Source organism: Myripristis murdjan, chromosome 16, assembly GCF_902150065.1.
Source record: "Myripristis murdjan chromosome 16, fMyrMur1.1, whole genome shotgun sequence".
NCBI classification, from domain to species: Eukaryota; Metazoa; Chordata; class Actinopteri; order Holocentriformes; family Holocentridae; genus Myripristis; species Myripristis murdjan.
The window spans coordinates 24,064,790-24,130,396 of NC_043995.1; the positions used below are offsets into that span (position 1 = coordinate 24,064,790).

Genomic DNA, 65,607 nt, shown 5'->3' on the forward strand with positions numbered 1-65,607 from the left:
ACACTACTGCATTCAATCCCCAACTGCTGAAGACTAACCTTCACTCTCCCCTGCATATTTCAAGCATTAATTCTGACTAAAATATAATCATAATGTAACCTTAAAATAAAGTTCAAATTTATTCATGTGTTAATATATACATATATCACATGGCTAGTAAGTTGGTGCTGCTTCAATTCAGCCAACCTCTCACTTCTCAGAAACAATAGAAGTGAAAAGAGCCTGTTTCCCTAGAGTCACAAAAAGGAAAAAGTGACCACAAATTTACTTTTTAATAACATAATCTAAGTGTTGTAAAGCCAAACGACTGCACTGTGGGTCCAAAAGTCCATTATTTACCTCATTATCTGCTACATTTTTAGCAATCCAATAAAAGAGTAAATACAAAGAGGAAATTTGAAGTTCACATATAATGCCAAGATGTGACATTCACACTCTTTCAGTTCAATCTGTCCAAAATGACCTATTTATGAAAAGGTCCTCACTCTGAAGTCTAGAACTAACTTGTCTTTAAAAGGATAGCAAAACAAGAAATCACATGTGCGCGCGCGCGTGCGCGTGCGCGTGCGCGCGCGCACACACACACACACACACACACACACACACACACACACACACACACACACAGTTGTCTCCTAGGTTACATCAACAGTATGAAAACAGACAGAGCACGTGTGGAATTTTAAGACTGTTCACCACTTAATCACTTCTTCCAGTCTAGATCACAGCCTCACAAAACCCCCTTTCCCTGTTAGAAAAACAAACATGTACATCTTTGTTCACATGTACATAAACAGCACAGTCTAAAAAAAAAAAAAATCAATATTCATATTTATTTGAATAAAATTTTACAAGATACACACCAGTACAAATTAGCCACCACATTTTTTTTCTCATTGCAGAAAACATCAACTGTAAATATCCCTTTTATAACTTAAGTCTTGCTAAGTTTACAGTAAAAATCACCAAAATGAACAAGTGAAGTTGTATTCAACTGCTTTGTTTGCAGAAAAAAAAAGCAAATCAATATTATACTGTGCATGGAGTGCTGTTTGGATAAATGTTATCAATGGTTCCCAAACATTTTTTTGCCAAATCCCTGAGAAAATGCATAAACTAACCTTATAGTTATATCTTAGATTTGTGCAATCTGCACCATAAAAACTGGTGTAAAATAGTCACACAATGACAAAAACAAATGCTCAAGCCTTATCTTAGTCAATTTGTCTTTCAAGGTGGAGTCAGCGATTCTGGAGAAAGACTGTTGATATTTGAAATCGAGGAATTCAGCGAATATTTCCTCATGGGGGTCAGGGGTAAAGGGGGCAGAGCGAACAAGGAGGGGGGTAAATGTGGTTGTTGATTTCAGATATCAACAATCTTTCTCCAGAATTCATGACTACACCTTAAAAGCTGCAATAAGCAATCTCTGACCACTTCAGAGTGTTGGGAAACAGGAAATAATAGAGCGTCTATAAATCGTGTGGTGGAATCAGGACCCACAGTGATGAACTCTCAGATTGCGAGATTTCATTTTACTGTAAAAAAAAATTAAAATTAAAATTAAAATAAAAAAAAATCCATGTAATATTGTTTAATGTAGCTTTAACAATATCCAGGATGAGTGTTTGTTCTCCACAAATGACCGGTTTGTTCTCCAAACCGCTGAAAAACATTCACAGGTCAGTGGCCCTGACAAGGCACCAAAAATCAATTACGTTCATCAGTCACCACTCTTTCACATCATCCAGATGACATAGGACCAGCCTATCAATAAATCTGTCCTTAGATGTACAACATCAGCAGCTCAGTAGATTCTTGGCAGCTATAGAACAGTGTCCTCGCTCTCTTCGATGTGTGTGCTGAGCTGGTTCTTCCTGCAAGCTGTGATGGCCGCCCAGATACGACACAGCATGCCACCTCTGAAAAAGCAATATGGGACACTTACCATAAAGCATACTTTACAGTCAAGAGAGGCTGCATGCACATCCACCAGTGCTGGTGCAGGATAAAGGCACTTAAAATGGTAAACAGACCAACTGAGGTCGAAACGATGTGTCTTTGCACATGCTTGTGAACATAATAGCATTGTGTGGATTGACATTCCTCACAAAATAATGCTCTCATCATCATTAGCAGTAGAAACATGTCAGCAGGCCTACAGTATTAGAATTATATTCTTCTCTGTTTGTGGAATGACAGATCACACTTTGTTTTATACTGTATAACTGTTGTTACTGTTGTATACTGTTGTTTTATAACTGTTCATCAGATCAGCTCTTGTCAGTAATGGTGTACCACAAGGATCTGTGCTCGGTCCTATTCTTTTCTCTTTTTTCATGTCGCCACTTGGTTCATTAATTAATCATTATCAACTAGGATGCCTTTCGTACGATACTCCGGCGTCAGGCTTAATGGAAATGTAAGGCTGTCATCAGTTGGTGAAGTAGAAATTTAAAAAAATGGATGTAGTCTCTTGCATGCAGAGAAAAAATTTAACAACAAATTCAGTGATCCTACTCTGAACATAGGTGGTTCCACAATTTCACAAAGCCCTAGCATTAGAAAGTTCTGTGTTCTATTTGATCCTAATCTCTCTTTTGAAAAACATGAAAGATATTACAAAGACTGCAATATTACCAAGACTCATCCCTTTCTGTCTATGGCTGATACTGAAACCCTTGTTCATGCAGTTGTCTCATCTGTGGCATGACCATTATAACACCCTTTTGGCTTACCTAAATCCACTATTAGCAAATTGCAACTTGTTTAAAATACTGCTGCTATTAGCCAAGACTAAGGCGTTTGATCATATTACCCTTGTTCTTATTTCATTACATTGGCTCCCTGTGCATGCGAGATCTGACTTCAGTGTTCTACTTTTAAATATCAAAATAACACAGACTTGCGCCATTGTACTTATCACCTCTAGTCACTCCTCGCATGCCTGCTCTGGCGCTACAATCACAAAAAGGCCAGTCTCATGACTATTCCCAAAATAAATAAAACATGAGTAGGTGACGGGCTTCCTCTTACCCAGCCTCTCGTCTTTCTGAATTGTCTTCCTATCCAAATTCGAGAGGCTATCTCAATTGATTCAAAGGTAAACTCATAACATATCTATTTGCATCAGCCTTTGCATCAGTACTGAACTATGCTTATATTATATTCAGTTTTATGCATACATCAATGTGTATGTATACTGTATGTTACACATTTTTATATATGTGTGATTTCATCTGCATGTGTTTTTCAGCTGATAAGTTTCCCATTCAAAAAAATACAAAAACACAGTTTGGCAGGATGGAGTCTCTGTAATCCAAGTCCTTTAGCTACTACACCACAAGCCTGATGTGGGCTGATGCATCTTGTTATGTATTTGTCCAAGGGGTGCCTGCATTACTTATGAAGGACCACATGTTTCACTTATTTTTAATGGCTTCTTTTAAAAATTTCTATGATCACAACTGGTACACAGTGTTTTGGTTAACAACATGCTGCACTTGCAAAAACAAATGATGTGTCCTCCGCTAGCAGCTCAGTGGATCAGCACTCCGTATGTTTCTGCATGAAGAGGATGTGTGAGGGTGATGTGTGGAGGCAGCTCACCTTATACCACAGTACATTAAGTCATCCCTGCAGGCCATGTAGAGGAGACAGTCCAAGGTGAACTCGTGAGAAAGCAGCTAGGAAACAGAATCACACAAGCATGAAATACAATCCCACACAGGTGATAAGGAAGTGACAAACTAACAAACAATAGTAACCGATACTGATCAGCCTACATAGCAGTAAGAAAAAAATAAAGCAGTAAGCGGTAATTCACACAGCCTGCAGTCTTTGACTCAAGATGAGCTTCAGAAGAATTTGAAAGCATAACACACACATTAAGTGCCACATTGTTGGCAAATGGGACTCGGCCACCTGGGGATTTGAACCCTGGACCTTTGTATCCTGAGAGAAGGTGACTTAATGCCTGCATCACTGGTTTTTCTGTGCTTGGATCCCTAAAAATAGCCTCAGCTGAGTAGAGTTGAAGTTGAGTTTTTACCTTATCGATAGTGTCTTGATCTACGGGGACAGCCTTGAGCCAGCGTATCAAGGCTTTGACCTCTGGATTAGAGCTTCTATGTGAAGACAGACCATGATCTGAGGAGAAATGACAATTATTGGTGGTTTGCCTGATCTACTTGGTGCTACATGCAGGCATATCTCAAGGTTATCCACATAATTAAAAAAAAAAAAAAAAAAAAAAAAAAGTTAACATGTTTCATCAGCCAGTTTCTAATCATTATCCAAACTGACAATTCAGGTTTGAACACATTAGCTTGTAATCCATGGTCCACACCTTTGACAGAAACCAGTCGGGCAGAAATCCAGAGCCTGAGGCTGGGGTGCGGTAAGGATTGAATGGTATTAAGCAACACTAATGAGAATGGCAGCGTATTGATGAACCTGGAGTTTCTCAAGAGGGCTTGGCTGTTACATGTCGGTTAATCTAAGGTGACTGGTATACATCTTTTTGCATATTCTCCCAATGACATCTTAACTAGTGTCGTATGCTCATTTTAATTTGGCCTATTTGATTCACTACATATTATGGGGAGGAGGAAAAGATGTAATATATATTCTAATGTGCTTAAAGCTTTGGTAATAAGACAAGCTCTAGATCAAATAATATGTGCAAATGTGACACACAGAAATAACAGCAGAGAGAGCAGCAGAAAGACTTTTAAAAATATCAATTTGCGATTAGTTTTATGTGACAGACAATTGGTGTCACACTATCTGAAATGTCTCGATTCAGTTACCTTGTGGGAAACAACACAGCAAAGCGTACCAACAATCACTATCCATTTCACATTGGATAAAGCAACAACTTTGGTAAAACTACAAGCGGATAGATGATTGAACATGCTGTCGGGTGACTGTACCTTCAGTGACAGCAGCTTTCCTCAGTGTGTCAATCTGTTCCTGTTTCCTCTGGACAGAGTTTCTCAGCAGCTCTTGGTACTCTCTCTCCTTCTCACTTAGCTGGCTCAGCAGTCTGAAACACAGTACAAACAGCCATCATCACTCAGCAGAGGTCAGTGCAACCTGAAATTCATACCAGTGATCGTGTGGTTGTACTTTTGCTGGTATTCATCAAATTTCTTTACATCGACAGAGTTGGGTTTCATTGCCAAATCTCATATTCTATGAAGCCATGAAAGCTACTGTAGCAAAGAGAAAAGACTTGCAGGCGTTAATGGCAAAATGTGGTGGTTTGTTGATAATAAAATAATTAGATAAGCCCAATATAAAAGCCTCATGACGAAGATGACAATGCGGTACCTTCTGGTTTCTTGTCGTAGGTCCCTCAGTTCATCGCTGAGGGGCCAGCTGTTGACGAGGGTGAGGTTTGTAGGGTAGCTGGGGCCGGCTGTAGGTGTCATCTCATTTATGCTTTCAATATGTGGGGTAGGTGGTGTACCTGGTGGCGTCACCACCTGGTTAAACGGGGTAACTACAGGAGACTCTGCTTCAGAAGGCTCCTCTTTATTTGGAGCGCTGTCCTCGATTTCAAATGAGGACTGCAGCTGGAGTTTCAGCTCTGAGGGACACAGAGGGGGGTAGGGAAAACAAGGATGGAAGAGGCATTGACAAGGAATACGATAAAGAGGACAGAAAAGTATATCAGTGTGTATTTAAAAAAAAAAAAAAAACTGACCTAGAGGAGGGAAAGACAAAATAAAATTTGTGATTACTTCTGAGCATGACGTCTTGGATTGTATGTTGGTCTCAGTTTTACAAGTGATTCAATCCAAACTATTCGACTACTAGTTTGAACTACTATTTGCAATAATTCATTCATTACACTGCATCCATCTACTAAATAACTGTCATTCTTAAAAGCAAAAGACCCTAAATTGTGATAATCAAACAGAATACTGTAGACTGCACCCTTATATCATTTTTAGCAATTTGAATATCTATTTTTTCAAATTACACGATTGCATATTTAATGGAAATTTATATATCTTTAATGGATAGAAATTTCTATCTATGAGCACTGAACTGAACTGAATTGAATTGAATCTGTGAAGGCAAAGAGGACAAAAAAGATTCCCACCCTTACAAACTACAGATCAAATAAAAACTACATCAAGATATCACCCAGCTCTACCTGGTAGGAGCACAGTGATGGCCTCTTGTACCGCATGTCTCAGCAAATTGTCCAGAGCAAACATCCAGTGAGGTTTCACCTGCTGTTGCCTCAACACCTTCTTCACCTACAGACAGAACAGAAGGTGCAAAATGAAGGTAAGGAGAGTGTGTAGGAATAACATTGTTAGGGCAATTTAAACAACAACAAAAAAAATGTATTATATCTGGTGACTTGCTCTTTGCCTTGGTATTGTCTAAAATCTTGCAAACACAGCCAAGACTACAGCCATGACCAAGCAAATCGATACAGTGACTTAAAAGTAACCTACAGCATCTTGGAAGCTGAACAGCACCGCCTGCAGGTTGTTGAGAGGGACTGCAGCAGCAATCAGAGTGGCTCGAAGGTCCAGGAGGCTGCTGGTCAGCTGCTTCCTGTCTGGAGAGCGGATGTTCTCTCGCAAGCAGCTAATCAACTCTGTGATGTGCTCTGCAGTGAGTGACACTCCTTCACTATGCTTTTAACAAAATCAGGAAAAAAAAGATTAGAAAAATGCTCCCACCATAACAAGGACACAGTGCTATCCTTGTACGCTCTAGGTATGCACTTAAACACTTAAAGTAAGAGGAGTGCGGTGCATTTGGATAGCACAGTTTTAGATGCTATATATAATTTCTTGCAGAGCATTTCAGTTAAATTAGCTATGATGATATGCAAAAATTCTGCAAAAAAACAAGGTGCAGTCTATATGAAATGTAGCAGGAAAAAGAAGCTCCTTGCTTATTTTTTTTTTAGATCTGAAGTATTTGATTCTCTATGAAAATCCTTTCTGTCATATGCTAGATTTTTCAGATATACAACAAAAGCAGTGGGGTTGGAAAATAATTTAACAGGACAGTACTGAAGAGCTCACAAAAATGATAACACAACACTGTTTTTCACCCCCAAAATTTATTTTTCTAATGTAGTGATGGGCAAAAAAGCCAACATTTTGCGCTTTTAGAATTTTGGACAGAAATGGTATATATCACAATATAATCATACTTTTGGTAACTCAGTCTGAAAAAAAGTTACTCTAGTCTAAACCCTCTGTGGATGCCTGTTTTTGGAAAAAAACAAAAAACAAACAAAAAAAAAAAAACAGTCCAGTTAAATGAATATTTACAAAATGAAAATGTCATCACAATTTAAGTACTTGTAAAATAGTGACAGACTATAAGATCACTACATTATTGCAATATAAATAAACGCCACAGAAAAATGTTGATAGAATTCAACTGCGTTATCAAATTTCAGTCTGTGTGTGCCAAGAAAACCAGCCTGGCATCCGTCAGACATGTGGTGTGATGCAAATAAAGCAACACTTCCCCTGTGTTTTTGATGTGTTGCGATTGCTTATACTCAGTGGAAAATAGACTGGCCCACTTCCCTTTTATTTTTAACGCTCAACTCAGTCAGTAAAAATGGTACTGCAAAGCCTCCATCAGCACACAAATTTCAAGTTATACACCGATCTACCACCCACCACTATATCATTGCGTAGACACAATCCCACATGGGTTATATTTAGTAGATAAATAACTAAATACCTAAAAAGGCAGCTGTGAAACATCTTTTACCCACCTGAGGAACAGAGTCCTGAATATTCGAGACGACGTGGCTGATGTAGTCAGTGAGGACTCGGTGCAATGTGGCTCTCCTCTCACTGTCTTTCCTCAGAAGAAACAGACCCATGTTCTCCCCTGTTGATGCTGGACTGCTCAAGTCCCCTGGAGAGTCCTCTGGAACCCTGAGCACGACAACAACATGCAATGAATTTACTGCAATGAAAATTACAGCACAAAAGACAAGTAAATATACAGCTATGCAATATCAGCATCCTGATGCCACTTGACAATAATGCATGTGTGATTTATGAGTTATATTACTGTTTATAAAAGATTATCTGTACATTACACTATTATGATAACTGCACAGAATGTAGCCTAACCAACCACTGTCTCAGTTTGCCAATGATGGTCAGATCTTGCAGAAGCTGTGTTACTAAGACTTTGAAGGGGTATTGTCTTTTGATTATGGGTGGAATAATGTAACTCACGGCAGGAAACTGCTGGTGTTCGGTGGGCTCTCTGATATGTCATCTTCTCTGAGGGTGGACTTGGCCCTCCGGAGGTCCAACGAACAGGACAGGTCGATAATATCTGAGTAAGAATCTGTATCTTCTACCAGGATGGAGACGGGGACCGATTGGCTGCGCTGGTAGTCGGCTGCAAAGCACACAAATCAGCATTCAGTGCAACACATCTCTATTTCACTAGGATAAACAACAACACAGTTATTGTAACAGACAGCAGCATAAAGATGATTTGCAACAATGACAATGCATTTCTGCTTTATTTGACAGTCATAGTAGAGAGAGACAGGAAATGCAGGGGAGAGAGAGGGGATGACATGCAGCACAGGGCCTGAGGTCAGATTCAAACCCAAGATGCTGCGATCAGGACTCTTGATCGCAGCATCTCTTCTCTTCCCCTGGTGTGTTTTTTTTTTTCTTTTTTTTAAAATGGAAATCCAAAGCCTAATGGTGTTGGCAGCAACATAATTGAACGAGATGGGGAAGTGAAAGATGCATGTGTGAAGCCTCACTAATGGAGTCTTTAGGTTCTGACTCCTGCGGAGCTCTGGCCTTTTTCCTGGAAGACAATCGGAGGAAGCCGTCCTTCAGCAGCTCGGACGCTGTAGCTCTGTTATCAGGGTTTGGCTCGAAACAGCTCATGATGAAGCCCTTTGCCTCATCTGACATGCACTCTGGCACCTTTGGGTGGATCTTGAACATGCCCACCTTAAAGGAACAGTTTAAGAGTTAGGCGTAGAGTTTGAAGAAGATTGGCTAATTAATTATTACGAGGAAACTGAGTTCATCCAAAAAGCCACTTCCTCAGCCAATTAATATCAGTAGGGTTAATACTAAATTCTCTGAAAAATCACATTCTGCATCTTTGTTTGTGTTTGCTGAGTTAAACTGTAGTTTAGGACTACTTTTATGTTATTTACAAAGAAAGCCACAGTGATGTGGACTACTATTATCAACAAATACTATTATTTGCTGTTTTTTAATAACTAAATAACCCCAACACTGGTGTGACATCGGCGCGCTTTCTGGATTGGCCTACAAGAAATCCAGTTATAAATCAGGCTTGACAAAACTGTGATTGTCCCTTTAAGAGAGTTACAAACACACTAATACCTGTACACATCATCGTCAATATATGAATCTTTGAAATACAGCCTATATTTCTGTTGGAAAATCCTCTTACAAACACCACAGCAATAATTAACGACAACGACTGATTTGCCCAAACACTCCTTACCTTGAACATGGCTGCCTGAGGACTTCCCAGCTCATGGAAGGGAGTTTTTCCTGTGGCCATTTCTATGATAGTGCACCCGAGGGACCAGATGTCAGCTGGCTTCCCATAGCCCCGAGGCCCCTGGTCTATAATCTCTGGAGCCATGTACTGGAGAGTTCCTATTGGAAATCGTCACAGTAATGATTCAAACCATATGCATTTTGTCAACTTCTTAAATAGCTCTCACATAGCTGCACAGCTATACTGTACATGAGGCCAAAGCAAAGAAACTTTAAAGTTGTGGTTGGATATGTTTTTCAACACAATCAGTAGTATCTTACCAGCAAAGGTCTCAGTGCAGGGGTTGATCCCTGCTAATCGTTTGGACGTGCCAAAGTCAGAGATCTTCAACACTCCACTATAGGTATTGATTAGTACATTGTCACCCTGCGGCACAGTCAAATTTTTTCACATTAACATTTTTCACCAGTGCTGTCATTGCATTTATGCTCTTTAAAAGTTAGATACTATAAAAATCATACTCGAGAAGATAAGATTACTACTTGGCATGTTACGCATAGAGTCAAGAGGTTCTGTGCTCACTTTGATGTCTCGGTGGACTATCTGGTTGTCATGAAGATATTTGAGTCCCTCAAGGATCTGCTTGGTGTAGAAGATGATGGTGGCTTCATTGTCTTTCAGAGGACCCCATTTGGAGCGCAGGAGAGATGACAAACTTCCTGCACCCAAAAAAAAAAAAAAAAAAAAAAAAAATTAGTACATCAGCTGCTGGTCAATTTCTTAGCGCCTTATATTATTATTAAAATCTGATTTACCATTTGTTCAGAAAAGAGGAGAGACTGTAATTTTGATTTTGATGATCATATTGCAAAATAAATTATGGGTCCATTACTCAATACTTACAAAGCTGGTAGATAACTGAAACTTGTGCATATTGGCATAGTTTTATGCAACTTAACGATTAGTGTATCTTGCAATGTCAAATCAAATTAAAGAGTTGAAACACTGACACATGAAAATGTGACCTGAAAATGTGAAAATATTTTTTTCTTTGAAGACTACAGCTCTATCATGTGACAGAACTCTTTTCTTTTTTTCTTTGGGCGGCAAGAATTCATTGGAGCCACCCACTTCCTTAATAACTGCCTTCCAGCAGATGTTAAACTAGCATCCAGTTATGCAATCAAACACACGCACATACAAATTTGAACACATAAGAGAACAGACAGGGACTTCCTTTCTCAGAGGCCAAATAAAGCAGCCAGGTCTCCACACCATGCTCTTGCTGGGAAAATAGGGCAGTGGCAAAACTGACTTCGGCTGAATTTCTTGGGAAATGAGTACACTTTCCTGCAGTAACCCTCTGACTTTCACTTAAGTGAAAACGGATGATGAAATCCTAATGAGTCATATAGTTATGCACATGCCATAGATGAACGGATTTTGTAAAGAAGGTCAGCGTAGGCAAGAGCAGCGCTTATCAGAAGCAAAAATGTTCTGAGTTGAAAAAATATCAGTAACACCATTCAAAGGCGTGAATTAATGTAAGATAGATTATACAAAGGAGATGAGGAATGAAAGAGAAATGGAATAAATTAGTGCAGAGTATGAAGTTTAACAAATTCATAGTCTTTCTTGGTTAATGTAACAAATTAATGAGGTTAATTTTTGAAAACCTCAGACAATTTTGGACATGCTCTTTCATGTGATTTCCAGTGTTTCAAGTGCAAATTCTAAAGAAATTCCTGCTGAAAGGTAAGCAACATGAGATCATATAAATTTAAAAAGCCAAGTGTTAAATTGTACATCACGTAGTTTGTATGTCCAGATTTAGTAAAGGATGACCAGAACTGGCCATTGCAAGTCAATTATTTCGACCAAGTTATATTGCTCTTGGTAACTAGGACTATGAAAAACTTATAGGTTAAGGTCCCGTACCTCCAGGTACTTCTTCCATGAAGATCTTGATGAAACCATCCTGGCTGACAGAACCGAGGTACTGGACAATGTTCCTGTGTTTCAACCTCTTGTGGAGGGCTATCTCCTCATGAAGGGGCTGCGAGTACCTAGGAGAACCAAACAAACAAAAAGTATATTAGATCAATCGCATTTACATTATGTTAACAATTAATAATGTGAGAAAAGACAGAGGTGTCCATTTTTTTTTTTTTTTACAAGCCAGCAATGCAAGATTCCATTAATTTTTGAACAATATTGTTAGAAAGCAATTATTTTTTCTTTCTTTTTTATGACTATCTTGAACAATGGCATGTAGAAAAACACATTAATTATGCAGGATGTAACAACACAACCAAACCTCAGATTTCCCATCAGCCATTCTATGAGTGGATGCAACTACATGTTTTGTCTTGATTGTGCAAAAACTACACAGAGCAATTTATCATGCATGCAAAAGGAGATTTTAAAGTGAATAAGACTGGATTTAAATGTTTCAGTATGCAGAATGTTTGTTTTTCTCTTACACAGCCTCCATCTCTGTAAGGTAAGTACAAAGAAAGTAGGAAGTCTGAATAACAATCAGGTTTACATTTCAACTAATTAGACATGGTCTGCTCTGAAAAGCTTAACAAAAGATACAAATTGTCTGTATTCTTGTCATTCTTGTTGAGTCCCCTATTTCCAAACACGATGGATCCATGGAGCTAAGCTCTTTGGGGAAATTAAAGACATAAACATGGAATGGAAAAGTCTAAACACACATCCATCTCCAGAGAGTTGTTTCCAAAAGAGCACTAGGGATCCACAGCATGACAGCGAGATCTCTTGCCAAATTCGTTCCCATTAAGGGTATTACTGAGAAAACATTGGTTTTCAAAATATTTTCACTCAGTGTCTGCATGTGAAAGATGTCTTTGACTGAAAAAGGGAAAGGAAACAGTAGGCTGTAGCAATATTTATTCTCGTACGTGCTGTCTCTCTCGGGGATCTCCTTGATGGCGATGCGTACTTGGTTGCTTAGGTCCCTCCCAGCGTACACAACACCATATGTCCCTTTACCCAGAACCACCTTGTCTCCATTCTCGTTGGTCTCATAGATGTACTGAGGAGTGAGAAGAAGATGAGTGGTATGATGAAAAGCAGCGGCGTCTGAGGAACTGCAAGGAATTTCTCAAGTAACCACAAACCATACAGTTTGACATGAGAGAACAGAGATTTCATTCAGATGTGCAAAAAAATCCAGAATTCAGAGAATATTTTTTTACATGTACAAAACACATAGAGACACCATGTCAAATTTTGCAGGAACTATGACAACAGCATGTTATGGGAATATTTTTGTTTTTGTGAACTTTCGACCTTCACCACCGGTTTTCTATTTGTCAAGGCTAGAAAGACCCAAAATAGAGTGCTGTCTGTGTCAGAGGAGGGGTGGGGGGTTGTTGTGTAACTGACCTCCAGTATTCCTCCAGTGAGATGACTCGGGTCCTCAACAGGGGCTTCAGCCTGCTGAAGCAGAGAGTTTACCAGCTCACAGAAACTTGTGGGGGAACAGCACAACAACACATTGTAAATATCAACATGCTCATCACTGACCTGTCAGTCAAATAAATGTTAAACAAATACAAACACCATGACAGACATACGCAATATTTAAACCAGCATGCAAAATATTTGAGCACGCAGCACAACATCTAGCATATTTCTAAAAACAATATTCCCAAAAGAACATTGTTAGGGCCACAACTCATGATTATTTGCATTATTGACTGACCTATTTCTTTTTTTCCCCAGTGATAATGTAATCGATAAAAAAAAAAAAAAAAGACAAATGCTCAACACAAATTTCCAGCCTGCAAAGTGATATATCTGTATACCCAAAAGTGAAATAAATCTTAATATTTGTGAAGCTGTAACCAGCAAATATTAAATAAAACAAAAAACAGTTTTTTTACTGGATAGATGACTGATATGATTATGAAAACTGTAATTGACTCTTTACTGTCTAATCGATCAATGGTTTAGGCACTACACCCTTTCCATGAAACAAGAATCACCCTTTGTGTGTAAAATCAACAAATTTCACTGATCTGAATGAGTGAATGGGAATCATCTGCCTTAGGGTGTCTGCCTGGAAGGCAGACAAAAGAAATATATGATTCATAGTGTAGTTACATCACATCCGCCCCTCCAAGCCACCGAACTAGACTGTGTTTGCTTAACTAGCTTCCCTATTTCTCCATCTAGAGTGCCATCTTGCACCCTGCCAAGCTTGTTAGTGAGTCACTCAGCCATTCAAACTGTAAAGTGATCAGTCCTATAGTCTGCTTATCTTTAACCAGTCATCTGATCAATCAGTTAGCCAATCACTTGGCCAGACGGTCAGTATGTCATGATCACACACACACACACACACACACACACACACACACACACACACACACACACACACACACACACACACACACAGCCTGTCAGTAACTCACCCTTTACAGTGCAGCTCGGTGGGGAAGCAGAGCTGGAAGTCATCTGAGTTGTAGTGCACGTATAGGAAGCAGCTCCGCTCATCAATCTTTGAGGCACTTGGGAGGTTAAGACACAGTCAAATTATTAACACATTTGAGCAATTCAAATATTTGGCACTGCTGTATTTGGAATTGTGTTTGCAAGACTGATATAACACTGTCATAACTGTGACATGATATCTGTCATGTACATTCATAAATATTTCCTGTTGCCATTAAAATGCATTATGCGACACTGCAAGAGACTATTTAAACTCAGCTGACAAAAAGAAACTGGAGTAAGTGTGTACTCTGATGGCTGAGTATTAATGGTTTTTCATTTTTGGCTCAACCCACTGATAGATTTTGTGCTTACTCCAGACTTCTGCTAGCTGAGTCTTAGCAGTAGTCATCGGTTTTGCATAGCGCATCTGCCTTTTGGTGAATTATGTTGCTTTCCCTGTAAAGCTGACATTTATCTTTGTTATGACAACTTCACATTAGCCAAGACAATGTGAACATTGCAGGGAGAGCAACATAATTGACCGAATGACACTTAAAGCTTGTGTGGGTAATTTTGTAGAGCAGGCTGAATTTCACTGAAAATTTGAACTCAGACAGCTCAGTCAGCATCCGTATGATATTCAGGGCTCCTCCAGCATCCACATGATATGAGAAGCATGAGAAGCAACTGCACTGGTTCTGATGCCGATGCTATGGGGGAATATGAATTTGCAAGCTGGCTTACTTCTTTCCCATTCTGTAGCTATGATAAATTCAGCTAAAATACGTAACTATGGGAGGCTAAGCTGAGACTGTTTGGCATAAGGAAGTGAGCGTGCACAGGATGTGATTGGTACTGAGGTACTGATTGGCAACAAGACGATTTTAATAAATTAGATCACTGCCACAGAAGTAGTCCAGAAGACCAGGTTTTTTTTTTTTTCCTTAGTACATTTAGTTTGGCTCAGAACCTCTTTGTATAATGGTGATTTAGCAAAATTGGGAGAGAAGGTTTAATTGAAATAGTCATAAATATCTATTAATGTTCATGAGAGCTATCATGTTATGACAATCTTATGAACAATCATTCAATTTAAGTGTTCCCAAACAGTTTTTTCCCTTGTGAGCTAATATCTAAGCCAGTTTTTGTGGGTTGATGTCAGTGACATCATGCAGACTGCTTGGGATGATTGGAAACTGCATGACAGTGCAGACAATGCAAACTGAATACTGCTGAATGGCCTGGATGCTGACAATGAAAAAAAAAAAAGCATTACTGTATCTATCAATCAATTTCTTTTCCAGGAAAGCAAACAGGTTGTATTTGCATTGCACGGGATATCAGCATTAGGTCAACAAATAGGGGAAAGACTGATTCATTCACTCAGGGTTGATGAAGACCTCAAGCCCTGGTCCAATATACAGATGTCTTTCTCGTCTTTCCTCAACAGATTGCCATGTGTTCTTTGTCGCAATGTATTGGAGTGAGACATCACCAGACAGTGTCTTAGATATAAACTGATAGAAATTAAATCCAGCTATTGCCCAAGCAGCAAATCAGCAGGCAAAACAAGGCTAAAGTACACTATGACGTTGATCAGCAGCCGGAAAGGCACCTACAAACACAAACGCTGAAGAACAAAGCCTGAAACTACATTGAGCGAGAAAGTCCCTGACAGATAGCCAAGGTTTCCCAGGCAACCCATGTGTTTTGGGTCCCCTGGCTTTGCTGCGGGCTGAACACACCCAATCAAATCAGGAGATAGTTCGGAGATGTTAGCACATGCTGTACTCTACCTCACTCCCCGGATTGCAGAGGCTGGGAAAGTCCACTGGTGTAAGCCTTTCTGTGGATTCAGACAGAGTGACAATACAGGAAACGGTAAGCATGGCTGACAGTGAAAACTGCACCACACTCCTGAGCAAAGTAAACAAATACAAGCCGGTTCATGTGGACATATACAAATCAAAGAGACAGAGCACAAATACTCCAGAGAAAATAAGTTAAGCTGTTCAAATCAATGTCAGAAGTGTTGTCTCTGCTTACTGTGCACAAATAATCTTAAGAATTTTTCTTGTGCAGACAGGTATTCAGAAAGCACAGAGGGCTTACAGTGCATACCTTTAAGGGTGTGACATGTTTCAGTTGAACAGTGCGACTCTCGTCCTCCTCGCTCACACACACTAGAGCAGGCTGGAAGACTTTGCTTGGCTCCAGAATCAGCACCTGGAAAGCAGCCATCGAAGGTCAAACTCTACTACCAATATTGCTGTTTAGGATTTTGTGCTCTCTGGACATTAGGGCTGCAAATGTCTCCGTTTTTTTTTTTTTTTCTTTTCTTTTCTTTTCTTCCAAACTGACTGTTCACTTTTTCTATCAAATTTAAAAAACGACTAAAATATGCACATTTTGTCATTGCCCAAGTATAAAACTTAGTCTGACCAGCAGCCAAAATAATGACAATGACAAAATGCAAATGCAAGCATTTCTGAAGGTGTAAACAGGAAACATTTGGTATTTTTACTTGATAAAAAAAACAATTACTCGGTTACCAACATTAAAATCACTGACTTGTCTGTCTATCAGCAATTAATGAACTAACTGTTTCAGCACAACTGGACACCCAACTTGTCTTCACTACTTTTTGATCACAGCCCTATATGCTGTAATTGTATTAGAATTGTCAGGCAACCTTAATATAGAAATGGTTTGGTCACACTTAGCAAACACACACACTAGCACAGCAGATGGGTTTAACTGCTGCTTTATTGCTGCTATTCCTTCCTGTCAGTGGTATAAGGTGTTGTCTTACTGGGCAGCGGTCTGTGGAGACGGTGGGTTTGCACGCCTGCATAAGCAGCTCCATCCAGAAGTCAACAGTCTCTTGTTTGAGAGATCTCACCTCTGGTGGCTTGGCAAACTGACGGTAAAGGATGTACGTCTCCATAATGGAGCCCACATACCTTGGAGAAACAAAAATAACTCACTATTTCACATAAAATGCATATGGGAAAATAACCTGTGACAACAAATAGAGTGGATTCATTCTACTGCCTTTCAGTTGATTTTTTTTAAATCAGAGCAACCAAAATAAAACCGACAGGTACCACTGCCTGAGTGCTTTGATTATATAAAATGAGCCAGCACTGATAATTAATGAGCAAGAGAAGGTGCTGAGTGCTCACCATATGGGGGCCTTGAGCCTGTACAGTTTCTCAGAGGCTTCAATGACTTTCTTGTGTTCATTAGCGAGGATGCTGGCCCCCAGGAAGAATCCCACATCCCAATAGTCCTTCATCTTCTCCAAGCTGCCCTTCCTACCGAGCAGGGTGCTCAGGGTCACACCTCAACATCAGCACAAAAACACAGAGCACAGTGAAAAAACAATTTCCATTTCAAAAAAGAAACCACTTCCTGCAACTTGTCAGTCACTGTTTCCAAAACACAGACATTCAAAAAAGACCTTTGCGTAAACACTGCATGGCTGGCAGAATGATGGCTGTACTGTACTGTACAGCTGAAGTTGTGTAACCTCTCTGACACAACAGAAACCACAGCAGAAACTGGTATTGTCTGTCAAGAGGTGCAAGGAAATAAGACAACAGCTTTTCCACGCAGATTTTATCTGATGAGAATAGGAAGAAAGCACAAGGCACCTATTTTACGCAGCTCAATAGAAGTGTCGAATTCATGGCCGGCTGCCATCAGGAGGACAACATTGTTGATGCCAGAGTGAAGAGTTGGCTCTGCCTCAAAAGCTTTGGCATACCTGAAAAATAACACAAAGAAATCATTGATGGAGCACACAAGGACATTACGAGAAAGAACTTCATAAAGTGTGTCAAAATTACTTTTTACTTGCGCCTATATGATTGTATGATTGTAGTCTAACTACAAAAAAGCAGACAAACAAAATGACACAGTTTATTGAGCACAAGTGACTTATGGGTATAGTAGAATTAAACGAGACTGAAACAAACAGGATGCTGATTTACCAGTAACAGGCCTGGTCTCTGCTGCGATGGTCAGAAAATCCAGAGCTAATAAATATATCTTTGTAGATCCGCCCACACAGGCAGTAGACATCTGATGCCACCTTGCCACCAGACTCCACAATAGGCAGAATCACCTCCAAGGCCTTGGCACGATCACCGGGGCGATTCCTCCTGGTATGAGAACAGTTTGGTAGTATCAGAGGGGATACAACTTTTATCAAAATGCTTTTGCTTCCATGTCCACACTTATAGGCTAAATCTAATATTTCAGAGTGTGAATTGTACAATAACAGTTGACACATTTTGACCTCTTTGTTAGTGAACCATAACATGAGTGCAATTCAGGAGACATCAGGGTACCTGTTTAGAGCAAATATGTAGTGAAACTTGATATTCTGATGTGCTGCTACCATGCACATGGGCAGGTTGTTCAGAGTCTCCACCAGCTTGATTATGGAATCGTAGTCCTGAGAACCATGAGAGTACAGGATTACAATATATTATTCACCACGGTCAGATCGGTTTAATATTGTACTGACAAGATCCAAAACCAAAAAGGTTGGGTCATTGCTGAGTTCTACTTTTCATTTCATCACCACAATTTATCACAATCCATACCCATTTAGCAAACTTAGCATTTAGTCTTGCTCTGTTTGATGGTTCATCATGAGCCTTACAGGTTCCTAAAACTGTCATCACCATCTAATTACTCAGTGGATCTTTTGTAACGGAAGACAGGCAATTAATGTTTGAACAGTGATCAGCAACTATCACGCACACCACATCGATCACACACGCACACACTCTCACAGATGCATGCATACAACAGCACACATACACAGATAAAACACCTGAATGTCCCGGTAGGACAACAGCAGGTTCATGACTACATCAGGGGTGAGCAGCTCGACAGTGTCCAGGCGTTTCTGAATGCGGCCCAACTCCTGACTCAGGGCCTGGCCGCTGAACCGCTCCCGTGCCGTGCGGATGTCGTGCAGGATCGACTCCCGGAAATATTCACTGTCAGTAAAACACACAGGGGTCAGTACTATACAGTACTAGAATCTTTCTATCATGACATCATATCAACTATTTGAAGTAAAGGGGCAAAACCAGCAGCACTACTACTCTACTTAAGTAAAAGTAAAAAGTAGCTCATTTAAAATGAACTCAGTAAAAGTTAGGTGTGATCTTTTCCATGCAGTTAGAAAACAGTGCCAGTACATGGTTCAAACTAGATTATTTTAAAGGGGCATTGTGCAAAACTGAAGTGAGGACCCTGTAGACTCAATTGATAAATGCAGATTAAACACATAATGTGATGGTTGAGTCCACATGGTTTTCATCATCAGGCCAGCTCACTAATATTTTTCTCCGCTTTTCCACACGTTTTTCCTCGTTTTTTGTTTTTTTTTAGTGATTTTTTTTATTGGACGTTTGGAAATGACAAAACACAGAACCAACAAAGTAGAAGCAGATTCCTCTTCTTGTCTTTGCTGATTGTGAAAGGTTCCACAATCTGTCATTGATCATTTGTTCTCTGTAATGGATGTAATTTCAAATGTAGTGAAGTCCAATGCTCAATCAAAAACAAACTTAAGTACAAGTAAAATTACTGTCTTTAAAAAAAAACAAAAAAACTCAGAGTACACCAAAAGCTATTCAATTACAGGAACTTGAATAAATGTAACTTGATACTTCCACCGAATAAGTGACTGATATCAGGCCACAGCTGAAGTCATAGCAGCTGTAGTTTACTGACATACACTCCCTTCCCCAGATTACACCACAAATAATTACTGTACAGCGTTAGTACAGACAAATAAAAGCTATTCCACAAAGTTAAAAAAGGCAATGCACACAAGATTTTAAAAATCCACTCAAACATTTACAGATACTACTAAATTATTCTTTAAAAAAGGGGAATATAAATTTTTCTCACAAACACAGAGGTCATTTTTTGGCATCCCTAAAGATTCTTTAAAATAAATCCAAAGTAGCATCTGTGATGAAATTTACTTTTTAGGAATCGGCCTGAGTCTCCAGACACTGCATTCATGCCTTTCATATTTCCTGCTTTGCTGTTATGAATATCAGGTTGCACACAAGTAAAAATTACTTTGTCATGCATCACCGCAGGGTAAAGTGAACAAGCTACAACTCAGACCAGACAGACTGTTTCTGTTCTTCACAAATCAGATAATCATTTTCTTTTAAATGACGAAAATCTAAAAATTACAAAAGTTTGGAACAATAGCAAAAATTCCAGGATGGAGATATGAATATCCCCCAAGAACCTAGGAATTTCAAAATCCATTGTTGGGTGCCCTCTCAATGTCAACAAGACCTTTGTAAGGGCCTGCACACTGCAAAGCAGCATTAAAACTACAATTGGAATCATCTGTTGTAGTTGGATGAGACAAAAAATTGCTTTTAGCCACATAAACCATCAGCATGTTCAGCAACAAAAGACAACTGCATAACAGGAAGAGTATTGAATAAGTGTAATAAAATATGTTGGTGGATCATTGATGCTTTGGGGTCATTTTACCGCTACTGGTCCAAGTGCTCTTGTTAAAATCAATGGCTTAATTAAGTCCACTAAAAAAAACAGGACATTTTAACCCCAAAACAAGACAATTATCCCAAATATAACAAAATCAATAGGAAATCACTATTATTTTTGCTTTGATTTGAACCCTATTGAAAGCATGTGGTCTAAACTGAACAGGATGCAGCCAACGAGCACAAACCTAAGAATACCAAGAATCCTGTAATTTTCTGCATGGAGAAAAGATCCAAGAGCCGTTCAAAAGTGTCTTCCAATCTTGTTAGACATTACAGGAAAAGGCTCAGCGCTGTTTTCTTCATCAAATATTAATCTGAAGTTTGCTAATAATTCTGTTTTGTGCTTGACTGAATGATTGAATTAAAATAAAAGAAGGTTTCCCATATGTCTGAGCTCAAAATGTGTACATGTATTACAGCAATTTTGCTCATTGTTATTGTGCATGACAATTATTCTTGAGTTGACTGAATTTGTTAATTACAACACAGGAAAATTAGTTAAGATCACTCTGTTTCCTAAAAGGGCACGGTGGCCACTGGAGCCTTGCAGTGTGAGTCTGACCTGGACTGAACATGAACATTGTCCAGCAGATGTACCAGTCTCTCAACCAGCGGTGTGAGCAGCGGCTCCAGCTGGAAACTGGGCTGCATCAGCTCTTTGATCCCCTTCATCATGGTAGCATCACAGGCAAACACTTTACCCTGAGGTGACACCACGTAAGGAATGAACGTGTAGCTTCCACACTGCTCCTAAAAGAAGAAAATGCATACAGCATACGGTGAGACAGTCCAATTTTGTGTGGTCTTTTTTAAATCTTTTCATGTTTGGGACCCATAAGTGGACTTTCATGGACCCCCAGTCATTTTGCTTTATAGATCTTCATAAAAAAAGAATCTTCACTTCTTTAGATGTCAAATTTAAACATTGAGAAATTGATTCAATGTCCAGAGCTTAAAACATATTGTTAACATGGGGGGGTGGGGGTGGGGGGGTGGGGTGGGGGGGGGGGGATTGATACAGCATGGTATTGCGATGTTTATGTGGCAATATCAATACATGGACGGCAAGTATTGATAGTGCATCACCAAGTATCAATGCAACATTTATGACAGATTTTTATGACCATTTTGGTCAGTCTGTCTGCTTGACAATCCAAATATGCTGCAATGAAGTGATTAAAGTGAGATGAACAGAATGAAAAAGTTATCTTACTAGATAAAAGAGATGTTGCCAATGTTTTCCCTTGGGGACAAAATTTGCAGTCGAAAAAAATCATAATAAATTCCAATATCGTAATACTGAGCACAATATTTACTATTGCACTACTATTGTATTCTGACTTAAGTATCATGATAATATCTTATCATGGGGCCTCTGGTGAATCCCACCCCTGATATTTACCTATTGCTCATTTTGCTGGGGGCCCCTAGAGGCCCCTCAAGACCTCATAGGGTAATTTGGAAAACCACTGATCTAAATGATGCCACACACTCAATTAAGTGTGTGAGGCCAAACTTTCTATGGATAAAGAGCCAAATACTGCAGTCCACATTATCAGAAGTGGAACCAGAGTGTTTCTCATGGCATTTTACTGGGGAAATGATTCTGGTCCCAAAGTGCCTTAATGCTAATTTCTCAGCTCTGATAACTTTTTGTCCTGATTGCCCCTGAAGCCTCGGGCCTTTACTGACCACAGACGTTAGACAATGATTAAATCTTTATTATATGGGACTCTTGGTTGAATATTTTCTCAGTGTGACAGTTCTGTTATGGATTGAGTAAGTTACCTTAAGAGCTTGTAGGTCACTGTCCTGCTTGTAACAATACAAAATTATGTTATTGGTCATGCTGAAACTTTCTCGGACGCCGAGGTGATAGAAGAGGGAAGGCTGACAAAAAGTGTCACTCATCTCAACCACAGCCACATCTGTAAACAGGGAAAAACAAAAACAAACAAAAAAATGGGCGGGTCAGTTTGCATGTCTGGTATGCACATTTATGTCCATCCAATTTACCTGACAACGTGCCTACACTTGCCCGCGTTGTAGAAACTATCCAGAATATCCGTGGTCCCTAGGGATATTCTCTCAAATGAGATTGTTTTGAAGGTGGCGTGCACGTCCGCGCACGCTTCCTTCAGACATTTCAGAGACAAGTTCTCCTCGGTGTGCGGCACGGACGCGTCCTCGTTGACTATGTATGCCACGGACACGGCTCTAGTCCGACTCCGGGGAGAAGTGACCTGTTTACTATTGCAGTTGCTGAGCTCTATGGCCAGAGGGTCCTGCCACAAACTCCCAGCGGACACCCACACCGGATCTCTCCTTTTCACCTCGTGCAGACTCATCCGCCTGCGCTCCGTCGTGTACATTTTTTTATTATCTTTACCGCCGCTGAAACTCAGTGCACATGTCCCGCGTCAGAGCAGCTTCCATGAGAACAGGACAACTTGGGTCGCCTGCTCTTTTAATTCCTCAGGTGCGTCACCTCCTCCTCCGCACCCCTTCTCCCTTCTCCAGTGACATTCCCGGTAATCTTCTGACTTCGTCCCGCCTTCGTCGCCTCCCATCTCCCGCCCACTCAAACATTACACTTGTTCAACTATCAGCTCTTGCATGACCTCTGCTGTAAACTGTGGACACATTTTATGAAGAAATGTGTGACACTATCTAATTCCCCACTGCCCCCGCCCCGTCTCTTTCACTCTCTCTCTCTCTCTGGTGGGACGTCGTGTTGCGGAAGTACAATTCCCATTCATAATTGATGTAGGTGTTTGTTTATGCTGGCCATGAACCACGACGTTGTTATGCGATAATATGCGCCTACCGGAGCCACTGTCTACGCTTACAACTTCGTTTTTAAGAGACTGACTTTATTCCCGACGCCAGTGCAGAGGCACTACATTACCCACAATTCTTTAAACACGTTCTACCAATCAGAGAGCCCCACAGCTGGCCGCGTGTTTCCTTTAATTAGTACAAATCCACTGGCAATGTGTTGAAACAAACAGAAAACCCGCCCATTCACCCACACATTCACAAGCTGATGGCAGAGGCTACCATGCAAGGTGCCAAGCTGGCCATGGGAAGCAGTGAAGGGTTCAGTGTCTCGCTCAAGGACACTTCAATGCACTCTGCAGGAGACAGAGATTGAACTGGGGACCACTCTACCTCCTGAGCCACACCACTCCTATATCTGCAATGAGCTGAGCAGTTTGATGTGTTGTAAAAACTGTGACCTCAGCACACTTTGGTAGGACACACAGCAGAGAGGGACAGCAGCTGCACAGACTGGCCACAAAGGACCAGTTGCCACACTTGAAGAGGCCAGTGAGGTCCCCAGCAGGAGGTGACACCCTCTCTGTCTCTTAAATGTCCTCCTCTAAAGGTGCATGCTCTTCCTCAGACAATGAGAATGAGAATTGTGGGTTGTAAAACCTGAGACTCCAGTCTAGCAGTGATGATCCCATCCCCATCCTCACTCCCAAGGAAACACGAGACCCAGCTTGCAGAACTGGCTCACCAATCAGACCAGCTTGTACACAACAGGAGCAATCTGCATGGATGAAGTCCTGCTTTGTCCAGTGAGAGAAAGCAAGAGTGCTAGGCCCTCCTCCTCCTCATTTTGGGCACCGTCTCTGAGGGCAAAGTAGACAAGAGTGGCACAAAGTCCACTCACTCATCATGTAAGGTTGACTCAGATCCCCTTTTACAACAGTGGATCTTAAGTTAACACTTTATTTATCCTCCATAAGGGAAATTCAGGATTATTTCCATCACCAATATAGCTCTGAGGAAGTGACTGCCGTAAAACACCAAACAATCAAAGTTTACATGTTTTTTTGTTTGTTTAATTCTTTTTTATTTACAGTACAAAAAAGGATCTACATTATGGACCTCAAGACAGACAAAAATAAATCCTTTATTGGGGAGGACTCATGAAATACACACTGCATGGTCTGATGAACAGCAGACTGGACACTGTTTTCTAAACTACACAAGCCAAAATACACTGACAATACGCAATGCTTATAAACATGTTGACATTCAGTATATCCTGTACATTTACATATACAGCCTGGACATACACAAAAGGCTGGCCTTCAGCTATACTTTGTACTCAAAGCTGTGATCCAAAAAAATATCAGTGGTTCAAATCCAATCAGCAGAGATCACCAAGCACACCTGCATCATTCCAAATTTGTCCTATAGGGGGAACCACAAACAGCATAAATCTGTATCTTCTTGTCTGGTACATGAAAACTAATAAGCCTAAAATTTGGTCCAACTGCTCTTTACGCCACAAGTAAAAATATCAAGTTCAGCTGTAGTTGGTGCATGTGGATGCAGCTTGTGCAACAATGGCATTTAGCTCATACTGGGACTGAACCACACAACTGCAACTAGCTGCTAAATTTACTATTGTATTTGTAGGATATTGTCATCTGGCATTGAGCACTTTTGTTGTAAGCATTGTCTGATGAGTGAAAACCTACCTTTGATTACAACCCATCACACAGACATTATGGAAATGACCTGAGAATACGAGTCTTCTTTGAGAAATCTGTGGCAGGTTTAAGCAGTTAGACTTGTGAGGACAGGATGTACAAAGCAACTTTGTTCCACCGTTTGGTTTTATTTAGTCGCAGTGAAAGGAGAAGCGACTTTTTGAACTTAACTATTTAAATGTACAAAATTTTTATTTTCTTGTATTTTTATATCAAAATCATATAACTTTCTGGAAAACTGTTTACCAGTAGATGTAAATAAAAAATTGCAACCAAGAACATCACAGATTTTTGAGCAACCCCAGCCCTCCCATCAAATCAGACCGTATTTCTCTCCCTAACTGTTAACCCATTAGTTTGCACTCTTGAGTGACCAATCCCTGATTTATATCCAACCCTAATATCCTGTTTCAACAGGCATTATAGCAAATTAAAGAAGCACTATGCTCTCAATATGCAATTTCACTGGGACTTGAGTTCTTGCAACATTACCAGTTGAGTTCACCGTTGTGTTCCCTGCAGCAGAGACACCTGTTTGTTGTTGGTGGCATTCTCTACCCACAATAAACTTGTGGGTAGAGAATGCCACTTGAGCGCTTTACTCGTCAAGTCCCTCGTCATCCTCTTCTTGTTTGGCGTCAACCTCTGCCGTGTCCGAGAACTCGTGCAGGAGGACATACTCACGGCTGCTAAAGCCGAACTTGAGCACGTCTTTCTCTTTGAGCTCATAGTAGCGCTGGGGCTCGATGCGCTGGTTATTCAGGTAAGTGCCGTTGCCTGAGCCCAGGTCAATGATGTAGGGCTTTACCTTGCGGCCAGTAGTACCATCTGCACGTGTGAACTCCGCCAGCCTGGTGAAAAGCAGAAAGAATGGCAAAAATATTTTACCAACTGGCCGAACGCAATCACAATCAAAGTGTCATACAGCAAACTGGTCAAATAGATCATTATGAGCTGGGTGGAGTTTGCTTAAGTTACTATAAAGATTACAGTCATCAATCTTCCACAAAAGACTAGTATCATAGAATAAAATAGCCAACTTTCAGACTGCTATTCCTACCTGTACTGAAACACAGCATGTTGCTTGGAGCAGGATGGGTGGTCGATGGGGATGTCTGCAATTTTTCTCTGCCGCCCCAACAAATAGGCACTCTGTCTGTGAATATACATGACTGGGAGAGGTTCATCATTCTTGAAGGGGTACAGCCGCCACCTGCGCTTGGGTATGCGAGCCTCAGGTGGCTCGTTGTATTTGATCACAACCCCGCGGAATGTGTTCGTATCTTCAGTCAGCGCCCCTGACAGTTCAAAGTTGGGCAACTCTTTTGGTGCAGGAGGTGCATCGTCACCACTACTACCACCCTCTGTCTGAGGCCCACCAAAGGCGTGTTGTTCTGTGGTCTCCTCGAGCCGCTGGCGGTTTTCCCTGCGTCGCTCTTCGTGTTGTTGTCTCTCAGCTTGCTGTTGTTGGAAGGCTTGGGCGTCTCGTTCACGGTGCCTCTCTCCACCACGTTCTCTCTCCCGTGGTCTGTCGGACTCCCACCTGCTCCGCCTCTCCTCCGGCTGGTCATTTCTTCTCCTCCGCTCATCACCACCACTCCGATGGTCCTCCCGCTCCTGTTTAGATGATCAGACAGTTCTTTACATTTACTACTGCAAAGGCTATAACCTGTTATTTTCAGACAGGGTAGCAGCATTTCACAATCCGTAGTTTGTGCACAACTGCACTAAATGTAATACTTTATAATAATTGGAAGAATTACCCGCTTTATTTTGACATCAGCTCCACGATGGGGACTTCGACTTCTCTTACTTCTGGGAGATCTACTGGTTCGTCTGATGGGAGATCTCTCTCTTCTTCCTGGTGAACGATCCCTCGTCCTGGCAGGCGATCTACATAAAGAACAATAAACAGTATTAGATAAAAATACTGAGGCTTTTTCTTAAACACAAATTATTAGCATTAGTTTTAACTAGTTAAATCAAGGTCTGTGTATTAGGGATGGGATAATATGGCCAAGTATTAAGTACTGCAGTGCTACAGGTGTTGTGAATGGCTATTACGATTTATTGCAAGTCTCACAAGGCTGTTATTATCTGAAAGGTCACAATGGGTCATTTTTTACAGCGATGTCAAGTTTAAAAAAGGTCTCACTACAATGAAACGGCTACTGTCGGTGCTGACAACATCGCACATGAATGAAACTGGGCTCACTGTATACAAATTGGCACAGCTTTCCAGTCAAACCAAATGTATGCAACTCAAAGACTGTTTAGACCCTACGGTGCAGAAATACACCATTTTACAAGGGGCCAAAAGAACACACTTGTACTGCCTGCAAACATCTGCATGGTTTGGGCCCTAAACTACATGGGATGAACATGATGTAAGTAAGTCTGCAAAGGGGAGACCCATGGGTGCCTGCAGACCCCATTTTCAATGGGACATCTTGAGGCCTGGGGTCAAGGGATTGCTTTGAAATGAAAATGGCCATGCCAGTCATTCCCTTGTCAAAACTGAGCATAGTTTGAAGCAATATTCAGTCCCCAAAACCTAATACGACATACTCAGTACTATTGGATTCCTTAGGTCATCTAGTTTCATACAAAACCAACATCTTTACTTTAAATCGACTGTTAAAAATTCGTAAAAATCGTGATATTCGAGTGAATCGATCCCCCACCCCTTCTGTGTATGACAGAAGATAAATGAAAACAATATTTTTTTTTTTTTTTTTTTTTTTTTTTTTTAAATCCAATAGAGACTCAATAGCCAGCTGCATATGCGTGTCATGCTAACGCTCACACACTCCACCAGCCCGTGTCGGTGAAGTTAACCAGCACAGGCGTGCGTGTGCGTTTCCTTTACCTGCTCGCTCTCCTCCTCGGCGGCGGAGGGCTCGAGCTCCCGCTGGATCTCGACCTCGAGCGGCGTGATCTCTGTGGCCTAGCCGGGCTCAGTTTCTCCTGCTTTATCTTAACTTTGGGCTCCCGCACCGGAGACTCTCCTCTTCTGTGCCGCCTGTCTTTATCCATTCTTAGAGAAGGCGACTAATTCACTCGGGAAGTGGCTAAACATATAACATTATAGCGAAAAAGAAGCTTAGAACTGAAGAGAAAAATCAAAAAGACACGAGAAGAAACTTCAACTCTTATCCGCAAATCGACGCACTTCCGCTTCCTGTGGTACGTTAAGAAACATATCGGCGTCGTCGCAGTGTGTTTTGCAACTAGTTCCGCTTCAACTCTCCTCTCCACTTTATCACGAACCAGTGCACTAAAACTGTGTAAAATTAACTCTTTTTTCTTTCCTTACCCCCAGTATTGTTTACAGTATATGGATAATGACTCGCAACATCACCCGGCAACTCCCACAGTAGATTCAAGAACCGTTGATTCAACTCGGACAAATTAAAAATGGAGCGCTTGATTGTTGCGTTGTAGCCATAGCAACCAACATAAACGGTGCATCTCAGTACGGTGACGCTGTTTTTTCACCCCCAGAGAAACACAATGATTTCCCCAGCTGAGTCTTTGCTGAAATATGATGATCCAGTTTTGCTGAGCAGAGGCACAGACAGGAAATCGCCAAAGGTGAGCGTTTTTTTTTTCTTCTTCTTCTTCTTTTGTTTGTTTGTTTGTTTGTTTGTTTGTTTTTTAGTCAGGCTATTAGAAGAGTTTAAGGAATAGGAATGGACGGCTGAAAAGTACTAGTATAACCAAGCTAACACGTTACATTTATCACTAAGTAAATCCATCTATCCAGGTGTGCAGGAGGGAAAATACAGGTCAAATGAACGTGTTACATTTCAATTAAACTTCATTTTCTTCTGTTGCAGGCGCGTCCTTTGAGGGTGAGCAACGAGCAGCCTCCTGTCACCAGCTGTGTCCCCCCACCTCCCAAACCCAGATCAGATCACACCACCACGCAGCAACACCAGGAGATCATAGACGCCATCCTCCCACCTAGGTTTAGTATTTCTCTGTATTTGGCAATATAGAAAGGCTCCACTTTCTGGTGAGTGTGGCTCATCAAGTGACGCACACTGACCACCCCATCACATGTGCTGGGAGCTGTTTGTAAGATAGACACGCAGCCAACCCCCATTACTTTAATCCTTCTGTCACCTTTAAAGTTAGAAACATTTTTTTAGCAGGTGGGGTCAGGTTTTCCCTCCCTAATGTTCACATGAGCCAGCAGTGGTTCTCATGGGTATGTTTGGTTAAGGCCCTAAAGCAGAGAGAAGTTTTTCAATGATGATAGCCAGCATGTCATAGTTCCTCATTGCAATCCAAAAAAAAAAAAAAAAAAAAAAGAACCTAAAACAAATCTGTGTTAAAATGTTGATAATGCCTTATATATTTTAGCATGGAGTCAAATTGACCCCAAAGAGACACAGATGTGTACAAAATGTTTACAGAACATTGGAAATACCATGTTAATTTCACATTTACCCAGTTGTCCCAGTTAGATTAGGAAGAGTCATTAAGTATGGAACAAAAAACACATGTTAATCATGTAGTTAGAGATGTGAAACACTGAATGGAGTCAAATTGACTCCAAAAATAGAAGGGGGGTAAAGGCCCTATTTTACATTAAAAATCTAACCTTAATCCTTGGAGTTCACCATAGAACAAAGTTAAGGTTCCCTGCCCTGGTTAGGCCACAGTTCAGCCGCTAAGTTCAACTCCTGCTGTTATCTAACTCACCTTCTGCTCTCGCAGGGAATGGATGGAGGCCAACCAGCTGTGGGTGCAGCAAGTGTCCAGCACACCTTCTACCCGAGATGACGTGGTGACCCTGAGGGAGCTGCTGGAGTTGAAGATGCAGCAAAGGCACGGCAGAGAGACAGGCATCTGTCCTGTCCGCAGGGAGCTCTACTCTCAGTGCTTTGGTAAGAAGGCTGATAGAGGGGAAATGGATAGAGGTGTTCATGATCACTCAGGTCACCGGGGCTAAGGTGGTGGATATGCTCAAATAGCCCACTCAGGCACGTCTTATCCCTTTTCACCCCTGTTAGCCCTGGGCTTACAGTTCACATGCAACTTGGAATGTGGGATATCCCTACCCTTGGCCTAGAGTTTACTAAATCCCACTCTAAAACAAAGTTATCCCTCATTTTTTATCCCCATAAACTCAGGTCAGTTAAGGTCTGCAGTGTGTATCAAGCTTAGAAAGCAATAGAATATGTGCTGTCCAATTCTGAAGACATTAACCCTGGGCTTTAATTTTCCAAGTATAAATCCTCAACCCAGGTTTTACCACAATGCCTTGGTTTATGAGTAAAAACTGAAGTTAATCTTAACCCTGGGATACAGAAAACCCAGGGCTCAAGTTAGCATAGGGTTAAGGAATGAAAAGGGCTATTGCCACACATGCAGAAGTCTCTGCTCTCTACACTCAGTTCATATGCATTGGTGAAAGCATGCCACTGCTTTATACTTGGGTTATGCATAAATACATTTACTACAGTGCATTCTGTAATATCTGTCTAGATTTTTCTCAGTCACTTGTCCCCTCTTAATTTTCTAATCTGTGAATACTTTTAGACGAGCTGATAAGACATGTGACCATCAACTGTGATGAGAGAGGTCTGCTGCTGTCAAAGATGAGAGATGAAATTCAAATTACTATTGCTGTCTACCAGACGCTGCATGAGAGCAGTAGTGCTTTCGGCATGAAGAAGGCTGTGCATGCTAAGCATGGCAAGACTGACTTGGAGACAACTGTAAGTTTATTGACCTACACGCACATGTGAATCATGCCTGTATCAGTTTTGCATAAATTTTGCAACACCTGTCCGCTTTAATTTGCCTTATCATTCACAAAGGAATTGCACAGGTCAAAGAAATCTGAGTGGCCCAATTAGGTGCATTTCAACGGAGTGTCCAGCAGAGAGCACCATTTCTCTGACTAGTCACTGCAAAACCAGGGTGGCGCAATCTGCCAAGGTTCATTTTACATACAGTATAATTTCTTGACTGTGTGAAATAAACTGTTGCAAATATTAATGTCTTTTTACACGCCTAGATCTCTGACCTGGAGAATGAGAACCAGGACCTGGAGAAGCAGGTGAACGAACAGAAGGCTGAGTGTGAGGCACTAAAGAAGAGGGAGACAGAGAGGCGACAGGTGGAAGAACAGAATCACACACAAGAAATTCAGTGTCTGACCAGAACCATCCAGCAGATGAAGGTGAGCTACTTCATAATTATTTTCGAGGCAAAAAAGCAGTGTAAGGTTTAAATGGGGAGAGGATTGTCGTTTCCAATTTTCATGAGCACCCCTTTTTCTCCTGTGACACTGATGTACTAAACAACTGTAAGCTCATATTGCAGCGGTGGTTAACTAGAGAAACCTGAGTATTCCCCAGATATAGCAGTTAGTGTAGCTGTGTCGCCGCTCTTAACACTGGTCCAGGCTGATTCATATTTCTTCTTTTCAGGCCCAGCTGGAGGGAATTATTACCCCAAAGAAGTAACTTCCACAGCTAAGAGTCTAGTTGCTATATCCAAATACAGAATCATAAAATCGAGTCTGTTACCTTGTTTCTAAACATAAAAAAACATGACAGCCTTAACTATGTGGATGTATTTAGTCAATATTTTATTATTATTGTTTTAACAGCTTCACAAGTACAGTTAAAATTATATTTCTCTTGAACTGCAAGAGAGCATTACATTGGAAATTGCTGAATGAAATATCACCCTCTTTCACTCTGTAGTGAAAATTCATATGAGTTGAAGTGAAAACAAAGTCCAAAAGGCAGGGTACAACCTACCTCAGCTCCCTGAGGGACAGTCAGGTCAGGACAAGGCATCAAGTGGCCATTTGATAAAGGTAAGTTAACAGTCAACTTCAACAGCTCCACATTTTCTTTCAATATGACAATTCAACCACAGCCATGATCTCTTAAACAGGGATTTATTAGAAATGTCCAACTGTGTGTTTTAACCCCAGTTCTAGTGCTTTGATCGCTTGGCTTTGTTGCCCTCTGTGGATGACGGTGGGGCCTTTCGGTTCTTGTTCTTGTTTTTCACATTGTGTGTTTCATAATAGCGTGAACCGACTTTCTTCACCTTCTTAGCACGGTCCATCGCTCTTTTCTGTTGCAGAGAAAAAGGAAAGAGAGAGAGAGAGAGAGAGAGAGAGAGAGAGAGAGAGAGGAGACAAATGTAACTGAATACCATCTAAGTGTGAAAACCAATAACCCTGACATACTCAGAATATCTCTATCAGATCTACTGTTGCATCATTCATTTTGTTTATATCCACTGTTGTATTACCTTATTTTAATACTGTTCCTAGGTTTATTTTTTTAACTGTGATACTCATCTGTTCATTTTATTATCTAACTGTCTTATTTAGTAATGTATTCACTCTGTTGTTAGATGAGTTATATGTCTTCAACTCTCTGTTCTGAGATGCTTTGGCAGCACCATTCCTATGACATTCTCATGCCAATAAAGCATACTGAATTGAAATGAATTGAGAGAGAAGACAAATTTATGTGATCTTGTGCTGAAGAATACCAAGGCTTTTCACCATCATTCCTGTTGTTTTAGCAAGAGGAACAGACATTTATCTCAGGTGTCTGACCAGATGGATTAGTCTATTTGACATCAGAAAGAACACTGCATACCTGTTTGGATGTCAGTCTGGACGGCTGGATGGGATCCTCTTCTTCCTGGGCTTTCCTTTTCTTATTCCTCTGGATTTGAGCTGAATTCAGATGAAGATTAACAAAAGGTAAATGTTTACATGCTTCAAGTTAAGTGCGTGAGTGACTCCTAATATAAATCATACAAATTTTATCTTAGCATATGATTTTCATCTGTATTAATTTATATGAAAAGAGCTAGTCACACCAGTAGGTCCGGCAATTAGTATGATTCATCAAGCTTTTGTACTTTTTAATTGATGAGGACATTGGGACTTGATGGCCTATGACCAAATCTTTCCTGGTCTATTATCGTAAATAATTTCTACATGCCACTCCATACAAAGTCATGCCAAAAGGTTTTGATTGAATACCTTTCTGTTGTGCTTGCTTAGCTGCCGCTGCTTGTTTAGTCTTGATGTCTGTGAACACTTTGTCAGAAAGTGCCTTGGGAATCCTGTCCAGAGACAAGTAAAAAGTAATACATTACTCCTTGCACAGACAGTTTACAGCTCTTTGAATAAGCTGAAATGACAGTGCAATTAAATTGGGCTCATAGGAATTCTAATTCGATGTTATTTGGTGCGTGAGCTGAAGTTCAACAGCAATAGATGAAGAATGCGCAACACAGTGACATGCGAAGGTTATGGAAAACAGGCCATTGATCAGACAGTGAAATCAATGACTGCCAATCCACAGGGGCTTAGAGAATGGGTACACAGAGTGCCTGGCATCTCTCTTTTTGACAGCCTCATGCTGGGATTTATTGGATCAAAATGATGGAGGAAATATACAAAACAAAGGGAATATGTTAAGTAAAGTTTGGGAGAGAACAGACAGACCGGATTGCGGAGAAGCGCTTGGATTTGGCCCGGTCCAGGAACTGCTTGTACTTAGCAATCTTCTCATCCAGCTCACGGATCACCTCACGTGAACTCGCACTGCCATTTGCCTTGCCAGTCTGAGCTGTTGTCTCAGCAACCTCGGTGTCCCCATCAGCTGGCGCGACGTCCGTCCCATCTTCCACTGCATCGTCCTCTCCCTCGCTGACCTCCTCTTCACCATCAGAGCCAGAGAAGTCAGGAAGGTCCAGGTTGGGCATCTCCACAGGAACCAGATCTTCCTCGCTGAATTCAGGTGCCACATTGATCTTGCCAAAGTTCTGTCGAACACTGGTGAGGATCCTCTGGACCTGTTCCTTCTGTCTCCGCTGCTGTTCCTGTTGTGCCTCCTGCTCTGTTGACATGGTGTCGCCTTCCTGATTCTCTGGCTGTTCCTCCTGCACGTTTTCAGCTGCCTCTGATAGTCCTTCAGCTGGCAACTGCTCTTTGTCCTGAGAAAAACAGCATAACAAAATAAACTCACATATAACGGTGGATAATAAATGTGATCCACTAAGCAAACACGTCACTGATCTTGGGTGTTCTCGGGTATTTATTCTACAATCTCTCACCTCCTGATCCCCCTCGGGTCCGGGGGGTTTCACAAAGAAGGGGATACGTCCTCTCTGCCAATCGTTCAAAACCATTTTGGAGACTGTGGTGAGGTCTGGCTCCCCTCCCTTCAAAATACAACAATACACTGTTCAAGCACACAATATAAAACTTGTTCACATCGAGTTAGTTTTGTTTTTTATTCAGAAGGGTTCACAAAAATACTGAGCAGAAAAGGAACTAGATCTTTAACAACTAGATTTTAATATGCTATATGTGTGTGTGTGTGTGTGTGTGTGTGTGTGTGAGTGTGAGATATGTATACGCTTGTATAGGTGGGGATGCAATATTACCTGTGGTGGCAACCATATGTGAGTGTACGGTACTTGTGGATGAGCAACTCAAACAGGGTCAAATCATGAAATTTGATTTCTTGAGGAAGTGACGATTATGTAATATGTTCAGTCCTACTGGTACTTACACACTGTTTAGCAACTAGTCTCTGCTTGCAAGAAGAGCACAATTTGCTGCCAATTTGTAAAAGCAATTAGCCACTTGAAGCATGGTACTAAGATGGTTCTCTTGTGGCTTACAACCTAAATTTATAGTTCTGCAGTACATATGGCAGATTCAAGCCACTGACAATCATGCAATAGGATGACCCCTGACCTTCAGGAGTTTTCCAGTGCGAAACGCCAGCTTCTCAAGGAAGTCTTCAGCCGAGCTCCAGGTGGGGACACGGTAGGTCTTCTGGATGTACTCTGGCTTGGCCCGCTCCAGCACTGCCCCAATGTGCTCTTCAGGGTTCCTGATCTTCTCCACTTGAACCTAAACAACATGAAAAATCAGCACGCAATTTAAAATAATCACCTGTGACCAATCAGGTTTGAGATGGTTTCTCTGACCACAAAACCCCCAAAGTGAATACCCTAAGATCTAAGTGTGTTTGCACTTCCGCCACATCCTGAGGAAAGCAAATTTAATGTAAATACGGACTACACTAGTCATAGTACACATGTGAATGACAGCAAAACAGTAAAGATGGAGGATGCTTAAGTTGTCATTATGCTGATGATTATTTACTACTGTGCTGCTGCGATGTTGCATTTGGATTTGAAGAACAGAAGTGCGGAAATTGAAAATGAGATTGAGCATGTAGGAAAGCAGGAGACGAAAAGAGGAAACTGCTTTCACACAGTAATGGAGATGAGCTGTGACATGATGTGCAGCTGCAAACAGAGACCAACAGCATACTTTTCTTAACATTACTAAATGAATAACCTCTTGTTAAAACTTTGTCTTTTTATATTTTTTTGAATACGACTGCTTGCATCATAGGTTTAACCAATGAGGGATGTTCAGCGATATAACTGCACCCCATTGGTCCCTGGGAACTCACAGGACACTAACTGATGTGCAGGGACCATTCTGAGGCCAGGAACTCAAATCCCAGGGCAAAAAGAGGGACAGGTGCCTCTGACAGAAACAGGGGTATGAGGACCTGGTTCCTCAAAAGGGTTCCTGCATTCTGAGGACAGTTCAATGGAAAAGGGGTAAAAGCCCCTCTGCTGCATGATAGACAAATTAAGACTTCAATGTATTAACTTGGGGATTAAGACTAAACAGGGCTCAAGTTTTCTAACACTAAATGCACACTGTGCTTTACTTAGGAACAAGGACTTACCACTCCTTTCAGGACAATGTCACTTTCACTGTCCTCCGAAGGGTACACAACACCAGGGCAGTCAATGAGGAAGATGCGCCTCATTAAAGTGATGTACTGCCACACCTAAACAATAAGAGATGGTCAAATCATTTCTTTTTCAGAACAATAGCCATCGCCTGTTGATACTAAACTTGTGTAAACAAGGCAAAAATTATGACTGCGACAGCAAATTGTAAAACAGTGATATCTTTTGGAACAGCAAAGAAGGAAAATAAACACCCCACCAAACAGAGGACTGTTTTGACTCTGGCTCAGAGCAGTAATAACGCTCAAAGCTGCAGAGCGAAAGGATTGTTTGGCCATAGCCAGACAACAACGGAGACCCTCTGGTAAGAATCACCAACAAGGTGGGAGATTAACGTGTGCTGGCCACGCGCCCATCTGATTCATCGGGCAGGGGTGCAAAAAACATCCCCTCTCTCGCAGTCTAAGTTCACAGCTTTGGCAAGGATAGACAAGTCAGATATTATCGCTTTCTTTCCCCCTGACCCTGCTTTGGACATCAGGGTTTCCAGACCCCTGCCGGATTCCAAAGAGGATAAACAGCTCCACAGAGAGGAAATTAAGGATGAGGATGGTTGTTGTTCTTTCTCTTAGGGTTGCCTCCACTTGTATTACTAGTTGTGGAGTTGACAACGTCTGCTATGGCAGGTATGAACCATTACCTAATTAACAGAAAAACACTCATCAAGTCATTTTTCCCCCTACACCTCATCATAGCCCACAGCATCATGTCTACACACCTCAGGTTCTTTAAAAGCAAGCAAAAAATTATCTTACTCCTCAGCTCTTATTTTGTGAATTTTCTTACTACTTCTACCTGATCTTTCTACTGTCCCATGAGCACACCCACATACACAAATATGCAGACGTACATGTGCATCACACACACACACACACACTAGGAGCTAGCATGCATGCATACAGTGCACATATCAGCACACATGCACACATTCATTTTAATAATTAGCTGATTTATGTATTACTGTTATCTTAATAAGTGATTGTACTCGTGTTTTAATTCTATTCAATGAAGCATGTTTTTTAGGTGTTGGCACTATTTCAAATGACGCAAAGATGCCTCCCATTATGTGCTCACATTCAGCACTGTCTTTAAGAAATAGCGCAATTTCAGTGGTTACAATAAGTTCTACAGTACACCCCTGCACTGCTCACTGTGAATATGAGTCACTGTTCTTGTCTTGTGGCTTCTCCATACATTATCACAAGCTAAAATTCAACTTCTGTGGTGGAGAGGAGGCTGGTACCATACCTTGGTCTCACCGGCGAGGGGTGCCACGTTGCAGACCTTCTTAGATCGAAGTGTGTTGATAACCGAGCTCTTTCCCACATTGGGGTAGCCAATGAAACCCACACTGATCTGTTTCTTGTCAGTGTGGAGCTGAGGGAGGCAAAAAATAAAGTTAGAGTGTGCCATTTCCTGAACAACATGCTCAGTCTGTCTTCAATTCAGGGAAATAATTTTAGATGATGCTCTGTCTGTTGCCATTAGCAATAAAACAAGTCAACTAGTCATCTCCCCATGACCACAATGTACTTTGTTCAAAACACATACCAGATATCTAAAAATAAAACAGATTTTTATTTCAAGAACAAAATAGCTACTGGAGGCAAATAACAAACAGAAGATCAAATCGCTGTCAAACAAGAGGTATAAATATTTTTAATCCATCCTGTTTGTCCCAAAAGGTAAACCTTGAAGGCTGTTTTGGAAGAGGTTTCTTTACCTTGTTATCTCCCTGATACTTTACTGAACGTAGGCCAGCAAAACAGCACATTTACAAGGAAAGAAACACAAAGTGCTTCTATGTTCAACCCCCCCTCCCCTAAAAAGGCTCTTTAAAACATAATATTTATTAAAATTTATAGTCTGAGCATAACAATGGAATTCCATGTGAATGTCAAGCCCTTTTGGTTTCTTCACCTATCAGATCTTTTAAACTCCACACGCGCACACAGAACTCCACTCCAAATCACAGCCCCCCTGGCGCACCTTGTATGTTATGCTCTATGAAATTCAAACGCTGAAGCTCACGCACAACTGTCCACTTCACTTGCAATTACCTTTATTTTATTGGGATCAAGGTGTTCTTGCAGTTAAATTGATTTTATAAGGAACAACATGTTTTCCTAAAAGTGAGACACTGGAAATACAATAAAATAAACTGCAAGAGAAGTGGACAAAGTGCAGGAGTTTTTTTTTCCTTTTAATTGCACAATTTCAGTCCTCTTCCGTGCACCTCTCGTTGGAACATTCAGATGTGCAAAGTTTTATTGATGGTCTATGAAACTAAATATGCAGAAGTCACGCTCTACATGTTTAAGTTTGCACATGCAATACTCATAAAATGTAATTTCAAGACATGTTGTAGGATTAACAGGTATTACTGCACAGATTAATTGGGATTATACACAAATCAAGATCATGGAAACTATGGCTCTTACAGATGTGGAGACAAAGAAATAGAGAACACTGAAACCTTGCCTCCAATATTTTAAATCGTAACCTTTTCCATAATCAAATCAATTATCCTCTTTAAACAATAAATAATCCACTTAAAGTACCACAGAGATCAGTAAAGCATAGAAATCAAATGTGTTCAGGGTTGTTATCCGAGTATCCAAGGCTTTATTTTGGAAACTAAAAGACAAAACTCAACATGCAGGACAGTAATCTTCAACACAGCAACAAACAATACAAAAACTGGCCTGCCTGTGCTACCTGCTGGTTCAGGAAATGCATTTTAGTTGATTGTTTCGTGACCGCTCAAAGATATGCAGATCGTAAGGCCGCTGCTTACCTTGCCAAACTGCCTGAGCAGCTGGATGAGGGAGCCCTTGCCAAAGGAATTGGTGAGGCTGGCATGGAAAGCCAGGGTGGGGTACTCTTTAGACAGAACAGCCACCCAGCGTTTCTGGTTGAAATTGAAATTGGGACAGTCCTATTACTCAGGCCATACAAAGAAACTGTTGAGTGACACAATCCACTGCAGTCAAATGGGGGTAAAAAAAGAACGGGTTGTGCTAAATCTCCTACCGTGACCCAAGTGGGGATGAGGTCACACTTGTTAAGAACAAAGATCAGATGTTTCCATGGTTTCTCCTTCTTTAGGTAGGTCTCGATACTCTGGGAGCGAGTTCCCATGGGATCACGGGCATCCAGGACTTGAATGATTACGTCAGATGAGTCAACCACCTATGAAAATAAAACAGTCTCATGAGGGCAAAGAGTAAATGTTAAATTAATTACATTTATTTAATGCTTGTCTAGTGGATCGACCACTCAAAGTGCTTTACAAGCGGGGTTTGACATAACTGCCCGCTCGCCAAATGAGGGCAGAATTTGGCGGTGGCATGTAACAATGTCATTCTAAATTACTGTATAATTCAAATATAACAAAGTGCACTATATAAAATCTACCATAAACCTCCCGCAGCCTGATAATTTAACTTGTTCATATCTGTCTCACTTTATTCCACACATTAGACCCACACTCTGGAAGTGCGTGACGCTGCCTGCCTGCCAGACCCTTCATACCTGTTGGAATAATGACATCATCGGAGTCTGGTAGGATTCAGGTTGAAAATCATAAACTTTAAATCATACCGGTTCCTCAACCGGTGAGCTTTTTCTGTCCCGCTGAGCAGAGCAGGATATGATGGGAAAACCCACAGCTGCTGCTCAGACAAAAGGGACTTTTTCCCAGCAGGAGAAGCTGGTCCTGCTCCACAGTTTGTCAACAAGCGGTGGGTTAAACACCCTGACCCACCACAACGGTTTATAGTTTTGATTTGAATGTTAGATGTAACCCAGCTTCTAAGAGGGGCCGGTGTTTATTTGTCTACAGTGTCTTAGGGTATCTAAACCAGCCAATAAAACGGCATTTAACTGGGAGTCTGCTTTTAATTGAAGTTTTATGGTAGTCGAAATTATGAGCAGGATACAGCTGTTTACAAATACAATAACATACTAAGCATATATATAATTTTACCCCAAAATCTTCAGGTATGAAAAGAACCAAAATTGTCTTGCTCAAAGACATTTTGACGCGCTCTCTGGAGGAGCCGGCGGTCGAACCAGGAACCCTCTGATTACTGGACGACTGCTCTAGCTCCTGAGCCATTTCACCCCAAAGAGCTGTATAATGACTCCTCATTGCTTTCTCAGTGGACAAAATGCACAGCGCCGAGAGGGAAATGGATGCAATACCTTGTAAAGTTCTCCCCAGATCCTCTTGGACTGACCCTTCTTGAAGATTTCCTCACGTGCTTCCTCCCTGTTGTCAAGTTTGAACATGGATAGCAAGATATTCTCATATTTCAGTCTGCAAATTCGATTGAGGGACTGGATTCCAGAGATTCCTTGTGACTAAGCAGCTGCTGAGGTCCTTACCTGACTCCTGTGTCCTCTGTCACCAGGTCTCTGTCCTTGGCAGCGCTGTAGCTCATGGCTGAGGCTTGTGCCCTCTCTGCCAGGTCTTTCACATCCCCCACCATGAGGTTGGGCCTCTTCCTCTGAGCCTTGGGTCCAAATGTGGTCTCAAATCCCTCTGTATCTAAAATGTGCACCTTGGAGTTCTGCAGTAGAAGATAAGGAGAGCAAATAGTTTAAAGATCAGGCTGCCCTGGCTAGTTTCCCTGCTCTCCTCCACAGCCAGGGCAACAGCATGATACAGACAAGAAGGAAAACCCTTGTAATTGATGTTCTTGAGTCAGTGTCAAGTCTGAGCTCAAAAGTTATGGCCATCTCAGCAGTGTCTTAGGGTATCTAAACCCTATACATGTTTTAAACATAAATTATCTTCATGTCTGACACATGTATCTGACAGAAACCTCCACACACCCAAGAGAGGGCTGAACTTCTTAAGTCATTCGAGTTTTTAAGTGTAGTTAATAAAAATGAAAAAAAAAAAAAAAAAAAAAAAAAAAAAAATCAAATTTAGAGGTATAGGTAAAGATAGTGCAATATTTAAAATTAAATAACAACAACACCACAGCAATGTACAAGGTGAGCAAGGCTCTACATATGAATGTTTTGTTTACATATCCTTCATACTAAAAAACAAAGCATAACAAAAATTCTATTGACTTCTTGCTCAACATGGTTTACAAAATTGGGCAAGAAGGGTTACAGTTGGATTGAGATGGTGAGAAGAAACACAGTAAAGTAATGCTGTGTTGAAACACATGGGTCGATAGGATGAAAAGTACTGGTTGGTGTTGCAACCATTTTTGATGCAGTCAAGCTGATGTTATTGTTCCAGGGGTTCGACCAACACAGAACAAACACATACAGTAAACAGAACACCCAAATATGCAAATAATCAGCCAATAAAACAGCCTTACAGGAGCCAGCACTGATTAGGTCTTCCTATTATTTTAAAACACAAGAAGCAGCCATACCTCTGCTGCAACACTGCCACGGAAAAAAAAAAAAAATCCCAAAACAAACAGTTTACAGATTTTGTCAGAAACAATGATGTTTAAGACTTCAGGTTGCCTGAAGTGTCTGCCAAGATGTTCTGCAGAGCTCTGGGTCTGTGAGACCATGCTTCCCTTCCCTAACCACCAGCTCTGCTTTAATTCCTCTGCCTCTATTACAACAAGGTCATTCCAGGGCATTCAACTCAATCAATGGGTCGCACCCTAAGGTCCAGACTGACGGACATTATATATCTATTTATTTATTTTTTAATGTCTGAGTAAGCTCTTCATCAAAATGATCCAAGGTTATGACTTGACTACGACCGAGTTCATACACAAGGCCTTCACTCTGTGTGTGTGTGTGTGTGTGTGTGTGTGTGTGTGTGTGGGGCTGCACATACAGCTGCAAGCACTCACCATTATGTCATGGATGAAAACATAATGTATACAATACATCACATCAGGTGCTACTTTGTCAACTTGTCATGAAATAGTTAAGAGATGAAGGTGAGGGAATAAAAGGAAGAGGCCAATTTATCTCAAGTCGCTTTAAGCGCTTTGAAATGCTTCGCAGGCACATGGAACCGTTTAGAAAAAAAGAAAAGAAAAAAAAACTGAAACTAAGCCATTGGTATGAGAGAACAAGAAGACCTGGACGTTCTTTTTTTTGGGGGGGGGGGGGGGGGGGGTAATTTTTTGGCTACAGGGTGGAAAAGTCCAAAGCTGGCAGAGGGCGACTCCTCCGTGCCAAACACAGTACCAGAAATCTCAGAGTCATGGTGGGGCAGACTGAGAGATCAATGAAGACTGAAGTGAGTTCGCTCCTTGGGTGAAAATTCCTGGCTTTTCATCTAGATCTTACATCAAGAATCCAAGAAATGAGCCTGGCGAAAATTATGCCACAATTCTCGCCCACATTACTCGATTGATAAGTAGCCAGGCAACAGAGATAACAGATTTATTATGATTATCAACGTCACAATGACATTTTAAAAGGCATTTACCACCCTGCCCTTCCAGAGAGCCAAACAGAACCCTAAGGAGCATCTGACAGATAAAAACAGATGACAGGAAGAGAAATCCATCTTTCCAGAATAAAAAAAAAGGAGATTTATAAACCCTTTATTACTCACATGAGCCTTGACTCGGTCATGCAACAGAGACATGGGGAGCTTGCTCTGTCTCATCACCACGCGGTACGGATCCTTCTGTACTGCACCCATCTCCTCCTGGAACTTCTGCAGGGACGACTGCTTGATCACGCGGGTGTTTGCTGAAACACAGGACACACAGATCCAGAGCGTGAGCTGGGTATTTCAGAGACTTTCAGAGCTGGACACGACACATCTCTTGCATCTTAAGCGAGCCAAGGCTTTTCCTCTTGCCCAGGCACTGCTGACATACATGACCATTTCAATGTTAAATACCCACATATGAGGGCTATAGATTATCAAGACTGTAGCTCCATCTGTGTTCATTTTATTTGTGAGAGATGCACTGCACTTTCATTCAGTGTTGCCTTGCTCATCGACAAAGATGCACACCATGAAGAACATCAGACAAAGCTCTTACACAACACTAGGCTGCACTCTTCAATTGAGCCTATGCACAACTTATGAAGAAGTCTGTATTTAAATACTCCACTCAACTCTTAAAACTGATTAGTTTGTTTATGTCCTTTAAAGAATACTCTTCAAAGCATGATTTTCTTTTTTTCTTTTTTTCAGTGAGCAAGGCAGCATTAAACTGCCACATTTAAGCCTAACACACATAGACAACGAAATTACTGAGGGCTAACACAACAGACAATCTTATCAAATTCAGAGTGTGTGTGCTCACCAAACCATTTGATGTTAGGCTCCACTCTGGCCACCGTCCCTGGAGCCACTGTGGACTGGTACTGCAGCGGTTTGATGACTTTTCCTCTGTTATTACTGTGAATGACCAAAATTAACCAAATTAGGCACTATTAATAATTCACCATCACTTATATAGAATTCAACCATGTTGTGCCATACATGAAATCTGTTAATAAACAATAAACAGCTGACAGCAGGAAATGCAAATCTACTGTGAATTACCATCTTTGCTTCTGTCTGTACATATTCAGACGCTTGATGGTGGCTCGGTCCCTCATGTTGTTGCCTCCAGCACCCTTAGCTCGATCTGTAAATATCCATGAATATTCACTACATGTAAATACGCACAAGACACCATATTTCTCTCTTATTTGACAGCACAACAGGAGTGTGTAGACAAGATTAGTAAGGGAATTCCTCCACGGTGGTGTCTTTATTAGCATTATGGTAGATTATATAGGTCCTCATTTGCAAAAGTAGTAAACTGACATGTGATTTGAGGAGTGACAAGTCGGTGTATTTCTCTGTAGACGGACACGTCACTCAAGGCTAACGGCGAAGAGCCATGTAAAGGCCCAATAATGAAAATTAAGTGTCAGTCAAGTTGTGTGTTTGGTTTTGACACTTTTCAATGCTAATACTGTCGGTGTGCTAACAGTATTTGAGCGGAAACTCCTCTGAAATGGCTTTATCAGAGCTTTATTTCGTTGCGCTCGCTAGCAACATTTAGCATTAGCTGTAAACAAACGCGGTGGCGTCTCACCGGGGTTGCTGCTGGACGACGAGGGATTTATGGTGTTTTTCCCCTTGAAGCGCGGCTTCACCATGTTGGCTGCCGGGTCGGTAAAGCCCTCAAGACAGAAAAATGCACAGAAACCACAGACGGGTATCCGAAAGCTAAATTAATGTTGTTGTCTTCTTCCCCAGCTCAGCCCGGACACGTGTGGCTACAGGGAGCTGCTCAACCAGGAAGAACGTCATCAGCGGAGCGACCGGGGGAACAGCCAATCAGAGAGCTCGTCTTGGTGACAGCCAGAGTGCAGTAGGTGCAGCTTAGAAAAAAAAAAAAAAAAAAATGTTGTCAGCTATTACAACTGTTACTTGCAATTGTGTCATTGATTATAATTGGATTTGACAGGATTTATATTGACACACACTTTTGATCAATTAAAAAAAAAAAAAATACAAATATTAATTAGAACCCTTTTTTTTCATATTGATGCAATGCAATGCACTAGATTGAAAGTAAAATAATTGCAAATTAAACATAAATAATGAAGCAAACAAATGAATAGATAAATAAATGAATGAATGAATAAACAACAACAACAACAATAATAATAATAATAATAATAATAAAAACACTGTACAACCATAGCCTTCTCTGCAAGGCATACCTTGATTAAACTGTGGGAAACAAAAGTGCAACCTTTTTTTTTTTTTTTTTTTTTTTTTTTGCCTTTCCCACTTGGTCAAGGGATTCAAACTGATAATCTCACACAATCTAGAGCTCAAACGCTATTCTTCAAGATAATGCTGCAGACATGTCTTCCAGGAAAAAGGGTATCACTGTCCCATGCCCTGTTTTAATATTCAACGAAATATCTAAGGATCCTACAGTGTGTGAGACTGACTTTAAACTTACACTGGCAGACCTGCTGCTGCCTATATCTTGAGTTGAATCTTTTCTGACTTTTATATCACCAATTTTGGTAGACAGACAGTGCTCATATAACACACTGCCAGACAGACATAAAAATGTGAGGGAAAGTGTGATTTGTGTGATAAAAGCAGTCTGGTGGTGTTATGAACTTCTTTAGCGTATGCACAGAGCAGTGCACCGAACTGATAGACAAAGAGCTGGTTGCATGTGTGATAATGGCACTGAAGGTGCAGCAGGCATTGCAAATATTAACCCCTTGAACTCCTGAACCTCTGAAATTGCCCCTTAAATTTCCACTTAATGATAATGTTACGTAGAGATTCTGTATCTGCTGGTTTCAACGCTTCATTGCAGCTACATCACGCGTTTATTGAGTGAAATGTTCAAACCCAGGATGCCATTGTTTTATGGCTGCAGCAGGACATCAAGTACAAAATATCTCGCTGCCTCGCGCATTATTTTATTCACATTTCCCTGTAATTCAGCAGGACATATTTGGTATCTTTGGAAACCTTGGGATCTCCGTGAGGATTTGAAATAATGTTCTGTGGTTTTGAACAAAGCTCAGCAGCGGAGCATGCATTTGTACCGATGAACCCACTGATGGGAGAAGCAGGGTTAAAGAGGCAAGCAGAGCCGGTTTAATAATATAGCTCTATAGCCATTTTTGCATTACCTTAAAAGGAATTTTGAATGAGTTTTCCACTGCTGTGAAGTCACATATTTGCAAAAGGTAAAAGGAACAATGCTTTTGGACAACTTCACCTAGACCAGTGCTTTTCATTCCAGCGGCTCTAATGCATGCCTTCAGTTTTTCCAACCAGAATGCATACACTACAGGTTGAGTGTGCAAGCTTGTGACGGTGTTGCCTACAGAGTGGAGCCTGGTATGTTACACAAGTGTGGCACGACGCCAGGATAGGCACCCATTCATGGAGACTCTGGTTTGGAGGGGCGCCTTCTAGTATCCAGTTTATACAGCAGGGAAACATTTCTGACCAAGGAATGTTCTCTGTTCATTTTCATACAGATGGAATCGGATCTGACGGCATCAGCAATACACAGAAATAAATGAAATGTTTGCAGATCGGAGTGCTACATTTTTTCTCTCAGAATGGATTAAAATCTAAGTCATAAACCTCTTCAGAGAGCGAAAAAAGGAGCAGTTTAGGTTTCATCTTCTCTGAAGTTTAGATGAAAGTTAGAAAAATATCATGTGCAGAAAAACATTGTCAGATCTTTTAATTTAACTAATAGAGTGGAAGAGAACTTCGAGGAACTTTTGATTAATAGAAAAGCAACAGTCTAATTGCAAGCTTAAATCCCTGTTAGTCTCTTTGTAAACTCTCCAGATTGAAAAAATGTTTCATACGAGACTGTAGCAAAACATTTTAACCAAGATAACACACAATAGAGTGCATGCTTGGTTTAAATAAGAAGAAAACATGCTGATCATTTTCTTGCATTTAGTCCAAAATCAAAATGCTTTATTACTTACCTGAACTGTGTGTTTTGTCTACAGCACATGCAGGATAAAAGATGATACCAGTGACTCTGCATGTTTATTGTATTATCTACAAAATGTATATACTTCACTTGCTCATCTTTTCTCCCAAACTGTGGGTAAACTGTAGTAAATGGGCCAAATGTACAAAATCACAGGTGTGGTCATTAACTCATAATGCATAAACAGTTATTCTCAGCCCTTCCTCATGCAATTAGCCTCAGTATTAAATGATTAGTTCACTATTTTGGACCCTAGACCCTATTTACAGAATATCTGGCATCATCTGGCGATGTAGAGACTGACATTTAAGTGTTTATTCAATATTGAGCCTGATATCAACATGGTGCAGGCTCCCACTCGGCCACAATAGCAGTAAACATGGCAATCGTAAATGGGTTTGGAAACGAGAAGACTGGTGTAGACCGATCCCAGAATGCTCTCCTGAGAAAAGCATTGCAAACCGAGCATTTTGTCAGTAGCTATGAGCTCAGACAGTACCGGTCATGGTTTAACATGTAGTGCTCGGTTTGCAAAATGAAGTAGTTTTGTTTCAAACGGAGAGAATATTCAGAGAGTAATCTTCAGAAGAGCAACATTATCTTCTAGTTTTTCAAACCCATTTATGATCACCCCATTGACCACTGTGGTAGCTGAGTGGGAACCTGCAGCACAAAGATATCAGGATTAATGCTGAATCAACTGGTGAAATGATTGTCTCTACATCTCAGGATGATGCCAGCCAATCAGTTAATAGGGCCGAGGTTCCAAAATAGCAAATTTGTCCTTTAAGACATAACAATAAATAGCAGATTTAGAGAACAACCAGACATTTCTGTTGCACATTAGATTTTATAGCGCCGTATAACAAAAAGGCTGAAAACAGGGGAGCTCCATGCTTTTTGGCCTGCCATCAAGGTGCTGGAGAGAGAAATATTTGACTGATGACTTGAAAAATGCACACCCCTCGGCTTTTACTTCTTTGGTCTTCTAGCTGTGGAGCATGGGAGGGAGAGCTTGTTTGTTTCATTTCTGACGCTGTGGCAGGCCAACCTGCAGGATCACGGCATTCATCTCCCAGCTTAGTATTCACTCAGTCCATTCTGTGGAGGATGTGTTCAGCCCGTCTGTCTCCACAGACTTAGTTTGTGACTGACATGCCTCTTACAGACTTCAAGTATTAAGTTCAAGAGTTTCATATCAAAATAAAATACAAATAGAGAGATACATTTGAAAAAGTGGTACTTGATTCCTGGCCAAAAAAAAAAAAAAAAGAAAGAAAGAAAGAAAAAGAAAAAAAAAGAAAAGAAAAGAAATAGGAGTAGATAGTAATAGTTGGTGTCTGTTGGTAATACAGTAACACATGCTCTAATCACTTTTTAAAACTTATTAAGATATTGAATGACTTTTTCCCCACAATGAACACATAGCATTTTGAAAATTAAGTCGTAAATCATTATAATAAACACCCTAGCATTAATATCTCCACAGAACAGATGCTTTAAAACTCTTTACACAGTCACCTTTTGCATGTGGACATCGCATTGACAAAAGATGGACAGGGCATTTTAACTGCGGGGATAATTTTAACTTAGCAAAATAATACAGAAAGAGGCTGATGGGCAGTTTAATGGCACATGGTGACAGTGGGCGGAGCCACTGGAGCAGTTCTGGTGCTTTTGATGGTGGTGAGGTCAAGAGCAGGTTAATGATGCTGTCATTCAAAACCGGTTTTCATCCTAGGAATATATGGCGAAGTAAAGCCTTGATCCTTCTCTGTCAAAATAAACCAAAAACCTGTGGAATGTGGAATAAAAATAACATAATGTAATAGAAAAGCAAAGGAGAGCAGTAAAAGTTAAAGACTTAAAGAAGGATTTCTGAAAGGGGAAAAGGCTGAAAATCTAAGAGGGCTTCCACAGCAACAAATTTACAGCTGGTTGTAAAACTGCAGCCCCCAAAATAGTGCACAGTTCCATCATAAACAATACAATTAGGCTATTACTTCATCACTGTGGTTCAGCTGGGCTCTAATATGCTGTGGCAGGAATTATAAACATTTGCTTTTAAAAACATTTGAGCCCCCCACCTTCACTTCAAGAGAAACTCCAGATGCAGATAGATGCAGGGGAAAGATACTCAGTTTAAAAAAAAAAAAAAAAAAAAATCTGCAATAGGCAGGAAGAATACGCAAAATGCAGTCTGTGTGAGAGATGCTGCTTCGCGTTACAGTGGCAGTGCATTGAATCTCCGCATAACTGTGCATGTGAATGTGGACGTTTGTGGATAATATTTCAGCCGGGCTCATTCACCGAGTCTCTGCTTTGAGTTAAAAGTGGAGCACAAACTGGGTGACAGAGCACAGCCTTCACCTGGCCTGACTAAACAAAAAGAGACAAATTGATGAAGTCCTAAGATTCGTTCCCTCTGATAGCCTTGCTGTGGAGAGTGTTTGCAGTCGAGAGCCTACACTTGTGAGGAGAGTGTTTTGTTGCTTAACTGGAGGGCTACTGAAGTGCTGACAGTCACTGGTGTTTCATGAGCCATTTCATCAAGTTAACCCGTTTTGCTGCATTCACACTGGGGTTGTATACTGCAGCAAGGATGCAGTACTGCAGAAACACACTGAAACAACACAGTAGCTGCAGAATACTAAATAAAACTGTTTTTACTGATCATTCCAGCACGCTTAAATGATTTCTTCGGTCTTAAACTGTGTTCAGTTATAATTTTAGCATCCTAAGACAAATTGTAACCTCGTTACATTTTTCTGTCACGAGGACCAGCATCTTCTCCCATCTTCCATCTGTCCACACTGTGCTAAGAAGCCAAAGCACTCTGGCCAGGCTGCTCTGTCTTCAGATTGCAACTACACCTTATTTATATGTGGACATACTATTGCCAGTTTAGAGAGAGGATTAAACAGGTTTGGAATTCCATGGGGGCAAAAGAGGGAATGATGAGTGGTGAGCACCATGAATCACTGAAAGAAATGAAAAGCCAATGCTGGAAAAACCCAGCTGGAGATGAAGTGATGGCATATGTTGTTTTTCAAGAGAATATGTTCTACTAATGTGTTTTATCCTCTCTGTTTATTTTCACCCCACCTAAATCTTCCCCTTATTTAGATCTCAGCTTGTCGTGGCCACAATTTTCACACCACATAAATCATAGCATAATCTATTGGCAAGGTGTCCTGAGAGGCATTCTCAGAGCTCTCTCTCTTTTAATGAATGGTGTTTATGAGTGCTAATCTGTGGCATGTAAACCACTGTATTTGGTTCAGATAAGCCACAATAAGGTGAATATTTATGTCTCCGAGTTTTCAATGGGTTTGAGCATTGTACACTCGCTGACCTTCAGTTTGCAGTTTGATTTGCAGCTGTACGATCAGCAGCCCTCAGTGAGTCATTTGACTTGTAGTAAACGTGTGAGGCCCCGCAAGAAATACCTTACATCTCCTTCACCATCTCCTCATGTCATTACAAAGAATACATGCAGAATACAGTTTTTCAAATAGACATTTAGTTAAAAGCATTGCATGATAATTTACATCCTCTAAAGTATGTGGCTTCCTCCCTTATAATATCGGCACACAGCTTTGAGGTTAAATTAGTCACTTATAATCTAAGAGGAAATTGCAATGACAATGACATTTCCAAAGCCAGCCGGTCAGGTGACAACATGACTGTGATGACTGAATGTGGTTTATTGGCAGTACAGGGGTTTACAAGAAGTTTTGTTTGCCTGAAACTGCTTTTCACTTTTATTTAGTGTTTTGCCTGATTAGATTGATATCTCAGAAGGAACATGTGGGAGCTATTAAAGGAAAATAAACCTAAAAGGTCTAAATAACCACACTTTGAAGGGTTTTTAATGGAACAATGTTAAGGGTTCCTATAACTGTAAACCACAGTGCATGACTGAACTAACAGAGACAGAATTGTGTCTTTCAGCTTCCATGGCAACAGGGCATCAACGAGGAGCGCTCCCACACTCTTGAAGAGAGAAAAAAAGTTGAAGCCTGTCTCTCTTTCTGGTGCAGCTTGTTCTTTTGTTGTTCTCCTCTTTGACTGAAACTATTCAATCTGTTTCTTGTGGCCTGATATGTCAAATAAAAGGCACCACGGAAGGCAAGTATGCAAGCTATCCTGGGGTATTTAAAGTAACAATAAAATAATTACCTTCTGATAAGAAAAATATGTGTGTCAGGAGTTTCTCAGAAACCTAATGCTAATCTAAAGTGAAATGCAAAACTGCTTCTCTGCCGCAATCTTGATTTCTCGAGCCGTTTGGTTTCTGCCCGAGCACTTGCTCAAAGAAGCTGGCAGCTGCAGGTCTGTCTATAGTTCGTCCAAAACAAACACGCTCCTCACTCTCTAAAGTCCAACGATGAGCTGTCATGGAGTTCAGACCTCTCTTTGCACCACGTCTGTGCATCTGGTCCACAGCACCACCGTGACCTTGCCAACACAGGGTGTTCGTGCAAACCGGGCTTGGACCTCTGTTATACTTTGAGTGTCAGTAACTGGATTGTGGTCAGGCCATGATGTAAACCTGAAGGGGAGGCTAAAAATAAGTTTTGCACGGTAAGTTTAAAGGGGGCCATGTGCCATAGCGCTCCTTGCCAACAATTTTCTCCACTTGAATCGAAATAGTGTTCTCTGGAGGTGGGCACCACCACCCCTCTCTCTTCTCTCCACTTGTTTTTTTGTGGCGCACTCAGGCAGCTTGTCTGTAGTGTTTATCTGGTGCCCTTTCAATTAGATAGGGACAACAGAGAAGCCTATTTGGACAGAGGTCTGTGACACTTCAAGGCTATGGCTGCCACCACTGAGGTCATGCCATGAAAGGGATATGGAGCACTACTGTTCCTCCTGAGCTATCTGCAACACAAGTGATTACACAGACTGATCTGTCCAAAGGGCCCTAGTTGGTGAGGATCAAAGACAGCCTGGAGACCACCTGGAACCTCTCTTGGCAGTAGACTTGGCTTAAGCAGGGTTGAGAGGGTCTGGGAAAAGGCGCAAAAGCACTGTGCCTCTCATTCCCATCCTGATCTTCGTGAGAACACGGGCTCTTTGATTAAGGAGCCTACTTTGTTTCCAATGTGATTTTTTAAGCATTCAGCGTCAGATTCAAATACAGGAAGATGAGTGATTGAGTAGAAATGGCTACAGTTCAAAGACAAATCAGAAAACTCAGCATGGAAAGCTTGACTTCACTGATCCATGGCCTTACTCTGGCACAGCCAAGGAAACTCAGTCTGAATGGTGTGGGTTGGCACCGCCAGACAATTGGTTCCTTTGGACTTAGCATCCTGGTGGGTCTTCCTGGGCCCCCATGAAAGTTCAATAAATTAGTTAGGCCCAGTCACAGAAAGGACACCAGAAAGTCAAAGCTTTCAAAGGGACAAACTGCACCCATATACACCCAGTTTCACCCATACACTCACCTAGCCAGCTCCTCAGTTGTCATATAATCATTTACAGGTCCGATCAAGGTGTTAAATGATCACAATGCTTGCTATTTATCACATAAATTACTATAATCTTGCAAACTTTCATCTCCATTTTCTCTGCATTTCACTAAATAGTGATAGCAATTTCACAAAAGTGTATAAAAATGCTTTGAAAGGGGAGAAAGATGGAAAAATTCTGAAAATCACAGAGGGACATAACAAGACTCAGTGAAATGTTGGACCATTTAGTTCCTAAATTCCTATCTACGGGCCAGTGGCTTGGCGGACACATTACCCCTCTTTCTACCCTATGACAAACATACCCAAATGTATACTCAGTGCCAGAGAGAAGACAGGGTATATTTGGTATTGAATCACAGAGTGGGACTGTGTAAATGACCGAGCTCATTTCTTTACATAGAAGTTGCATAGTGAAGAAAAAAAAGAATGGAATGAGAGTGAGAGAGACCAAAAGTGTTCCCCAAGGTCTAGAAATATTCTTCACACACCCTAATATTACATGCAGACAGGCGATATTTTCTACATATGCTGTGGCATGCAAAGTCCATAGATGACCATGAAAAATCAATTTTGAGTGCTTTATAAAGGCCATATCAAACTGCCGAACGACATATTGATTGCATCTTATAGTGGTTTACCGCTATGTAGGGATTTCTATGTTGAAATCAAATCAAACATGATGGGTTCGAGATTACCATGCCTCTCTCTGAACTTGAGTTCATCAGGGTCCAAATCTCAACAAATCATCAAAGTAAATCTAATTTTAAGTTTGGAGAGCTCTGTGAGATACCGTTACCATATTATTCTAAGTTCATTTCTATGCATGTAGGACACTGTTCTGCTGACCAGAACATTCTTAGCAAAGGCAGTGAAAGATTGTGGGAATGGTTTTCAGAGGGGTGGCACATTGATCATTCGAGAAAGTTTACACGCATGTATCCAGGAACACGTCAATTTACACAAACTCTTAATGGACTTTGGATTGTTCAGTCCTTCTGGTTCTGTTTGTTTCTGTTTCCATCTAGTTCACCCATGACAACTTTGTAGATAGTGTTTGACTGACATGGTGTTTGTCTCACTGAACACCAGCGGAAGCAAATGACGATAGTGGCCTGGTGAGTTAGCGATGGAGACAGACATGGTCGTGTTTGTTTCCATCAGCCCAAGTCCATGATCTGTGTCCCGCGTTGTTGTTACATGGTGTCCTTTGCAACCATGTGTGCTTGGCAAGCAACTGAGAGTCACTTCAGTTTAAATGTTACCTTTAAAGGGAAGAATAGCTTAGGCTGTAGAAGGAGTGCCGGTGTATTTTTCCACCTAACCTTTACAGGCGCAGGTCTCTGCATCCGACTGGCGGCAACCTTCCGCCAGAGAAGGAAAAGCAGTGGGGCTTTGATGGCGCCTTTCTACATAGCTTTAAAACATGTTTACCTAAGTGCTGTCGTGCTTCTGCAAGCTATGATTCCGTTGTTCTGGCTTTGTTTAATGACTCAAGCGAAGGTGGTCATAAAAAAAAAAAAAAGAAAAAAAAAATCCATCGCTTCATCCTGCATCTTCCTTGTGACAAGTTCTTCCTTTTTCCTTCTCTCCACTCCACTCTAGTACCTCTTCTTCCAGCTGATCAAATAACAAGATTTATTGGGGAGATTGTTATTTCTCTTCCAGCACCCCCCAGAAATTCTTGGTACTCTTTGACCTCCTCTGTGTCTTATTGGCCAGATGTGTGTAATGTTGAGAGAGCACGCACTGCTTTGTGAGAGGTTGGGTTACAAATAGAGGACAAAATATAAGACTTTCTAAAAGAGTCGTAGATCCTGCAGCCTGTCAATAATTAGCGTCTACTGTGCACACATTCAGTCAGTCTTAAGTACATTTCTCGACAAAAAAAGGAAAAGAAAAGAAAAAAATGCTTCATACACTGTATAAAGGAAAGCTGCTGAGGTAATGCTAACAAGATTCTCTGAATAGCAACATGGATGAGTGCACTGCTTTCTGGCTCCACTGGGGATCCAGAAACTATGTGTAATGAACATAAGCACTGATGTAAATTAAATTTACACTTTGCCACAGTGGAATTCACATGAACACGAACTGGAGCAGTGCTGTGGAAAGCTTGCTCGAGTTTGATGTTATCCGGCTCAAGGCACGGAGGCCAACAGCTCCTCTGTTCTTTGCAGAATAAGGCAGGGGAGAGAGGGCTGACTTGCAATGTAAAACATCATAAACAATTTCTTGGCATGCTTGGCCGGAGCTTCAAGTATGTCCACAAATATGCAAAAACAATGATTTATATAGCCACGGCCTCTGGGGCTAAAATCCAAAAACGCATTTACGGCACCGAGTCAGAATTATCAAGACAGTGATTACAATGACAATCTTTTAACATAAGTTATAGGACCTTAGGAATAGATTGGTGTTTGCATAGATGGGGAAGAAATCTTTAAAATAAAGCACATAAATTGGCAAATGTGTGAGGCACTGATCACCGCGCAGAGCCCCTTAATATAATGGTCCAGTACTGTTCTGAAAATGGAAAGAAGCTGGTCTGAGGGCCCCCTACCATGCGCTATATGAACACCGGATGAAATCTGAAATATTGGCTTCTACAGGGGAGTGGGAAACAGAGCCGACCTGCATCCCGTTTCCAGGAGGAACTAAACCTGAGTCTGAAGGAATGTCCCAAACCATAGAGAGCTTCTGTGGTGCAGATCAGAAGCCAGACACCCAGACTATTGTGAAGGGATTATTAGTTCCCATGTAGTTCCTATACCCTCCTCCCTCCTTCTGCTTTCCTACACTTGTCTTTGTGCCTGAGTCTGCTCCCTGGGTCCACTGAGCTGAGAAAATTAGGTTCTGTTCCTTAAAGATTCATGTCTATAAAACTGCATGACTCAGCATCTGAAGCGAGGAGTGCAGAAAAATAACTGTGCGCCATTACGCTGGCCTGCAGACGCTCACTATTCTCAAGTGTGTTGAAGAAACCCCTCTGACCTTAGCTCTTTTACTGCTTTGCCCTTCCTCTTTATTGGTTTCTGTCTGACCTGACCTTAAGAGAAGAGAACACTTTGCCACTGGCTGCAGTTTTGGATCCATGGCATCCCCAGCCAACCACAACACTCCCTCCGTGGCGGTTCTGAGGACCTGTAAATTAGATAAGCTCCCCCAAATCCCTGTTTTTGATGAATTGACTGAGGCAATCTAATAGTGTTTTCTAACTGGGCAGGCAAAAACAGAGGATTTGGCATCGCCCGGACTGTCTCGCTGTGCTGGGTGCCATAAATTTTGTGCAGTGTTTCGGTGTTACTGAGGTCAGTCTGCCTTTCCCCTTACTCTGTCTGTCTGGAGGAAGAGGAGAGATGAAGACGCTCAGCTTGCTCCTGAGTTGTTTTGCACTGGGGTAATGTCACATTGAACCTCTCCCAAATCCTGGGCCTGGTAGCCTATTTATGGGCTCTTTCATGCCTCACCTACTTTCTAAAACATTCCATCATTTGTGCACCATTAAGTTTGGTGGAGGTGGATGTGAGATCCCTTAGATCACTCTTTCCAGTCTCCAAGTCTTGGACACAATTTTGACACGTTTGAAAGTTCCTCATTTGTGGCAGTGTGCTTGCCAGCAAAAACCGGATAAAATTTTGTTTAAAAAAAATCTGTTACGATTTAGATATAAGGACGTTTATGACAGTATCAGCTCTGACAGTATAGTTGGTGGCGTGGATACCAGGAGAAACACAGCTGAGGGAGGTTTTTGCGAAGGAAGAGTGGAAAGAGGAGAGGAGGCAATTTAAAGGCTTCTCAGTCACCATAAATGTCACATATTGTATGCATCTGCAATATCGCCCTTTATAGTGCACCATCCCTTCCAAAAAAATACCCCTAATATTCTTTTTTGAGACACTGCAGACTGGAAACTTGCAACAATTACATTCTTAGGTACGGGTTAACACCGGTTCTGTACTGAAAAAATGTGCTGTTTCAGTACATGTCTTCCCCTGGGATGGAGGTATGGATATGGGTTCATCTAAATCTATTTTAGCTTGTGGCACTTGCTTTTTGTGATATTTGTTTTTCGCTTGGATGTCGGGTCTCATCAATATACTCATGAATTTATATCAACACATTTAAACATGATATGATAATTATCTAAGCTCCAAGCTGCTTAATTTATAGGTTTTAAAACATTTGGCTTTTTTTTTTTTTTTTTTTTTTTATCATCTTGTATCATAAGTAAACAGGAATACTAGCACCATTTATTATGATATTATCATCAAGAAGTCAATTACCGCTTAAATCAACTGTTTAAACACAAACATTGGGGTTTCAGAAATATGAAATTATGGGACTGAGGGGATTTAAAGTGGCAAATACATTACTATATTGTTAATAATAGACTTTGTGTATTCATTTAGGCATTTTAGCCCTAGTTATAAATCTTTATACACACTGTATTATTGCTATATTTATGTTGGAGTTCCAGTACAAATGCTGTGGGGTTTTTTTAACAAAGTGAGTGTGTTAATTGAAATGTTCCCATCTACTATTACTCACAAGTTAATACTATAATAGGCCTAATAATTGAGGCAAATGGTTATGAATCACTTCCAGCTGAAAAAAGGAATCAGAACACATTCACACTACTTATTTTTGTGAGCAAGGGCATTCCTTTTGTTCCTGACTAACTAGACCTGACCTCCTCAACAAAGTCTTGGAGTTGATCGCACCATTCCTTCGTTCCAAGACCGTTTGAAACAAAATGTTTTTGAACCCTGCTGTGGATAAGCCTGGTAGTTTTCTGTGATTGATCTAGATATGGCATGTCGGCATTCATCCTGACAGTGATTGGCCCAGCAGTTTGCGGTCTGTCGTTTGCTGAACATTTTTTCCCATTTCCAGTTTTCTCTGTGTGTGTGTGCGTGTGTGTGTTTTTATCAAGTTTATCTGTGATTCCCACAACATTACGAGGAAAACATTGGACGTCAAGAAAATGATCTAGCCACAGCAGACCAACATCTCAATTCCGATTATTTTTCCTGCTCCCACAACCGTACACTGTTTTCGTGCCTGCCGTTTATCTGAACTCAGGATGACTGGTACCTGACTGAAAATTAGATTGCATGGATTCACATTGTGTGTGTGTGTCTTTCTGGACAGAGAGAGAGGGAATGATGGAAATAGAGGAACATTATTTTGAGTGTGACGGCACGTAATCGGGAGACAGACAGACAATAAATGTGTGAGTGACAGTAAGAGAAAATGTGTGTATGAGTGCGTGCATGTGTGTGTGTGTGTGTGTGAGGGGAGGGTGGAGGTGGGGGTTGTCTCTGCCCCTGCCTATTCACTCATCTCCCACTTGAACCACATCTGGAAGGGATCAGCTGGGAGGGCTGAACACTGTGAAAAATTAAGAAGCACTTAAACACAGCAAAATATTTAAATTGAGCGGGCAGATAGGATGTGTGAACTACACCTCCTTGCACTGCAGGAATGTGGCAAGGGAAGGTCTGTGGAACATGCGTCTCTCGCTCGCTACTCCTCCCTCCCTCGCTGCTACCCATATTCCACGACGGTTTATTTTCCAAGTCCTGATACATGTTTTATTTTACATCTCCTCCAGGGCTCATTGTTAGGCTCTCAGGAACTGACAAACCCCTTGTCTCCTTTTTTTTTTTTTTTTCCTCAATGGCCAGGAGCAATTCTGCATATTTGCAAATGTAAACAAGTAAAAAGCAGGGAAACTTGGGTTCAACGACATTTCTTCAACCCATTTTATAAGCAATAACATCCAACAGAGGCTTGATTTTGAGATTAATTATTACATCCTTAGTTCCTTGCCCTTGGGCTCCCAGTATATGACTGATTAGAGGGAAGGCTATCAGCAGAGATTATAGATCATTAGACTTCATATGTAATTTTATGTACATTAATGTATAATCTAGTGCATTCTCTGTCTTTACATTTTTTTTCTAAAATGTTCTATGTCAGAAAATGCATATGTTCTACTTGTGAGCACTTACACAATATGGAATCTTTAGAAAGAAAATGCAAACGTGGTATAATGTAAACTTGACACAAAAACAATAACACACACACACACACACACACACACACACACACACACACACACTCCTTGGCTCGATGGGATTCCTCTTTGGGGGGGATTTCTCACATGTCAGAGATAGAGCAAGACAGAAATACAGAAATAAAGACAGAGAGAAAGTTCATTCTACTTCTCGTCTCTTGCGCACACAACTGCACAAGCCACATAGTTTCAACTTTTTCCCATATTCAAAACACGAAGATCAAAGGATATCCACATCTATCTATTTAATAATATATACTAAATCAAAATTTATAGCCATCCATAATTTTTATGTGCCCTAAGAGGAGCAGCCTTTAATGACCAGAGTAAAACACATGGACATTAGTGAGTCAGTGTTGCTGACCCAGGCTGACCACCCAGCTGATAACATCACTCCACTTGCATGCAAAGGGAAGCAGAGAGCCAGAGGTCTGTATATGTAAAAAGTAAGAGTGCTTTCGCAGTCCGTCAAAATCACGTAACAAGATTAAATGCTGTCTTTTGGAACAAAAAAAAAAAAAAAAAAAGTGGCTGCAATTGCGACAGCTGGGATGAATTGCGCAGAAGTCAGGATCAGTGCCCAATTTGTTCTATTGCGTGAAAGTCTGGGTTTTAGTGACATTTCTCTCAGGTCTGTCTTTTTTTTCTCTCCCTCACTCTCTCTCTGTCTCTGCTATGGTTTCATCTGCCCAGTCATGACATTATTTTTCTCTCTGCCATTTATAAATATTGATAATAATAGACTTCCCCGAATAAATAGGTATTTAGTTCTGTCTTACAGTAAAAGAGCTTAAGGTCTGTGGTGCCCCTAGTTGTTTGGGGAGCCAAGCACAAAGCCCAGTCGGCCACGGTGCAGAGCTTGGTAGGCTACTGGCGGCGTGGAGGAACACGTTGTGCCAAATTTGAGGATGTGGACAGAGGTTTGTGGGGTAATCAATTCCTTGAGGAGGGGAGGTGCATGCCCATGAATGCAAATCAAAGCCCTTAATGAATCAGTGCATGTCTCGTCTACTGGAACATTTTCTGAGGTCTTATTTGATGCAAATCTTTCCACTCTGGCATATATTTCTCAACCACCACAGAGGAACTCCACAGTTTGTTGCATGGTAAAATCCCTGACCCTGATTGGGAATAATTTCTCTGTTCTATACATGTTGATGCTAATGCTGCGTATTGGACATTTTTAGGCAAACACTCTGAGGAAGAGTACAGCAGTAGAATAAGATTAATCACCCAGTAACCAATTGTATTGAGTGTGAGGGTTGGTGTGTTTTTGGTGACGATACAGTCACTGTGCAAGAGTGAGGGCCTAGGAGGTAAATCAAAATAACAGTTGAGTGCGTACCATGTAATACCAAGGCTAAGCCACAGCAGCCTGGGTTCAAATCCGGCCCAGACCCTTTGCTGCATGTCACGCCGTCTTTCCTGTCTCTTTCCAAAGCAGAAGTGCCCCCAAAAAACCTTTAAAAATAAGAACTTAGGAGAGAGAGCGAGTATATTTGCAAGAGGAGGAGAGGGAGCTGTGACATCTTCCCTTTCTGTGAGTATTCCATAGCAATTGTATAAATATTATATTAGCAACCAAAGTGGGCGTCATTGTTGAACACCTCCCATGAGCTTTCAGCTACAAATCATCCGATTTCACTTTGCAGAGTTCCTCCAGCGCAGCACATCTTTCATTACACAAACTGATCTCTCTTTCTGTTCCAACAAACAGAAGGACAAGCACCCTTCACGGTGTTTTCAAAGTGGGTGCTGCTCAGCCTACAGAGCAAAGTACTGTAGCCTAAAGAAAGGCGGCACTCCAAACATGAGTAACACCTCAGGCTTTATTTTTAACATAACAGCCCTGTTACCTTCAAATTTAGTAACATTTTTTATCAATCGGGGTCAATTTGACCCCAGCAATTTAAACCTCCAGAAAATGATTATAATAATTGTTCTCAAGTTTATGTGTCAGGTACTTTATGTTTCTTGACTACCTAAATAGCCCTTTAAGTAACACATAATACACAATTTTATATTTACCCAGCTGTCCACATTAGGAAGAATCATTAAATTTTAAGCAAAAAAAAAAAAAAAAAAAAAAAGAGATGTTAAACACTGAATGGGGTCAGACTGACCTGAAAGGAGGGTTAAAAATGTACTCTTTGCCACACACATGCTGAGGCATTTAGGCTATCAGCTAAAAGCCTTCATCAGAGCATGGGGCCTGTCTGACACAGGGCTTAACTTTATCTGTGTGCAGTATCTGAGAGCTTTCTGTCCGTCCACAAATCTTCACTGGCACCCTCACTTTCTTCTAAAGTCTTTTCCTAAGCAATCAGTTATTCGATCCTCCATAGGGTCTGTCTCCTTCTGCAGCCCTTGAGCTCAATTATTGGGCTGTGAGCAATTTGTAGAGAGTTTAACTGACGCTCATGCCCCTGGAGGAAACCGAATCTTTTTCCCCGTTCCCGTTTTCCTCCCCATCCTTACAATCTCACATACAAATCAAGTCAAAGGCATTCTTTGAGGGTCAATTAGTGAGGACAAAATGTGATGTGTTTATTAAGGGTCCACTGGGGGTGCACGTGCCTACAGTAGATGTGCGATCAGCTTGCACTGATTTCTGTGCAGTAGGATGTCTTAATTCTTGTCCCACAATGTGCGGCGTTTCTTAGGAGGGAGGGGGATTTGAATCATGATGTTTACTACACAGTGACATCCTAAATCACTAGCACATTCAGATTTCCAGTACACAGCTCCCCTAATGTTTGATTTCTGCAGATGGGGTACAACTCTCGTAAATGACTTCTGCTACCAATAATCTTTTGAGTGGGACACATGTGCATGTTCAAAGAGTTAGTGTGCACCACATGGAGAATTTACTTTCTCTCAAAGCATACGCACATGCACACACAAATACGAATGGTGCAGCTGTTAAATTAAGAAATAATAATAAAAAAAAACAAAAAACGCAGAGATTATTGGAATTTCAAACCACCTTCCTGCATGCATGAAGTAATATAAATCACGCTACAAACATCTGCAGCTTTTGATTCATTAATCATAAGGGCCACTCTGTCTTCAGTGTGGGGCCAAGCGTGATTCTTACATGCTGATAACACAAGAAATGACCTCACTCCGTCGCCGGTCCAACTCTAAATTTATTTCATCTGCATGTGCGGGGACGTCTGCGAGGATGTCAAGTGCTTGGTCAAAAGGTACTGGCTCTCCAAACATTGTCTTTTATACCACAAACACAGTGGATCCATTGGAAGTGAAAACGTGTGTTTGACATGTCTGCCTGACACCTGCTGAGCAGAGAGAGCGCACGAGTGAGCGGCTCTAAAGAGGGTGAACCAATTCAAATAAAAGACAAAGGAGGGCTCTCGCTCCTTTTCCCACTTTCCCTTGCCTGAGGAAACACTACAACCACTCTTGAATTTCTGTTCTTGTTTAACAGTTGGCGAGGAAACCCTGTAACTCTTCTTGCTGCCATCTTTGCCATATGGCTTCATTGGAAATAGAAAAATGTCATGTCGATCTTTCACACTACATCGGCAATGTCTTTCACTATGATAAATAGATGAGGCAAACTGTTTCGGGCGGGCGGTGGGTGGCAATTCAGAAAAGATAATGTCGCTGTTGTTGGGCGAAAACCCCATAAATCCAAATAGGAACCTCTCATGAGTTAAGAAAAACAGGCTTGCTTTCAGCTTGACCACCATGCATTTGGGGTTTATCCAGTGGTTTTTAAATGGCTGTCATTAAACCAAGGGTCAGGGATTTTTCTTCACCCATAAAGGAGAACATAATTATTCAATTTAAGTTACAATCAGAGTTGAGAGATTTTCAACTCAGAACAACAACAACATTACCGACTGGATAGACAAACAATCTACAGGTAAAGATTAGCACTTTAAGGAAATTCTGTGTTGTCACGCTTTAGTATTTTTTGATAATGTGTTCAAAGGTATATTCATTGGGATATAACTGCAAGAGTTGTTTCAGATGGTTTCAATTCATCAGCCAGATTGGACATCTGTTCTTGGCTCAAAGAAAAAAAAAAAAAAAAAACATAACTTGCAAAAATGTGTTTATTTTGGATTATGTATTCAACGGCCTTTCCAATCCTAACAAGTTGTCAAGTATGTGCAATAGGCAGGTAAAGTGAATAGGGCTGCCTTCTGACCTATTCAAAGGCACGACTACTTTTTTAAGCATATAATAGGAAGTATGTTTTCATTTGCATTGCAATCTGAGACTCAAAGTGCATTACAACACACTGTATAGCAAATTAGAGGTGTTTAAATACAAAGCCCCACCGCAGAGTCAAACTTGGGAAAGGAGATTGTTTTCCATTCTCAAAATGAGTGAGTTTGCTCTTACTATGTTACGTTCATACAAACATTTAAAACGTTCAGCAGTTAAAAAAAAATGCCCTGCTGTATGAGGCATGCTCTTGTGGTCTCCCAGGCATTTGCATTATTTGATGTAAGTAAATGTGACTTCATGAATCTCATGTCATGAATATCAGTCTCAACTCCATGTTTCTCCACAAAGCGGAGAACTCACCGCTCCACAGCTGGCTCCGTCCAAAGCCCACTATTATTCATTTCTGAGCACTTCATTATCAACACGGGGGGAAACGGGGGAAGTATTTCATGATTAACAGCTTAGTTTACAAATGAAGAAAAACTGTGAAGTTTCCTTTTGAATGCTGAAACGCTGCTGCTTTACATTTAAAAGTCTGACATATAAATAGAAGCTGCTCAGGATATACATGTGGGGGGAAATGAAAATGTTAAGAACAGTTACCACAGGTGAACAGGAAAAAAACAAAGATCAACAAGAAACCAGAATGAAGTTGTATGCATTTTCATGCTTCATTCTAATGAATAAAGACTTTGTTTTTAGTCCAAAATGCAAGGTCAGATTGAACTCTCTATATATATTCTCAACTGTAAATTGTCTGCTACTTTTGCTAAGAAGAGAAGCATGTAAAGTTTACGCATACATGTCAATTAGTTATAGCTGTTTTGATTGATTATATTAAACGATCTACATATAAGGTATATTTAATCAAATGACAGTAGTATACTGGCTTGTCGTGATATTAGTAAAGTATTAGTCCAATAGAAAATTATTGTTTTCAATAAAATGATGAACTAGACAGACCCAAATGATGCAGGGATGCAGGTTTGCAAAAACTGTCTGCTAAACCTGTGGGAACAGGTTTTTTTTTTATTTTTTTCCATAACATCTGAAGTGAACCACAGTCAAACCTTAGGAGGATGTTGTGAAATGTTCTGGTTATCTCTATAATTCTGACCAAATTTTGGATGGTGGTTACCAACGGGTCGCACCAAGCTGTTATGTATCTGGGTAGATCAGAGACTCAGATGCTGAGAAACACTCAGGACACGAGGTAAAGTTCAAAGAGGCAGAGTCTTTACTGGAAAGCCAGGCAGTCGGACACGGGTAATCAGTCCGAATCAAACTTACAAAGCCAGGCAGGCAAAAAAAAAAAAAAAAAAAAAAAAAAAATCCACAAAAACAGCGAACAGGCAAAGTCAGAAACCATCGACAGCAACGCTAGGAAGAAATGCTGGAAGGAAATGAACAGATGCGGATGAACAAAGACAACATGGCAGGGAAACAAGGAATCCAGTGGAATATGTATATATATATGGGGTTGACTGGTGACAAAACCAGGGGCAGGTGAGTGTTTAGAAACAGGTGTGGATGATCAGTGGAGACACATGAGGGCAGGAACTGTCACGACAAGACAGAAGTACTACAATTAATAAAATAAATAAGAAAAGAAACATAACAGGCAAAAATTAATGGGGTGTTACACCAAACATCACAAAAACTTTATTCTCAGTCCAAAGGGAGTCAGAATTGGCATAACCACCTCTGTACCTGGTGCTGAAAGGGGAACTGTAGACTTGCAGTGGTGTAGATTATCATTTTGCCGCCAGTTCAGTGGGAAACCGGCATCCCTGCCAAAGGCTAAACAAGCTCAAGGCCACTGACACAAGTGATTTTCTATTATGATGCTGCTCCCTTTGCACTTCATTATTCTGCATGGGATGAAAAACAAAATGTGGGATATTTTGGACATTTGTTTAAACAGACTGGTTTGCCAGGGTCAGTCTTGAGCGGGAGGTCGGGTGAGGATACAGCTCAGTAGGAAAATGGTAGCTACATAAACCAACTGTGCTGCATTTGAAGAATTCGTTGTCACCACCACCGACGCTCTTTGTCCCTGTTGCTTGCAGTCAAACTGATTTGAAGGCACATTGCATGTTCACTCAGCAGGCGCTGTCATTAGACTGCCTTTGAAACGCAGCAGAAATATTGATGTTGTGTGATAGATGGTATGTCAAGTCCTTTGAATGAAAGCAGTCACACTGGTCCATCTGGATGCATTCTTATAAGGGAGTAATTGAGTGTCAACAGTTTTTACGGTTTGATGATAGGTGGAAATGTGCAAGACATGCACTGCAGCTGACTTCAAAGGGACACACACTGCGATGGTTTATCTTGTGAACAATAAACTGTGTTAATAGCTGTGAAATGGCACAGCTCATTTTCAGCCTGCAAAAGAAATACAGCCTAAACCCCTGGATCTCTCTGGACTCTAATTAGTGAACATCTAGTAAAGTTATGCTACCATTTAGCGAAGAGAAAACAAGTGTCTGTGTGCTCTTTTCCACAGCTGTAACATCACTGGTGACATCTGCTGATCAGTTTCCATATGGTAATGGTCAAACCCTTAGTTTAACATGAAAACCGTCATCAGTGCTGGAATATTTCCCCAGTTCTCAAAATATTATTAATTTTCTGACTCAAATGAGGTGATAAGTAAATTACAATAAGTCTTGAATATGGACTTAACTTTTGGAAAAAGTGGGAAAAAAAAAAAAAATCACAAAAAAAGCTGATTTTGCAGGACTGTCCATTTAGCATTCTGCTGCCGGCACAAAACTGCAGGGTGTCTCCCCACAAACCCATGATTTCTGAGCTGAGCTCTGTCCTCAATGTTTCCCAACTCAACAGTTCAAAACTAATCAGAATAGCTCTCTAAAATATGGCTCGCAAAACCATGGCGAGCATCAAACCTGTGGCTTCTGGTTGCCATTCCAGCTAACAGACAGTTGGAGGTTATATAACCAACTGCAATTTTGCATAGTCACGCAAAGCAATCCAGTGTCCTTGCACTGACATCGCCAGGCTGTGCCATTAGGGATTTCAAACATAATCTTTCCCCGCTTTCCCTGTCTTTAGTTGTTGTGTTTTTTGTCCCTGTTGTGAGTCAACCGACATTTGAATGCAGTAGCTTGAAGCAAATCTCACAGCTGCAGGTGCCTTTTAATTGACTGAAACTTTCAAGCCAATTCCTCAGTGGAAACACCACAAATGAGATAATTGCTTTGGATTCTCTTTCTCAAATCTCAGAGGTCCAGGCCCAGTGTTTGCTGCGATTGGTCGTATTACACCGCTGCCTGATGATCCAAAGTGATTAAACGCAGCAGAATAACCAGGTGCTACACAGCTCCTGCACAGATCAGTGTTGTAGAGCATCTTCGACATGTTTTGTATGAATGCTGCACTGATGCCAGTTGTGGTCTTTTATTGGGAACTGTTATGAGCCTGTGTGTTCTAGCCAACAGGTTTGAATGTCAGTTTACCAGCTACTGACCTTTCATG

At 41.0% G+C, this 65,607-nt stretch overlaps 4 protein-coding genes across 4 annotated transcripts; 1 reads left to right on the forward strand and 3 right to left on the reverse strand.

The window, feature by feature from the left end:
• Nucleotides 1-1,547: 1,547 nt before the first annotated feature.
• Nucleotides 1,548-23,033, reverse strand: LOC115374037 (mitogen-activated protein kinase kinase kinase 5). Its single transcript, XM_030072747.1, has 28 exons — nucleotides 22,585-23,033; nucleotides 22,335-22,474; nucleotides 21,109-21,296; nucleotides 18,830-18,998; nucleotides 18,339-18,445; nucleotides 17,979-18,149; nucleotides 17,640-17,752; nucleotides 17,169-17,328; nucleotides 16,796-16,946; nucleotides 16,105-16,209; nucleotides 15,780-15,829; nucleotides 13,962-14,057; nucleotides 12,931-13,015; nucleotides 12,444-12,577; nucleotides 11,455-11,582; nucleotides 10,099-10,235; nucleotides 9,837-9,942; nucleotides 9,517-9,674; nucleotides 8,792-8,987; nucleotides 8,244-8,412; nucleotides 7,769-7,934; nucleotides 6,477-6,662; nucleotides 6,167-6,272; nucleotides 5,335-5,593; nucleotides 4,935-5,047; nucleotides 4,052-4,149; nucleotides 3,610-3,686; nucleotides 1,548-1,922 (listed from the first exon to the last, which is right to left on the reverse strand). Exons 1-28 carry the CDS (start codon nucleotides 22,916-22,918, stop codon nucleotides 1,826-1,828), a joined length of 3,999 nt encoding a protein of 1,332 aa, XP_029928607.1. The 5' UTR covers nucleotides 22,919-23,033; the 3' UTR covers nucleotides 1,548-1,825.
• A 1,407-nt stretch (nucleotides 23,034-24,440) lies between these two features.
• On the reverse strand, nucleotides 24,441-28,232 carry snip1 (Smad nuclear interacting protein). Its single transcript, XM_030071953.1, has 5 exons — nucleotides 27,924-28,232; nucleotides 26,818-26,947; nucleotides 26,115-26,671; nucleotides 25,657-25,905; nucleotides 24,441-25,612 (listed from the first exon to the last, which is right to left on the reverse strand). Exons 1-5 carry the CDS (start codon nucleotides 28,088-28,090, stop codon nucleotides 25,609-25,611), a joined length of 1,107 nt encoding a protein of 368 aa, XP_029927813.1. The 5' UTR covers nucleotides 28,091-28,232; the 3' UTR covers nucleotides 24,441-25,608.
• A 22-nt stretch (nucleotides 28,233-28,254) lies between these two features.
• On the forward strand, nucleotides 28,255-31,615 carry dnali1 (dynein, axonemal, light intermediate chain 1). Its single transcript, XM_030071954.1, has 6 exons — nucleotides 28,255-28,648; nucleotides 28,894-29,024; nucleotides 29,780-29,949; nucleotides 30,605-30,783; nucleotides 31,086-31,250; nucleotides 31,501-31,615. Exons 1-6 carry the CDS (start codon nucleotides 28,568-28,570, stop codon nucleotides 31,534-31,536), a joined length of 762 nt encoding a protein of 253 aa, XP_029927814.1. The 5' UTR covers nucleotides 28,255-28,567; the 3' UTR covers nucleotides 31,537-31,615.
• Nucleotides 31,616-31,642: 27 nt separating this feature from the next.
• On the reverse strand, nucleotides 31,643-44,187 carry gnl2 (G protein nucleolar 2). The gene is made up of 16 exons (XM_030071952.1): nucleotides 43,942-44,187; nucleotides 43,401-43,485; nucleotides 43,159-43,253; nucleotides 42,453-42,592; nucleotides 40,289-40,473; nucleotides 40,106-40,172; nucleotides 38,933-39,091; nucleotides 38,697-38,810; nucleotides 37,148-37,276; nucleotides 35,833-35,937; nucleotides 34,818-34,976; nucleotides 34,169-34,276; nucleotides 33,558-34,048; nucleotides 33,090-33,172; nucleotides 32,698-32,777; nucleotides 31,643-32,161 (listed from the first exon to the last, which is right to left on the reverse strand). Exons 1-16 carry the CDS (start codon nucleotides 44,003-44,005, stop codon nucleotides 32,018-32,020), a joined length of 2,208 nt encoding a protein of 735 aa, XP_029927812.1. The 5' UTR covers nucleotides 44,006-44,187; the 3' UTR covers nucleotides 31,643-32,017.
• Nucleotides 44,188-65,607: the final 21,420 nt, after the last annotated feature.

Excerpts from the sequence above, each read along its gene's own strand:
- LOC115374037 (XM_030072747.1), bottom strand. The coding sequence starts at position 22,918 with ATGTACACGACGGAGCGCAGGCGGATGAGTCTGCACGAGGTGAAAAGG. Across the intron at positions 12,578-12,930 it reads TCACTGGAGGAATACTGGAG|TACATCTATGAGACCAACGA; the intron begins GTCAGTTACACA and ends CTCACTCCTCAG. Across the intron at positions 11,583-12,443 it reads ATCCCCGAGAGAGACAGCAC|GTACTCGCAGCCCCTTCATG; the intron begins GTACGAGAATAA and ends TGGTTCTCCTAG.
- snip1 (XM_030071953.1), bottom strand. The coding sequence starts at position 28,090 with ATGGATAAAGACAGGCGGCACAGAAGAGGAGAGTCTCCGGTGCGGGAG. Across the intron at positions 26,948-27,923 it reads CCGAGGAGGAGAGCGAGCAG|ATCGCCTGCCAGGACGAGGG; the intron begins GTAAAGGAAACG and ends TTCTTTATGTAG. Across the intron at positions 26,672-26,817 it reads CTGATGTCAAAATAAAGCGG|GAGCGGGAGGACCATCGGAG; the intron begins GTAATTCTTCCA and ends TCATCTAAACAG.
- dnali1 (XM_030071954.1), top strand. The coding sequence starts at position 28,568 with ATGATTTCCCCAGCTGAGTCTTTGCTGAAATATGATGATCCAGTTTTG. Across the intron at positions 29,025-29,779 it reads GACGCCATCCTCCCACCTAG|GGAATGGATGGAGGCCAACC; the intron begins GTTTAGTATTTC and ends CTGCTCTCGCAG. Across the intron at positions 29,950-30,604 it reads GCTCTACTCTCAGTGCTTTG|ACGAGCTGATAAGACATGTG; the intron begins GTAAGAAGGCTG and ends GAATACTTTTAG.
- gnl2 (XM_030071952.1), bottom strand. The coding sequence starts at position 44,005 with ATGGTGAAGCCGCGCTTCAAGGGGAAAAACACCATAAATCCCTCGTCG. Across the intron at positions 43,486-43,941 it reads GTCGTCCAGCAGCAACCCCG|ATCGAGCTAAGGGTGCTGGA; the intron begins GTGAGACGCCAC and ends GGATATTTACAG. Across the intron at positions 42,593-43,158 it reads GCCTAACATCAAATGGTTTG|CAAACACCCGCGTGATCAAG; the intron begins GTGAGCACACAC and ends CCTGTGTTTCAG.